This window comes from Monodon monoceros, unplaced genomic scaffold (assembly GCF_005190385.1).
Source record: "Monodon monoceros isolate NGI ecotype Baffin Bay Population unplaced genomic scaffold, NGI_Narwhal_1 Super_Scaffold_4, whole genome shotgun sequence".
NCBI lineage: Eukaryota > Metazoa > Chordata > Mammalia > Artiodactyla > Monodontidae > Monodon > Monodon monoceros.
The window spans coordinates 57,557,933-57,630,021 of NW_021703781.1; the positions used below are offsets into that span (position 1 = coordinate 57,557,933).

The window sequence follows — 72,089 nt, forward strand, 5'->3', positions numbered from 1 at the left end:
GATCTTCCCGGACCAGGGCTCGGACCCATGTCCCCTGCACTGGCAGGCGGATTCTTAACCACTGCGCCACCAGGGAAGCCCCTGATTTTACTTAAACCTCTTGGACTAAGCCTGAGGTGAGGCCACAGTGTTAATAAATTGATATCTGACCACAGAGTCTCAAAGGGAAAATATTTTCAACTCTGATTCAAGTAGTAAATGAGATAAAATTTTGTCATGCATAGGGAAAGAGAATCACAGAGGCTCTAGGCTAGTTCATTTACTGGTTGCCTCAAACCTCAGGGCTGGGGCACCTACTCCCCCTCTTGGATGGTGATGTTGCCAGGGCAGCCCGGCTTGTTGACATGCAGGGTTGCTGTTTGGGGCTGGTTGCTCAAGGTAATCCTCCCAGGAACAGCACCCTGCCGGCGGCTCTGTGACCCAAAAAGGGCTTTAGCAGTGACTAATAAAGCTGTAAAGGATGCACACAGATCCAAGAAAATCCATCCCCTAAAGGAATATGATTTAAACTACTTCTCAGTTGGTGCTTCTTTGTCTTTTTAACCACAAGCATTAAGTTTTTCTGTTTGAAATTCTAGTTCTCCCATGCTGTGTTCTCCAGAGAGGCTGTTTTCTCTGGAAAATCACTGAGACACTGCTGGTGCCTGGAATGGGGGACAGGAGCTATTTGCCTCTGAGAGTGCGTTTCCTGTGTGGGCTTTTCCTTGCATTTCAGGAGATGCGCCCTTTCAGGATTTCTGCTGAATCCAGTGGAGAAGGCCCACAGATCTCCTGAGCCCTCTCTCCCTTCCATTAGTTTGAGGCTGCTGTGGCAATCACCGTGGTGTGTCTTGCAGACCTGGGAGTTACCCTGGCCTTTTCCACACTCCTTCACTCCTAAACCAGTTACCCACCTCAGGTCTGTTTCATTAATGTCTCTGTCATCTGTCTCCCTGCCACCGTCCCAGTTTAGGTCCTCACTACCTTCCCCTGGATCACTGCAGTCACGTCTCTCTGGTCTACCTGCCCCTGAGCCATGCTCCTCTACTCTGCAGCCAAAATATTCTTTCCAAAATGTAAATCTGATGCCAGCCTTCAGCTTAAAATCTTTTAATGCTGCCCTTCTGCCCACCTACACACTGTTTCCAGACTAAATGTTCCCAGTACTGCCAGAATCCTGAGTTGCCAAGAAAAATCCAGGACTTCCCTGGTGGCACAGTGGTTAAGAATCCGCCTGCCAATGCAGGGGACATGGGTTCGATCCTGGTCCAGGAATAATCCACATGCCACGGAGCAACTAAGCCCATGCACCACAACTACTGAGCCTGCACTCTAGAGCCCGTGAGCCGCAACTACTGAGCCCACATGCCACAACTACTGAAGCCCGCGCGCCTAGAGCCCGTGCTCCACAACAAGAGAAGCCACTGCAATGAGAAGCCTGCACACCGCAATGAAGAGTAGCCCCCGCTCGCCGCAACTAGAGAAACCCCACGCGCAGCAACGAAGACCCAACACAGCCAAAAAATAAATAAATAAATAAATAAAAAATTTTAAAAAATGCTCTAAAAAAGAAAATCCAGAGAGCTGGATTTTGATGTGAATTCCCCATCCTTTCTTTGTTTGTTTATTTGTAGAGGTATAGCATTTTACACAATAAAAAAATTACAAAACATTGCAATAAATCTGCTACCCACTCCCTGCTCCCAATTCCCTATCTGAAGAGGCCAACCCTGATACCAGTTTCTTCTATGGTCTTTCAAACTACACTACACACACTACATTTTTTAAAAAAATACAGATGGTAGCTAATTTTTTTATGTTGGTTTAATATTTTTAACCATAATAGTTTTAATATTTTTAAACTCCAAGGGTCAAACAATACCATGTGCGCCCATGGGTTTTAAGTCATGTAGGCATGTGCCTATGATCCACTTGACTGAAAGTTCCCTGGAGACAGGGTTGGAGCTTTGTCTTGGCATCCCCTCTACACCTGGCACAATGCCTTGCGCACAGTTGGCACTCAATAAGTACACTGCCCATCCACTGAAACATTTATCAAGCACCACTATGTGCCTACTGCTGGGCCCATCACAGAATTCCAGGTGAACTGTGATGTGGGCAACCTCTGAGGGAACACGTGGGAACAGCTAGTTAAGTCTAGTTAAGTCCCAGAGCTCAGCTGGCTGTAGGTTCAGAACACGCCCACCTCCCATTTTCCCTGGTTACCTGGGTCCACAAGAAATGGACAGAAAAGGCAGATGACTCCCACTCTCAGGCTCGCCCCAACGGGGTGTGTGCTTGGGCTGAGAGCCCAGCCCCTGACGGAGTGCTAATACCAGCATTCTCAAGGCGGCTGCCATTCTCAGGAGCGGCGTTTGTATTTCTTGCCCTCCACCAGGTCAAGACAAGCTAGGACTGGACAGAAACCACACAGGCTGCTTGCTAACTCTTCCTGAGGTGCTGGGCTGGGCTGGCTGCTGGATGAGTCAGGCCTTTTCAAGCTTCCTCATGTTGGGAGAAGACTCCCTGTTCAGGTGGTTTGGAGCCTTCTCCTAAGTTAGATCCTCTTTGCTCACTTGCCTGTGTGGTCCAGGTCACCTCTGGCTGATCAGCATACATGATGGTTGCAGGACACGGTGATATTTTCAGTCCATGATAAGGTGGACCTCACTGAGGAAGCATAACGAACTCTTATCACATTGCCCTCCCCCATCCTCTGAGGCAGTGATTTCCAATTGTTTCCACAGTGACGCAGGACTGGTGGTTTGCGAGCGTAGTGTGCTCTGTGGGAGGGTCATGAGCAATTTCCCTGGAACCTTACCATGACACTGTACCTTTCTTTACCACTAAGAGACCATTCTGGAATGCAAGTGGGTGGGAATGTGACCTTGTTCAAAAATTCACCTTGACTTGATTCTAACTGTAGTGATATGAATCCTACTCCCAAAACTCAGATGGGTGAGACATCATATTCCTTTTTTTATTTCAAGTTAGCTGGGGCTTGGCGCCTTCATTCTCTGTGCTGGAAAGAAAATAATTTTGGTAGTAGTTGGGTGGGGCAGGCTCTCCCCTTCTCTAGAGATGCGTGAAAAACCAGCACATAAGAGGGTACGTGGTGCCTGGAAAATAGGTGATGTGTCCACTCTTCTGAGACCAAGTCTTCTGCTGATATCCCCAGTGTGTCCCTTTAGAGAACGAGGCTTGCAGAAGCTTCCGTTCCAAGCTTGGGAATCTCGGCTGAAGCTGGGGATCATAGGCCAAAGCTTTAAGTCTGCAAAGAGACACTGCAAAACCTCTCCACAGAAGTCCTGCCAACCTGCCACCTGCTGCAGGCACCATGGGCAGCACATTCTGGTCTGCAATGCCTGGAGCCCACTGATCTCCAATCCCTCCCAGGCTCCAGGCTTCCAGAAAACATAAGTCAGCTTGTCTGCACAAACAACTTCTGGATTTGGCCTCCAAACCAAACCTCCCGGAGGCAAGGCTGGCCTCTTGCTCGGAAGAAGTAAAAGACAGGAAAAACAAATCCCATGCTAACAGCTCAATATATTATTCTGCCACCAAATTTATATTAGAATAGACTAATCATTCACAAATTTCAGTACATGAGAAAACTCAGTACTTATCACAAGTTAACTGTGCCACGTAGCACAGCTTATGTGACACTGCTGTTGCTTTGCTCTAAAGTAGAGCTAAAAACAATGGACGGATGCTCTGTCTTCACCCCTACTTTACTTCCTCCATTCACTGACTTGTCCTCAGAACAAAAATGAAAAAGCTTCTCCCCGAGGATGCAATTTCTAGCCAAGAAGATTACCAAAATGGGTGTTGCCCAATGCCCCAATTAACTGTACCAAACCCCAGTCAATGACGAAAATGCAAGCATTGCCTTATTATGATAATTAGGCTACGCTGATTAAAGTGGAAGCAGCATTAAGACCATTTCTATTATGAAAACTATCTTCTCCACTTAATTAGCACTTTCTTAAAAACATCCTTAGTTTTTCACATTTATCTGACTGGGGACAGAGTCACTGAACCAGAGCTGAATGGCGTCTGGTTTATGAGAGGTCTCAGTTCATAATATGGTGATTGGTTTTCAAAAGATTGCTGCCTTCGTGTATTATATAACATTTGGGCAGGCATGTGTCCAAGCACTTGAAGTAGCAAAGTGGGAACACTGAGGTTTGAGTTCTTCAGGATGTTTATTCCAGCTGTGTATTAGCTAGGACCTCAGTGTCCGGCCTTGGCCTGTTTCTGCAGCTGACACCGCTGCTAGAACATACGACCCGGGCCTCCCTCAGCCTCTGCTGGAAGCAACGGCTAACGTCCAGGGCATAATGCATCCGTCTAAAGGTTGCCTGGAATGAACTGATGCTTGACGCCACTCATACCTAAAGACGTAAAAATGTAAACAAAACCCAGAAATTGTTTTTACCCCTCAGATGCACACTGATGAAGACTGTTGACCTCACAAAGTGTGGGTGAGCTTGTGACTCTGTGACAGCCCTGACAATCAGAATGCCATGGAAGTGACACTGTGCGGCTTCTGGGGCTCTGTTCAAAATGGCCATGCAGCTTCCGTCTGGGGTGTGCTCTTCCTTGGGATGCCCGCCCTGGGAACAGGGCACACTGTGAGGAATCCCAACCTAACCCACATTTCAGTGGTTTGGGGTATATTCAGGGTCGTGCATACATCATCACTGCCTAATTCCAGAAAATTTCTGTCACCCCAAAAAGAAACCCTGTACCACCAACTCTCCTCCTGCCCCTACTAATCTATTTTTTGTCTTCATGGATTTGCCCGTTCTGCACATTTCATATAAATGGAATCACACAACATGTGGCCTCTTGTATCTGACTTCTTTCACTTAGCATACTGTTTTCAAGGTTCATCCATGCTGTAACACGTATCAGTACCTCATTCCTTTTTATGGCTGAATAATGTTCCATTGTATGAATATACCACATCTTTTTATCCATTCATTAGTAGTTGGACATTTGGGTAGTTTCCACTTTTTGGTTATTAGGAATAATACTGCTGTGAACATTTGTGTACAAGCTTTTGTATGGATGTATGTTTTCAAATCTCTTAAATTCAAGTACTTTAAAATCACCTATTAATATTAAATGGTACATAATACATAAAAATTAAATGATACTGAATAATAACAAATGATATATAATTTAAATAATTCTTATTCATTAAAGCAGCTTTCCTCAGAGCAGCAAACCTGTTCCCTTATAGTAATTCAGACATAATATGAAACACTGGGTAGACTGAAAGTCATAAAATGGCACTATTTCAAACCCAGGTTTTTCACTAGTTTACACAAACCTTTCACCACATCAGTCTGAATTAATGAGACACCACTTTACTGTTTCTATCTAAAAAAAAAACTAGGGCTATTATGCAGTCTTCAAAATTCCTCTTTTGACGTTTCAAAGTAAAACCTATCTTTTTTTTTTTTTCTTGCGGTACGCGGGCCTCTCACTGTTGTGGCCTCTCCCGCTGCGGAGCACAGGCTCTGGACGCGCAGGCTCAGCGGCCATGGCTCACGGGCCCAGCCGCTCCGTGGCATATGGGATCTTCCCGGACCGGGGCACAAACCCGTGTTCCCTGCGTCGGCAGGCGGACTCTCAACCACTGCGCCACCAGGGAAGCCCAAACCTATCTTTTTAATTTGACATACAGGGAGAGGCTGGAGTCTCTTCAGGAATTTGGGGTTTGATTTAGAATTCCTGTGAACACGTAAACCCTGGGACTGATCTGTTTGGGTTTACCTAATAAAAGTTCAATAAAAATAGGCTGGGTTTTTTTTTTAAATTCTGGATTAAGTAAAAACTCACTTATGTGGGAGTTTGAGATCACATTTAGAGCCTCAATCAGTAGACTGTTATGCAAACGAAAACTCTGTTGCAAGGTTCTTTGTCCACAGACATGATTTCCCTTCAGGTTGATTTCAGGTTGGTCCTGCTTCTCTCCCCAGTGCCTGCTGCTGTCTTCTCCAGCAAGCCTCACCACGGTCTTCCTGAGTTTGCCTGTGTGCTTCTTGTAAATCTAGTAAGGAAACAATGAGGTGCTTTTCTGGGGGCAGTTGCTCTACAGGCCACTTGTAGAGAAGAGACCAAGCTAATAAAAAAGTGTGGATGTTTTCTCCAGTGGAAAATTACAAGTTTGCTTGGTTTTCATCCTTGGCACCAAGTCTTGGGTTCCTCATCACTGAATAGACTTCTTTCTGCTCGGCTTTCTCCCAGCCAGTGTCCTGGCACACTATCAGAGGGGGAAATAATTAGAAAGAAGTGTCTTATAGGGATGAGAAGCAATGGTAGCTTACCAGATGGGGATAATCATGGATCTTCAAACAAACCCTCGACCAAACAGAACACTATTTGTCTTCTCGCCTACATTAACTATACACAGTGTTCACAGCTCCTGAAACATGTACGCACCGAGAGAGGGGGAGGATGTCTGCTCAGCTTCCCTCCTTTTCAGGCGAACCCCTTGGTTGCTCTTTGGTACATGAGCGGTGACCCAACTGTAGCCCCAGAGAGTTTTCCAAGAGCTTCCCTCAACTTCTCATAGTTCTTCTGTTGCTGTGGAGGAAAGAGTCTCATCGCATTCTTGGTTCACTCATGATTTAGGTTATGTGAGTGGGGGGTGGGAAGGGAGAGATGGCTTTGTTATTTCTATATAATGACACTTGCTAATTGTAAAACTATCAAAGTATAGATATGTAGGTTAAAAAGCATCTGACATCTCACTTTTCAGGGGTAACAAGTGTGTCACTCTGGTGAGCATTTCTGGTAATCTCTGTTTGATGTGCATAATTATTCATAAGAATTTGTCAAATATATTTGTGAACATAGTTCATCCAGAAGCTGACCCTGAGACAAGGATCAGAAAAGAAGCAACTCATTTGCAAGGTGCAGCAAAAGGTAATGGAGAGTGGGAAAGTAAGACAGGAGGGTAAGGTAGCCAATTAAGGGTGATCATCAAGTTAGCTGCTGCTGTGGGTGGATGGAGCTTAATCCCACAGAGAAACTCTGGAAAGTGCTGTAGAACAGGAGCCTCAGAGATATCTCAGTGGAAGGGTGAGGGAGCAGAAGTATTTATACCCCAGGTCCCACTGGCTGAGACTGCCCCTGGTGGGTGTTAATTCTGAGTACTTCCAGCCTGAACAGCCTTCCAAGACATTGGAGAAAGTCCCCCAGGAAAGAGAGGCAGCTATTAGCAGGTGGAGGGCAGCCAGACACACACATAGAAGTGGTATTGCTTGGAAGATGCGCCAGGCACTGTTCTAGGTGCTGGGACACAGTAGGAAACAAAACAGAGAAAAAGTTCTGCCCTCATGGAGCATTTTTTCTATTAGGGAGAATAAATATTGAATAGTAAGCAGGGTAAGTAAGAAACGTACGGAATGTGTTCCACGGTGACAAGGAATGTGGAGAAAAATAAGTACTGTGGAGTTCTGGGGAGGAGGGAGAAGGGGTTGGTTGCAATCAGCAAAAAAGGGATCAGGGCAGGCCTCATTGAGAAGGTGACACTCAAGGAATGACCGAAAGGAGGGGAGGGGGAAGCCTACCACATGGTTATCCAGGTGAAGAACATTCCAGGCAGAGGAAACAGCAAGGCCAAAGGCCCTGAGTCAGGAAGGTCTCTGGTGTGTGTGAGGAACAGCAGGGCCTGAGAAACTGAGCAGAGAAGGGGAAATGGCAGGAGAGGAGGCCCTGCAGAGCAGAACCCTGGTGACACTGTGCTACCTCAGGTGCCGGAAGCAGAAGACAGCAGAGTCTGAGTCAAGCTGTGCTGCTGTGCTGACAGTGAACTGAGGGGGGGCCAGGGGCGCAGGGAGGGCAGCAGGAGGCCCCACAATACCCCAGGTGGCGGCGGCGGAGGAGTGAGATGCTGCTGCCATTGTGCGCAGGTCGGATGTGGGGTGTGAGAGAAAGGAGTCAACGGGTTTGGCCTGAGCAACCTGAAAGATGGAGCTGCCTTTTCCTGAATCAGGGAAAACTTCAGAAGAAGGACATTTGGGGTCAGGAGTGGTAGGGGGCCTGGCTCTGGGCATCTTATGTGTGTGATGTCTGTTGGACACCTAAGTAGGACTGTCAGCAGAAGGCTGAGTGTAGCTCAGAAGTTCGAGGAGGTCCGAACTGGATGTAAACTGGGGAGTTTGTCAGCATACAGATGATCTGAGACTGGCTGAGATCCCCATGGGAGCAAGCTAAACGGAAAAGAGGCCTGGGACCAAACCCTAGGATTGGAGTGGTCAACTGTATGTACGTGTATACACACTACATTTATACAGATGGATATGCAGAAACACGCTCTCTGTTTAGATATATACATACACACACCAGTAGTTTCAGATCAGTGGTATTATATAAACAGATCTCAATTTTCTTCCCACTAAAACTCAATTTTCTTCACACTAAATCTGCTGGGAATCCTGCTCCATGGTGAAAATATCTGTCTGCTCCGTTAAATTAATGGCTGCATAGTATTTCATAGTGTACATTACCATAATTAATTGTCCTCTATAGACAAATATTTTTCCCAATTACAGAATTTTAAATTACACAGCAATGGGCATCATGTGCATTCCTCTCCCATCTATGTGACCATCTCCTTGGGATAAACCCTAGAAGTGGGGCAGCTGTGGGCAAGGATGTGCCCTTTTTATGTTCTGATGCAAGACTCCTTCCCGGCAGCTCCAGTCATCTGAGATGTATTCAATATGGATCAGCTGCCGACCTTACGGAAGAACTACTGGGATGTCATTCCAGGTAAATTCTGTTCTACAGGGACCCTTCTCAACACGGGGCAGCTTTCTGGGTAATCGCTGTTAGGAACCAGGCACAGAGGTTTAGGGCAAGTCAGAAAAGTCCAAGACAGGAAGCAATCTGTCGGTACTAGCTTTTGGTCTGACATATGGAGCTACAGCCAATTTCTAAGTGTAAAGCCACTCCATTTCCACACAGAGCAGCACAACGCGCCAGGCCTGCAGGCTCTCCAGCAGGGCCATTAAAAGCTTATTACATCAAGTGCAAATGCAGCAGCCAAAGGCAGATGTGCCTTTTGTGAAATGACTGTAATTAACGCCATATCTTCCTCCGAACTTTGTTTTCGCTGGCTGGATTTGTCATCGTCCTGTAAGGACAAGCCTATTACATACCTCAGATTTTTTCCCTTTACCTTGTTGTTCCGAGCAAAAGCATGACCCATCACCTGTCTGGGCAAATACTGAGTGTTTGGATGGTGTCAGGACGTCCTGCACGTTCAATGGTAACCTTGAGAATAACATCTACCACTGCCAAGTAATTGGTCAGCAGCCTCTGCCAAGAACTTCAGGGTATTAAGGGATAATGTATTTAGTCACAGTGTCCTCAAGCACAGGGAAATGTACTGAAGCACCTTTGATTCAGAAGGAAAATAAGGAAAACGACAAATACAGAGCCATGCCTTGGATCCTGTTTATTCCCGTCGATGCGTTGGTCTGTAGACAGAATTCAACCCAAGACTCTGGACCCATCACTGGTGTTCGACCCACAGAAATTGTAGGTCAGCGGCACTCATCCAGGGAGAACTAGTCCGCTATACCAGGTTCTTAACCATCAAGATACACCAAGAAAGTACCTGATAGTCTGAAGTTTTAAAAAGTGTCTGAACTCGTGATCTGTATGCTCTTCAGCTCCCGCAGTACAAGCGCCTTTTCCACGGGATGCCCCTTTACCACAACAGAGCTTCCAACCAGTTCAGCTATCAACACTGTTTCTTCCTCTTCTGCTCTGTGAGTGATGCTTGGTCCAGCCAGGAGGCCGATGAGAAGGGTTTTCTTGTATGTCGTGGCTGAGATAAGTCTTTTATCCCAGGATACAGCAGGCAGAAGGCAGCCTCCAGAATTCATACCAAGTTCCATTCTTCAAATTACCATATTTCATAGTTTATTATGAGATAATTGCCACCAGGCCTATAAGCCTCAGCACCATGTTAAAATCAGAGCCCGGGAGTGAACGCCACCTGTGTTCTCTTCCTCCCCCGCTCCACTCGTGCTGCCTGCCGGCCTCTCCTCAGAACGCAGTGTAGTAGTTCTCTGTGGTGCTGACGATGTCACTCTGGTCCTCCAAGAGCTCCAGCACCTGCCGCAGCACAGTTTCACTCAGGACTGGGCTGAGGCTCAGGCGAGCACAGGCCAGGATGTGCAGGAAGTGGCAGCCCTTCTCCACGTCTGCAGGAAAAAGGGAGTTGGCTAAGCTTGGACACATCTGTCAGACCCTCCTCTCTCTCTCCTGTCCTCTCCTCTAAATGGAAGTCCTTCTTCAGAGTTCCTGGATCAGAACCTGCAGCTTAATAAGATCCCCAGATGATTCTTATGCACATTAAAGTAGGAGATGCACTGGCCTAGCTTATCAGTGAGAACGAACCAAAACACCTGTTCTCAGGTCTGTGCCATGGACCACTGCTCGGGGATGCAGGCCTTCAACCTTCCAGGATTCCCAATCAATAATTTTATACCCATAACCCAGTGGGGATTTAGCGCTTGGTAGGCTTTTTTCTCTAATGAAGTTACATGTACGAGCACATGCATTCAGTTCTAACCCCTAGCTTCCCAGGCGGGAGCCCTCTTGTGGCTGACAGCAGAGCCGGCTTGCAGCAGCCTCCATATACCTTCTGTAACTCCTGGACGGTAGGACTGCGGTGGTGACCTTTGGCCTGTTCTCACTCTTCTCTGCCTAGGCTTCCAAAAAGTCTGCCTGTGACGGCTGTATTCTAGGAACCTCTCGCCCTCTACCCAAAACAAATGAGACCATTCGTAGCAGTTCAGCACGAGTGACCGCTTTCCTAGCTGAAATCAATGATTTGGAGTAGTGGTATTCACACTGAAGTTATGACCATTAGAGGATCATGAAATCAATTTAGTGGGTTGTGGTTAGCATTCTTTTCTTACCAAACAGACTAGAGTATGAGATTACAGAATGTATTGCATTTTAGGTACGATAAACATTGAGAAACTTTATATTCAACTATACATGTATATGTATAGTTGAAATAAAATTTATAATAAAATTATATAATTTCCTAGGTGATGATGTAAAATTTATTTGTAACATCGAGTCAAAGTCAAACCTCATTCCTGGAAACAAACCCTCCCCAGTTTCCACCAAAGCCCCATTCACAGGGCCAGGCCTCTCACCGCCATATCCCCAGCATCTGGCCCACTAGTGCTCTGCACAGTCACTGAATGTTGTTTTCAGGTGATAAAATGCTTTAGGCTCCAGGAAAGTCCTCAAAGAGGGGTTGTGGTGATGGGCAAAGCATGCTTGAGATTCTGTGCACCTTTGTGGCTTTGGGCAAGTCACTGCATCTTTAAGCCTCAGTTTTCTGACCCATGGGGAGTGGGGCTGGGGGGCACCTCTGAGGTCCTTCCCAGCTCTAAGGGTCAGGGATGCTCACAGGCAGTGGTCCTGGGCTAACAAAGACCTGCAAATTCGGACCTCTAGTGGCTAGTCAACTCATTGTTCCTCCCGACTGGGTTACTGTTGGGAAACTCGCCACCTCCCCTGGTCTCCACATTTCCAGGCTATTTCTTCAACATTCATTCGATCAAGATTCCCTGAACACCTACTACATGTGCAGCGCTGAGCAAGGAGGAGCAAGTACAGAGTGCAGACAGAGAGCTGACTCTGGAGTCCAAAGGACCCGAATAAAAATGCTGGCTCTATGACTGGGGCAAAGTGGTCCAGGTCTCTCAGTCCGCATCCTCATCTGTTAAATGGGAAGAAAAGCACCCACTTCACTCATGGTTGTGTGGGTGAAAGGAGACCCATGGTGCGGGCTTCTTCCATGGAGAATTACTATGATTCTATCGTCATATCCATAACCTAAGAAGATGCACATAACCTTGTCCCTGCTCTAAAGAAGCTTTGACTCTTCCCGAGAGGAAGGGTTGATGACGGAGGGTGAAGGACTCCAACCAGACTGGGCTTGCACACAGCAGAGAGGAAGCCCTGGGAATCTCAGCACTGCTCGGCTTGTGATCTTAGTTCTTTTAAGACCTGGGTGCTCAGGCTCAGGGCTCAAGGTGACTTACAGGCATATGTGGTCAGCAATGCTGACTGCCCCAAAGGCCTTAAACTAATTCTTCACAAAGGCCATTCTGCCGTCGAGGGTTGCCTGGTAAGGCTGTTCACTAAGTGACCTTCCATTCACGTGGGGAGAAGGATTGGTGTTAGTTCTTTAAATGTTTGGAATTCACCAGTGAAGCCATCAGGTCCGAGGCTTTTCTTTGTTGGGAGATTTTTGATTATTGATTCAATCTCCTTACTATGTATCTATTCAGACTTTCTATTTCTTCAGGATTTAGTCTTGGTAGGTTTTGTGTTTCTAGGAATTTCCATTTCACCTGGTTATCCAATTTGTTGGCATACAATCGTTTACAGTACTTTGTTATAATCCTTTTTATTTCTGTAGAGTCAGTACTAATGTCCTCATTTTCATTTCTGATTTTAGTAACTGGAGTTTTTTCTCTTTTTTCTTAGTCTACCTAGCTAAATGTTTGGCAATTTTAGGGATCTTTTCAAAGAACCAACTTTTGGTTTCATTGATTTTCTCTATTGTTTTTCTATTCTCTATTTCATTTATTTGTGCTCTAATCTTTATTATTTCCTTCCTTCTGCTAGCTTTGAGTTACTTTCTTCTTCTTTTTCTAGTTCCTTAAATTGTAAAGTTATATAAGTGTTCTTAGCTATACAGTTCCCCTCATACAAAGCTCTTCTGTGTCCTAGAAGTTTTGGTACTTTGGGGTTTTGTTTTCATTCATCTCTAAGTATTTTCTAATTTCCCATATGATTTCTTCTTTAGTCTACTGGTGAAGAGTGTGTTGTTTAATTCCCACAAATTTGTTAATTTTTCAGTTTTACTTCTGTTATTGACTTTTAACTTCAGAAGATGCTGGTCGGGGAAGATACTTTGTATGATATCTACCTATTAAAATCTATTGAGACTTAATTAATGGTCTCTCCTGGAAAAGGTCCCACGTACATGTTGTATGCTGTATGTATGCTGTTGTCAGGTAGTCTTTTGTGTGCGTCTGTTAGATCTAGCTGATTTATTGTGTTATTTAAGTCCTCTATTTCCTTACCTTCTGTCTAGTTGTTCTATCCGTTATTGACAGTGGGATACTGAAATCTCCAACTATTATCATAGAACCACTTACTTGTTTCAATTCCGTCAGTTTTTGCTTCATATATTTTGACGGTCTGTCATTAGGTACAAAATGTTTAAAATTACTATGTCTTCTGGCTGTACTGAACCTTTTATTAATATATAATGTCCTTCTTTGTCTCCTGCAACATTTTTTTTTTTATTTAGTTATTTATTTATTGGCTGTGTTGGGTCTTCATTGCTGTGCGCAGGCTTTCTCTAGTTGTGGTGAGCGGGGGCTACTCTTCGTTGGGGTGTGCAAGCTTCTCGCTGTCGTGGCTTCTCTTGTTGCGGAGCATGGGCTCTAGCCGCGTGGGCTTCAGTAGTTGTGGCACGTGGGCTCAGTAGTCGTGGCTTGTGGGCTCTAGCGCGCAGGCTCAGTAGTTGTGGCGCATGGGCTTAGTTGCTCCGCAGCACGTGGGATCTTCCCGGACCAGGGATCGAACCTGTGTCCCCTGTATTGGCAGGCGGATTCTTAACCACTGCGCCACCAAGGAAGCCTTCTTGAAACATTTTTGATTTAAAAGTTTATTTTGTCTGACATTAGTATAACTGCCCCTGTTCTCTTTTGGTTACTATTTGCATGGGATATATTTTTCTGTCCTTTCACTTTCAACCTATCTGTGCTTTTGGATCTAAAGTGAGTTTCTTGTAGTTGGCATATAGTTGGAGTTCTCGGGTTTTTTTTTTCAATCCATTCTGCCAATCTCTGTCTTTTGATTGCAGAGTTCAATCCATTTACATTTAACCTAATTACTGATAAGAGGGACTTACTTCTGTCATTTTGCTATTTGTTTTCTATATGCCTTATAGCTTTTGGTCCCTCAATTCCTGCATTACTGTCTTCTTTTGTGTTTAGTTGATTTTTTAAATAGTGAAATGTTTAAAATTTCCTTTTGTGTATATTCTAGAGCTATTTTCTTTGTGGTTACCACAGGGATTACATTTAGCATCCTAGAGTTATAACACACTAATTTGAATTTATTCTAGTTTAACTTCAATAATATATAAAACCTCTGTTCCTTCTCCTTTGCAGCTCTGTCCCCACCCCTTTCAGTTGTTGATGTCACAAAACCACAACTTTATACACTGTGCCCAAGAACACAGACTAATAATTCTTTTAAGTGTATTAGGCTCCTAAGATTCTTGGTTTACAGGTTATTTTTCTTTTAGCATTTTGAATATATCAGCCTACTGCCTTCCAGCCTCCAAAGTTTCAGATAAGAAATCTGATCATCTTACTGATGTGACAAGTTGTTTTTCTCTTGTAGCTTTCAAGATTCTTTCTTTTGTTTTGACTCTCAAAAGTTTGATTATAATGTGTCTTGGTGTGCTCTCTTTGAGTTCATCTTAATTGGAGTTCACTGAGCTTCTTGGATGTTTATATTCATGTCCTTCATCCTATTAGGGCCGTTTTCAGCCATTATTTCTTCAAATATTCTCTCTGCCCCTTTCTCTCTTCTTCTGGGACTCCCACAATGCATATGTTGGTCCATTTGATGATGTTCCACAGGTTCTTTAGGTTCTGTTCACTTTTCTTCAGATTTTTCCTGCTCAGATTTGCCTTTGAATCACTGGTAAACTTTTCACTTCAGTTACTGTACTTTTCAGAATTTCTTTTTGGTTTCTTTCTAGTTTTTGTGTCTCTGTATTGATATTTTCTATTTTGTTCACCCATCATTTTCTTAAGCATCTTTAAGACAACTGTTTCAGAGTCTTTGGGTAATAAATCTGCCATCAGGTCTTTTTCAGGGACAGTTTCTGTTGTTTATTTTTCCCTTTGAATGGGCCATAGTTTCCTGTCTCTTTGAATGTCTTTCGTTTTTAGTTGAAAACTGGACATTTGAATCTAATAATGTGGTAACTCTGGAGATTAGATTCTTCACCTTCTGTGGTGTTTGTTGCTTTTTGTTATTGTTTTTATTTTTTTGGTTGTTGTAGGCTGTTTCTGTGCCAAGGAGCAGCCTGAGATGGAAACCTAAGGTCTTCTCAGGTCTATTTCTGAGCCTGTGCCTTTCCCTGGGCATGTGTGGTCGCTTTCTAATTTTACCCATATATGCAGGTGTTTTTGAATGTTCTAGTCTTTCTTTTCTGGCTCCAGAAGGGGTAAAAAGGAGAAATGAAGGGGTTTAAAAAAAAGGGTGCCAGTCTTTTAAATCCCCTGGAAGTCACTTCAGCTGTTGGGTGAGCAGCTTAAAACAATGGCCACCTACCTCTCTGCCAGCACCTCTGTGATCAGAAGCAGCAACTGGTGATCAGAGCACAAATCCCTGATACATGGAGGACTGGGTCCTTTTTGCCCCCACTAGCTCGCACAAGCTCTGTACAAACTGCTCCAGAAACACATGCACAGCCCCCTGCCATGTAGCTGGGGATGGGGGATGAGTAGCTGCTACTAAGATCTGAAAATTGACTGAAATTAACCCCAATTCATTGTCCAAACCTTCCTCTGGAAGTTGCTAGCCTTGATAGACTCCAGAGTTCCAAAATAGCTACATCAGACAGATGCAATTGTTGTCTAAGTGGAGGGAAGGATTCTTGGTGTTCTTACTCTGCCATATTCCTAAGAGTTTCACAAAACACCAATTTATTTCATCCTCATAACAACCCATGATGTAGGTACGATTATTATCCCTGCTTTGCGTGTAAAGAAACCGAGGCACAGACTTGCTCAAGGCCACACAGCTACAAAGTGGCAGAGCTGGGATTCAAACCCAAGCAAGGTGGCTCCAGAGCCCAGCTCTTCACAACTATGCCATGCGGGCCATCTTCAGACAAACCCTATATCAGTGCTTTAGGGACCTAAAACTGGCCCATGTTTATAATCCTTTCATTATTGTAGGTTTACCCTCTGCTGAAATATTCATAAGTGACTAAAGGTTTTAAGTTCTCCTACCAATCATACTGCCAAGGAAAACTCAATGTTATGTTTCATACTGAAAGGTTAGAAACAAACTAAAGGTTCTGCAGGAATACTTAAATAAATGGTCGAATATCTATCAATACAGATAGTGGAATACTGTGCAGCCATTAAAAAGACAGGTACTTTTACACATACTGTTGCTGAATGACTGCCATAAGCCAACGTTAGATTTAAAATACAAGGTATAAAGCACTGAGTATTGTATGCTAAGCTTTACTTATGTTTTTTAGAAAGGATAAACTATACAAACATGCTTATAAGTGCATATAACATCTCTAGAAGGATATGCCAGAAACTAGTAACACCCACTGCCTTTGGAAAGGGGAACACAGAGCCTGGGGCTCGGTGTTGGGAGGGAGTCTCACTTTTTCTGTGTGTGTTTTTGTACTTTTTGACTTTTTATCCTGTGCATACATTATTCAGAATAATGTTTTAATGTCATAGGTATTTCTTATGAAAAGGGGTGGCTGCAACAGACTCTGACAGTTCCTACAAGGTATGTGTACTGGTATTCTCAGTTACTCATGCTCCAGAATTTGTCTCCTGGGAGTTTACTAGTTCCAGGGAATTGGCTTATGTTTTTTAAAGGCTCCCATTTACAGACTGAGAGCAAGAGCCTGTCCACCTTGACACACACACTCACCAAAGCAGGAGCTGGCCTGTGGATTAGAAGTGGATATAAAACCTGCCACTTTATAGACCCTCAGGTCACCAAGGCTGTTTGGTTCTCCTAAGAAATGAAGTGTGAATTGCTTTCATTTGCTTCAGCAGGCCCTAGGATCACTTTAATCCACCCTGTTCCTAATACACATCAAAATAAGAGTCTAGCCAGATGGCTTGGGACTACCATGAGTGCAGGAATGTCACCTGGGGACCAGCCTCTCCTCTCATCCCTTCTTGGTTGAAGAATCCCACATTTCACAGCTCTAAAAAGCTCCTTAAATTGTGGATAGGTGGTTTTTTCCCCCAACTAAAGGATATTTATCCTTCTTGTTCTGAATGAAGTGAACAATAGTTAGAAACCTTGCATTCAAATAATAGATTGCTTTCAGTTTATTTTAAGACCTGTTGTCACACCACTCTGGGAGGTGACTTCATGGGTCCTTAAAAGCTGAATAAGGCTGCATACCATAAACACCAGGGCTGGAGATCTGGTCCAGCTCCACCTGCTGACTCAGCCTGGAACAGGTCCAGGCCCCAGGGATATATGGGCTTTAAGGACTGGAGGTGGACCTCCTGGGAGAGAAAGAAAGCAGAATGAGGAGGCCTGTGCTCACTAACAAGCCTTTCCACTTTCCTTCTGGCATCATTTGTTGACATATGCCAACATTTGTTAATAGCACATGTTTGCAAAAGGTAGACTTTGAAAAGTCACCTTTAAGAGCGATCAGTTTACACAGGATTTAAACATAGGACTTATGCTTTCTTCTCTTTCTAACTAGTATGAAAACGGTAATGTCTGTTATCAGACTCTCTACAGTTTGAGTTTCTAACCACTAGGGGCTGATCTAACTCCACTAAAACCAACTATTTTCTCAACCATTTCTTTTGCAAATTATCAGGTTTCAGGATGACTGAATTACACTGTTCACAAACTGTAATGTCTAGAACCATTCCTCCCAACGTTGAAGGGCTTGATGTTAGAAGAGAGGAAAATGTCAGGTTTGGGTTCAGAGACAAGAAGGAAGAGTGGAACAAGAAATAACACAAATTACAGAGGACACGAAACCAGAAGGATGTTAAAAAGTCCTAGCGTAACAGCTGACCTTGCTGTATCAGAATCACTTGAGGAGCTCACCTGTCTAGCCCCCATCCCAGCCCCTAGTGAATCAGAATCCCTAGGGGTGGGACCTGAGTGTTGTATGTTCAAAAGAGCTCCGAGGTTGACTCTTACGTGTGGCCCATGTCAGAACAACTGTGCAAGGCTAACGCTCACTTTAGAAAGGAGGAGTCTGAGGCTCAGAGGGGGCAGGTATCTTGACCAGTCATGCTTCCAAGTTGTTACTGGGAAAGGTCCCAGGTTTCCTGACTCTCCATCTAGTGCTCTCTGGGAGGGAACAGCCCCCTCCAGGGCACCGGGACACATGTACATTACGCCACTTACGATTTGGTTTCTGGCAGTCTTCTTGAATGATCTGGTGGATCTTTCTGTGTAATTCTTTGTCTTCTCTGGTTACCTAAATAGGAAAAACAGTTCGGAAAAAAATGTTAAGTAAAACAGAGGCTGTGTCATCCAGACACCCAAATTAGTCTTTAGGATAGTTTCTAAAGATTTCATAACAATCCTCATCCCTACACCAATAGAGTGTCGCTTTTGATACGTGGCCAGCTGTCAAACCAGTTCTGTCCCTAAGTAGCTCACTGCTCTGAAGTCCACCCACAGGCATATTCCCTCGGGAGGTGGTTTATGGGGGCCATGATAGAAAGAAAAGCTGGAATCCCTTGCTTTCAAGGAGCAACTTTCGTCTTAAATATTCATAACACATTCATAAAATTTCTCTTATTCATTATATTCTTGAGGGAGGCACAAGTGGTCAAACCCGAGGACTCTTTCCTCTTGTGTTTCTTCTTTTCTATCTTGGGTTTCACATTCCTTCACCCAACCATAGGGAAAAAAACAAAAGAAATAAAACTGTAAGGCAAAGCTAGCAAGAGAGTAAATCTAGTTTATGAATGGAAACACTGTTCTCAAAGGCAAACGTAACCAAGGTTCCTTTCTCAGCCAGCTCCAGTAAGAGGGAAGCAGCCATCAAATGGGTTTCACCTTCATGTTCAACAGTAAATCTAAAATCAAAGAGAAAGAAAGGGAAAAAGAGGAAGAAAGGGGAAAAAAGGAAGAAGGAGAAAAAAAAAAGTACGCAAACAAACACATATGTCAGGATGCTCCTTGGACTGACGGACTTGGAATGAGCAGATTTAAGAATGGGGATTCTGATAAGGACCCTTCTCTGGACTTACAGGGTGTTGGGAAGATTAAGTAAGGTAATGTGGGAGAGCTGCTGAAAGCTGGAAAGCACTATACAGAGAAAAGATAACTCTGTCCCTGAGGCAATGCCCTCAGGAAAACAGAAACCTAGGAGCCAGGGTTGAGGTAGAAGGGGGGAGTGAAGTCAGAGAAGGGGGGTGGCTCTGCTGAGGAAAATAGAGCTATTAGAGCTGGATCACCCCATTCCAGCTCAGACTGATTCACAGAAGGAAGTGCCCCAGCCCTGCCACACCTCATCCCTGGACTGCTGCCCATGGTCTGCTGTTCCTCAGGAAGAGCAGCTTCCTACTGACCCAGGAGGCCACGCAGAGCCTCCCGGGGGGGCGATGTGAGGGTGCAGGTGGGGGTGGGAGGGTGTTAGGATGAGTTGCCCAGCATGAGCTTCTCCAACCCCACAAGAAGCAATCAGCTCCCACCAGGCCTGCCCATCCTGGGAGGCGGTGGGGGGGTGGGGGGCTGCCCTCACCCTTATACAGAATGGAATACCCTTTTCAGAAGTTATTTAAATAGTATTTAAAACATATCTTAATTTTTTTAAATGTTCTAAAATGGGGAATCACTAGAGTTAATCAACATCAAGAAAATGTCCTATTAAGGAAAGCTTCCCCTTGGGAATCATGCCTGTAAAGAATGAGGCTTCTGGGATCTCCCAGAGTTCTGATCTGTCTTCAGGAGAATCGCTCACAGCTGAAGCTACATCTATGCTACTAAAGTGGACATCAATATCGATAACATCAGTATCAGCTTGGTTCCTCCCATATTAAAGGTAGGCAGTGAGAGGTGAACTTTTAACTCCAAGTATGAGGTAGGCAAGCACTTGTACCCCTGGTGGGAATGTTAATTGGCACCACTTTTGAAGGAGGCAATCAAAAGCTTAAAGGTACATGCCCTTTACTCCAGCAATTCCTCTTTTAGGAGTCAATCTTACGGAAATACTTACATAAGTCCACAAGAAAACAGACATAGTAACACTATATGTGAGGACAAGAGTTGGAAACAATATAAATGGCCATCAGAGATAAGTGGTTAAACAATTTATGGCAAGTTCCCACAATATGGAAAACCATGCAGATGTCAAAAAGAATGAGACAGATTTATAAGGACTAATATGGAAAGATGACTGTGATGTGCTATTCTGGCATCCCCCAAAGTTGCTGAGCATTATTTAGAGCAGTGGTTCTCAACTGGGTCAGGGGACACTTAGCAATGTCTGGAGACGTTTAGGTTGCCACAATTGGGGGTGCTGCTACCGGCATCTAGTAGGTGAAGGCCAAGGATGTGCCAAACATCCTACAATGCAAAGGACAACACCCCACAACAAAGAATCATCTGGCTCAAACAATGCTGAAGTTGAGAAATCCTGATTTAGAGGAAGATCACATCTTTTTGGTAACAGGAGCCTATATTTACGTGTGTGCCAAAGGCTGTACTGTTAAAAGCGGTATCTTGAGGAAAGATAAGGGCCAACTTTCACTCCTTACTTTATGTACCTCCTAATGACGGATTTTTAAAAAACAGGAAACAAACAATCCTAAGTAATAAATATATTTGCAATTGAAGCTAAGAAAAAAAAATTAAGTTGCAGGTCTCTTACATAGAACAGGTTATCAAAACCACCATCTTTCTGGAAAACAAGTCCTTCTTCCTGCAGCAGCTTTATAGCATTCCTAAATATACTATGAATTGCCTTGGAAGTGGTGTCATTCTTAAAATCCATCTGTAGGAAGAAAAAAAGGAAAAAAAAATAAAGGAAGAAAAGAAATAAGTCCCATCTTACAGCACTTGAGGGCAACTCCCTAGACCAACTGGTTATAAATTCACCCAACAGGCTTTTTAATCTACTGAGTCAAAAAGATTCAGGTATGCACGGGCCTAGCAGGATGGTATTTAAGGAGGATTGGGAAGTTTGCTCTGGCAGAATCACACTCGATAACTGTTCCACACCTTGGTTATGATTTTTTGTTTGTTTAATTCATTTAACTCAATGATACAAAATGGAAACATCAAAATGACAATCTTTGATTTATTTTTTTATACAGAGCCAAAAATTCTATACCTACTGGCTCACTTTTTTCATTAAAATTGTGGCCATATATACAACTTCTTCCTACGGACATCAAAGAATTTTACACACATTGAAATAATAAGTTGGGGATTCCAGCACATAGAGAGTATTAAATAGACTCCTTATTTTAAATGGAGGACAGTGGAGACAGACAGCTGTGCAGAGATCTGTCAAAGGTGAGGGTCCATGGGCTGAAGGTGGACAGGGCCCTAGGGGAAGCGAGAACACCATGAGGAAGGACGCTCTGCTGCTGTCAGTTTGCTCTCCCCTCAATTTCAGTATCCCTTCCCTTCTCTAAGAGTCAAGTTTGCCTAGAGAGGTTACCAGGTCATCCTACTTCTTATTTCAAGGAGGCCAGGTTTTCAGCTATGTCCTACCATGGTTAACTAAGCTGTGTGCTTCTTGAGTTGGGGACTCATCTCGGCCACCTGCTCCCTGACACACAGTGGGCGATGGAGAAAATATGTGTGCAATCAGGGGAAATACCCCATATAGGTAGGCGATATCCTCCTAATTATTCCATTAGGGATTTTCAGTTCATTCCTAAAACAAAGGAAGTGGTAAGTAATAAGTGTCCTTCAAGGTACAGATCCATTTGTAATGTGACAGAAATACATCAAGATACTAGAAAGATCAGAGTGCCAAAGAAACGTGGCAAAGCTTCCAAAAGAGTGTTTGAAGGCACAGTCCTACTCCTCTAATGGAAGGTCCTTATGGAGGCTGTCTGGGGCAGCACTCACAGTTGCTGAAACAGAGAGTGGGCCTGGGATTTGCTAATGACATTCCCACAAAGTGACAGGGAGAGGCCAAATGGCCTCAAGTATTGACAGCTCCATCCTGAAAGAAATCTTCGCTTTCTAGAAGAGGCCTCCCAGACAGGCACTGTTTGAATCTAACAGATCTTGGTGATGTTTCACAAATGTGCTCTCCTGAGCTGAACAGGAGAGACTAACGTTCTTAATTAATAGCCTAGGTTTTTCCTCAACAGAACAGGCCTGGAGAACCTGGCCAGTAGAACAAGAGGGCCTGAGAGTTGACAAGCACTCCAGGTTATGACAGCACCCATTCTCTGAAGGGAGAACAAGTTGAGAAATATTTGATGACTCCCACGGGCAGAAAAGCTATCTGGGTGTGTTTAGAATAAACACCTCTCCCAGCGATCCTCAGTCACATATCTTTTTATTCAGGGGGGCTTGAGGCAAAGCTGTTTTTAATTTCATACGTGAGTGCTCTCACTTAGGAAAAGAACGCTCAACCCAACACAGGCTCCCCTACATGACTTTATAACTACTTCATCTTCATAATTCTCAGGAGATTCGTCTTCTTTGGTCAATTTTATATAAGGATCCTAAGGTCGAGTTTATTATGTCTCTTCCCAATATAGAAATAAATTGGAAACTGACTAGAAATGTTGTTGCACGATTATTCCTGTCATTAAAAATGACTCTTGGTTATCCTCAGACCATACAGAAAGCCCGGTTCCTCCTCCCAGATTTCAGTCAGATCGAGCAGCAGGAAGAGAGGGTGTGAGGCCTGGGAGAGGAAAAGCAGTTTCAGCTGTGAACAAGGAGGACCCAGCAGAAAAGGCTCTCTGTAAATATAAACAATATGTGAAGCTTCCTTTCCAAAAACATTTGCCTCAGCTGAACTCAGGACATAATTCCCTGCTGGTTATAAAGACACAGTCTCAAGGATAAAGCCTCCAATCGTCCCTCTAGCTAGTAGCTTTTCCTGGCCTGAGATGTGTGTCTTTCTTGTCTTTTTCTAAAGAGCAATGACAGACTCATCCCATTCAGGAAACCGAAACTGTTCAGAAACAAAAACAGTGACCAGCTGAACGGGCTGAGCCTTAGCGGGCCTCTCCTTGTAGCAGGTCAGGAACTGGGTGGATCTCTGAAATATATATATAGTCTTCATTCCCAAACAAACTCAACATTTATCGAGTTGTCAAAGAAACAATGGTTTTGCAAGGTTTGTTTATCATGTTTCTGGATTTGCTAAAAAGGGCCACTGTGGAAAAAAAGAAAGGGGGAAAACATTCAAACCCACTCTCCCCAGCCTCTAAGCTAAGACAACATCACAATGATTTTTTTTGTTAAGCTTTCATCTGTATGACTACAGAAAGTGCCAAAGGATCTAAGGTTTCACCATCATTGTAAAGCATCCTGGGTCTCCCAGGCTCTATTAAACAGAATTCAATTTAATGACACTGACCCCCCCAACCAGAGCCATGGGAGGGAATAATTCATAACTGATGGAAAAGTAGTTTCCAAAGACAAAACAGATATACTGCCATATTCATTTCTTTTTAAACATATAGCACTGGGCAGATACAAATTTCTTTTCTAAGCATTCTCAAAAAGATATCACACCAAAAGTCCTCCCTGGAATGTTCTGAATGGAGGGGCCTTTTAGTCCTCAATTCTCCCTACTTAATTATCGCAGAAGAGCTGGCTCACAGGAAGATGTGGTCTTTGCTAAGCTTCAACGTTTCCTTCTAAACATGCCAAGAGAGTGGTCAGAAGTCCTGGGAGGCCAAGTTGGCACTGAGCCTCCTCTAAATGATTAAATGGGAAGAAGGTCACTCCTGCTGTCAGTGGACAGCTGGGGAGCTACAACTGTGCAGAAGCAATGGTGGCACAGAACAAAGCGGCCAGTCCTGACCCTCCCCACCTCGGTGTTCCCTGAAACAATATCCCTCATCTCCATGTATGAAATTGCGGGTCACTGGGCACACAGCCTGGTGACAGGAAGAGATAATCAAGTGCACGAATGAAACTGAGAAGCAGTGGTCATGCTTAGGAGGTTGGGACAGAGACCTGGTATCTGTTCCACCAGAATCACAAAGAATAATTATGTTACCTCACAAGGGTACTCATGGCAGCCCTGGTGGTAATGGCAAAAGACTAGAAAACATCTAAACAGTCCAGGAATGGAGAGACCCCTTAAGGAAATTATGATACACATAATAAAAGATTATTATAGAGTGGCAAATATGTAAGTATGGCTAGTAAAGGACCTATAAGACATGCTGTCCAATGAAAACCTAGGTAGATATAGTGTTTAGTATGATACCATTTGTGTAAAAAAGGGGATACAACTACTTCTAGTTTATATATGCAGATTATCTCCAGAAGGATACTCATGAGATGGTTCTCGTCTCTGTAGAAAGGGGATGAGGAAGGAGGATGGGAAGGAAACTTAAAAACTAGACAGTTTCCTGGACTATTCGAATTTTTATTTTTTTTATCTATTTTTGTTTTCTCGTTTTGTTTTTTGGCTGTGCCGCACAGCTTGCAGGATCTTAGTTGCCCGAAAGCAGTGAAAGCACCGAGTCCTAACCACTGGACCACCAGGGAACTCCCAGACTATTTGAATTTTTAAAAGTTTTCATTCCTTCAATCAACAAATAATTGTGGAGAGCATACTTTATGCCAACCATGTTCTAGGCCCTGTTCTAGAGAGCAAAGAATGAGACAGACAAAGGCTCTGCTCTTAGAGAACTTAAATTCTGGTGGGGTAATAGGCACACAAAACAAATAAATACCAGTGCTATCACGAAATGTGGAAACAGAGTGATAACACAGTGAGGAAGCTGGTGGCTATCAGAGCAGAAGGTCAGGGAGGGCAAGAAGGTGACATTCAAGCAGAGATCATTCCCAGTGGAATAAATGAAATAAATACAAGTCGTGTTACAGCAACAAAAAAACTAAGGAATTGCAATGAAAAGGAAAGCCTAAAACCAAAGTCTCAGATAATTCTTAATTCCAAGCAAATAAGTAAACACCAAACAACTTGAGTTCACCTCTAACACTATGGGTGTTAAAAAATGAGGACAGGGCTTCCCTGGTGGCGCAGTGGTTGAGAGTCTGCCTGCCGATGCAGGGGACACGGGTTCGTGCCCCGGTCCGGGAAGATCCCACATGCTGCGGAGCGGCTGGGTCCGTGAGCCATGGCCGCTGGGCCTGTGCGTCCAGAGCCTGTGCTCCGCAACGGGAGAGGCCACAACAGTGACAGGCCCGCATACCGCAAAAAAAAAAAAAAAAAAAAAAAGAGGACAGCTCTTTCTAGGATGAATAAAAAATTACTTGAGTATTCCCTGCAATTTTTACTTATAAACCAGACTGAATACAACTTGATCTTTATTCAAACTCCTAAGAAACGATAGATCAACCTTATTCTGGAGAAGACAGAACAAATCATTAAAAACCTTGGTTCGAGTTCAAGAATCATCTTGCTGATCAAAAAATAATCTTGGAAGGATAATTTTAGCTCTTCTCATCTATTTCCCCCTCAGTTGGTTCCTGCTGACATTAAATACCCATCTCAGTGAGTACTAAGTGCTATGAACCTTATTTTTTTTTCTACCTGAAGATTAAGCTTTATGAGATTGAGGGGAAAAGGGCATGCATGTGCATTCTCCTTTCAAATTCTCAGTGGTCAGTGACTTTTCCAGAATAGAATCAACATAACCTCTATACTCCAGGTACACCCTGTGAGTCTCAATGCCACAGTCATGTCCACCCACACCCTCCACCTGCAGATGTGGGGCAGGGGCCTCGAATTCTCACATGGTCATGCCGCACTTACTCGCCCGGAGCAGTCGCTGTGAATCACAGGCTGGTTGGCAAGGGACAGCAGGGACTCCACCGTTTCCAACTCCTGCTGGTAAAAGGTTTGCACTCTGTTCTCCACAAGGAATTCTTTGACTTTTTCACTCAGCAGATACGTGAGACTGTCAAGGTCCAGGGTGCCTGGATTGCTGCTGGGAGAAAGTTTTAACAAGCCCTGCAGAAAACTGTTACTTTTGTTCCTTTTGGACGCATGTAAAACTGAAACAGCTAGCAAGTGCAATACTATACTGATGCATGTTTTTGACATAAGGAGCAGTTCACCCAGTGAACACTGTGTGGTTGTTTAAAAGGATGAGGCAGAACTACAGGAACTGATATTCCTGATAGATTTAGAAAAAAGTCAAGCTGCAGAATAGTATGTGAGGGACGGTGCCATTTTTGTAAGGAAGCAAATGACAGCCCACAAAATACGTGGGTGGATATTCATGCTTGTGTATGCAACCGAAGAAAAACGTCTAACAGGATACACACATCAACCTCTGCACAGTGGTAACCTCTGGGAATGGCACTGAGGCGGGAGACAGGAAAATGGAGAACTTTCACGTTTTACTTTATACAGGTCTACAGTTTGGGGTTTTTTTAATGTAATTTTTTGGAATATGTAATCTACAAATATTGAATATGTTTAAAAAATGGAAGGGTACATGGTGAAGAGTCTCCTTTCTATCCTCCTTCCAGTCCTCCTCCCACCACGCCCCCCCCGCCGGCAGCCACTATGATTATTTCTGTCTCCTCTGAGTTATTTGAGGCGTATAGTAACAAATATACATATATTCTTACTCCTCCTGTTTATTTTTCCATCCCTGAAAGAGAATAAAATCATCCCTGGTTGAGAGCGACTGGTATTGTTTCTTTGATCATGATGTGCCTTTTGGTGCAGTTTTCTTCACGTTTCTTGCCTTGGGGTTCACTGAGCTTCTTGGATCTGTGAGTTTACAGTTCTCATCAAACTTGGAAAATTTTCATCCATGATTTCTTCCAATATTTTCTCTCTGCTCCCCACTCCACTCCTTCGGAGACTCCAATTACACATATATCTTCCTTACCAAACCTTAGAGCACCTGCACTATTAACACCTTCACTTTACAGGTGAGGACACTGAGGCATCCAGAGCGGGGACACACTTACCTGGAGCCCCACAGTGAGTGAGTGGACAGTTCAGGATTTGGACCCAGGCCCACCCCAGAATCTGGGATCCCACTGGTTGGCCTCATTGCTGTGGTCACATCCTGGGCAGTCATAGTCCAGAACTTACCTCAGTGCCTCTTCTTTCTCTAGGGCTGGGCTGCGGAAGGGCTGGTCATAAACTTTCCTGTAGATGGTGGGCAGCTCAAGCATCCTTGCGATTTGAATGTTGCACACTGGATCATCCACTTTATCTAACAAGCCACAGGGGAAAGCAGGCCACAGAAATTACACTGAGATTAGTTCTTTCCCATGTCCAGACTGCTGCCAGGACAACAGTAAACGGAGCACTTGGTGGGTCTCCCTCCTCAAGGATGCCCAGGATCACAGTCTAAACGCACTGAATGGTTCCCAGTCATCCTGCGAGAGGGGATGCGATACCCTAAGTGACACAGGCATGGCCAGAGACCAGGGCTAGGGAAAGCGCATGAGTGTATTCACTGATCTGGCACAATGGTGGACAACTGGGCTGTCCTTGAGATTTCCAAGGACAAACCAGCCAGAGCGGTGCAAAGGGCACCACTCAGATGACAGAGAACTGTCACACTTTTGATTAGTTGTTTTCTTTCAAAGTTAATGGACTCAATGGTGTTCAAGAAATTTCCATCATTTCGAAGACTATGAACACTCTTCCCTAAATGGATTCACACTCAGAGACTCTACTATGGTGTCCAAATGTTGAATAAAATTTGTCAGCCATATACAATGAATCACTTGTTTTCTTTCCCAATTTATTTATAGTGACCTCTTCAAAATAAAATTAAGAAATGCTACTTTTCTAAAGAAAGCATGTTGTTCCTTCATTAGAGTTAAATCTTTTTATTTGAACTTTTTAGAAGTTTGACTTTTCGCTGAATGAGTTTACTGGACACACGCACAGAATAACAACCAATTTGGCAGAGATATCTTGTGCTTACAATAAGCAGTGGCGTAAATTTCTCGCTCTCCTCTGTACATGCGGACGTGACCTCTGATCCGGATAATGTCCCCAATTTCTACCTTTGTCCTCTGCGCAATGGTCTCTTGCAGCTTCTTAAGCTGTGAGGTTAAGCTCAGCTCTCTTGCACTTGGAGCAGCTGTAGTTGTTGGGGCCAGAAGGAAGGAGAGAAATGCGTAACAAAATCACTTCACCACATTTGGGAGAGAGTCTGTGGTAAGACCGACAGGAGACATTTATTTGTTCTACTTCTGATTGGTTGCTCTACTGTAGGAAATCTGCATAATCTTTCGAAATCCTCTACTGGATAAAAGGCATAAGGCTTGACAACCCAGTGGGTGAGTTCCATTGTCTTCTTTCCTACCACTGCATCGCCTGTGCAAAGGGCTCTACACCTGCCTGAGCTGAATTCTGTGTGAGTTCAGCCGGGTTTGGTGGCAATAGCTCTAAACAACCCTTTAAAGTGTCCTTGCTGGGAGACAGAGGCCTGGCCTGAGGGGAAAGGTGCCCAAGAGTCCCCATTTGTGGTTGTTTATGGGGAAGGCAAATTGACCAGAGTTTGATTTTCCACCAAGGTGCTCAACACCCTAATCTCTCTCACTTTTCTTTGTTGAGTAACTAGGCTAACCTTCTCTTTCTCTCTCTGTCTGTTCTAAGGACTTTATAACCTATCAGTGCATCTAATCCTCACAACCACTCTTATTATTAGCCCCATTTTTCAGATGAGGAAACTGAGTCACACAGAGGTCAAGCAACTTGCCCACAGTAAAATAACTAGTTAGCAACAAAGCTGGAGTTCAAACCCTGGCGGTCTCTGACTCCAGAGCCTTCCTGCTTATTCTTTATTCTCTGCTGCCTGACCCGTGAGTATAATTACATTTTCCATGGTTATAGCTCATGTGTGTAAACAATTTTGTGTTGTTTTTCTGTCTAGCATCACTTCAAATACACATATGTATCCACAGAATCTATACAACTCAGCATTTTAAATAACAAAATAGCATTCTGCCATGTTCATATGCCACAGTTTGTTCAGCTAATCTCGTTAAATATTTCTTCCTTCTTTCATAATTTTTTATTTTGGTTTTTATCACTACCACTGTATGGGGCTGAGAGGTCAGCTTGGGTAAAGGGAGTCAGACAGACCTGGCTTGAATGTCAGGTCACTTCTTATTAGCTGTGTGACCTTGGGCAGACTGCTTAATCTTGCTGTACCTGTTTCCTCAGTTATGATGTGGATTTAACAGTGCCCTTCACATATGGAGCTGTTGTGTATGATCTTAGTTAACCCTTACATCATGAGCTTAGCGCAATGTCAGATCTATAGGAAACATTCAATAAATGTCAGCTACTTGTGAAAATGAACAATTAAGCCCTCAAGACAAAAATTTTGTTTTCTTTGGGGTCTTTCATTGGGGATTACTGGATAGAAAAGTACAAACAGGTTTAGAGTTCCTTACATATTATCAGAATGTTTGCCAAAAAACCCCCAATCAAACCATTCTCTTTTTATAAGGTGTCACCAGCAATGTGTGTGGGCTTACAGCTCCTATACTGGCTTCAGTCATTTGGATTTTTAACACCTTAAAAAATACATAATGATTCTATAATGTTTTATTTTTGCTTTTAAATTGCCAGAGAGACCATGTGTTTTTATATAAGATGATCTGCTCTCTGCATTTCTTTATGTATAAGCCCTTCATATCTTTTGAACACTTTATGTTCATTTCTGAAAAAAATGCAGGGAAGCTTTATCAGTTATGCTTATTACATCCACTCTCCTTATTCCACTGCTTTCTTTTTTATGTTTATTTGATTTCATTTAATACATAAAAGTTTGAAAAAAATGTTTTAGTTTATCCCTCTTGTCACTGATGATAGCTTTCATTGCTTTAACAGCTTAACATATAAGAGCTTAACATAGATACCCCCATATTTATTGTGATAAATACACAACTCTATCTTCTTTGGGTTATTTTATGTAAGCTGTAAGACAGTGATCACAGTTACCTCTTTTTTAATACTGTTATCTACTTGAACCAACAACATTTGTTAAATGCTTACTTATTTCCTGCTGTTGTATTATTTCTGCTTTGTCATATACTAGGGTTCCTATAATGGAATGAATAATGGTCTATTGATCAAATTTTGTGCTTCTTAATCTAATACAACTTAGATAACCATGGCTCTGTAATGTGCAAAGGCATTATTACTTTTGACACACTGACTATAGTAAGGGAAACAGCAACCTAAGGAGCTCGGAGAACTTTGCATAGACCAGTAACCAAGAGCTTGGAATCTAGACACACTCAGCATTAATGTTACTCAGTTTACTGGGTTTCTTCAGAAAATACCCAAGTATTACTTTTTAAAAGGTTATTCTGTCTGGGTTCCTATCCCTAAGTCCTCTTCCATTTAGGCTGAACTTTAAAAGTATTTATAAATTTCACTGCCATGATTCAGACATTATAGGTGATAATAAATGCTTCATATAGCACTGCTGAAATGATCAGACTGAGGGCTGGTCTGAGAAAAAGAGGCTCAGCTTTCATTTAAAGGGTGAACCAAACTGCCAAAAGAAGGGCTCAAGCTGTGTAATTTAATGAGGAGAATGAGACAGTTGGAGCCTGACAGAATTTCATTTTAAGTAGCCTATTCCATGCTGAAAGATAAATCCTCTTTAAAATTCTAATATTAAGCTCCAAGCTTTAACTTTTCTCATAAGCTAAGTCCAAATGGTACAATCAGTGTGACATTTATAGGAGTTAATGTTATATTTTTATACTGTAACTGACTAGAACATGATTTTGACTCAGACTAAATTTCGTTTAAAAAAATTAGTCTTCAATGGACACTTTCCAGTGGAAAGCTTTAAAACCGAGGGCGATTAAATTAAAAGGAGAGAATGGACTAGTTGGGAACAATTTTAAAATATCACTTCATATATAACATGATGAGAATCACTTTCAGGCTTTCTCCTTGTACCCTTACCCTCACTTTTTATTCCCAAAGCAATTTCTGATTAAGGCTACCAACTGTGACTGTTCATCTATTCATCTACTTACAGATATTTAAAAAATCTCACTTTCAGTATTAATAGACATTTTATCTAAAAAATTACTGAATCATATAATATTTCGGCTGCCATTTATTTTAAAAAAGAGAGTTGATTTTGAAAATTAAAACAATGTCAAAAACAACAGTCGATAAACTACAGCCCATGGACCAAATCTACCCACAATCTGTTTTTGTAAATAAAGTTTTATTAGAACACAACCATGTTTGTTTGTTTATGTACTGTCTATAGTTGCTTTGGTGTTAACAATGGCAGTGTTGAACAGTTGAGTTGCAGACCATATGGCCCACAAACCAGAAGACAATTATTGTCTGGCCCTGTACAGAAAAAGTCCGCTGACCCTTGGTTTAAAACAAGTATGCATATTGAAACTACACCTTCTGATTGAAGATCGTGACAATACCACAACCATAAATCTGCAAATAATTTTAATACCCTGGACATATATGAAAGTTCAAATATCTGATTGTCTTATAGGTTTATTTCTTACCTCTGAGATATCTGCGCAAAAACCTGTTGTCTGCCTTAAGTTTTTTCTAACCTGCAAAGCTTCCTAAGCTAAGTAGTACCACTGATATAGATGTTCCCAAATTAGGAAATAGGAATACCAAAGTTATATGATCGTGATGGCCAAATTCTAAATATAAATACATCAGAAAATTAAGCAAAGGAGCATCTCACTGGTCAGTACAGTCAAAGTAGGAAGTTGAGATTCTGACAGGTAATGTCAAAAAAAAAAAAAAAAGAAGAAACTACTCCAAGTGTTACACATTCTTACCACACGTATAACAAGAGGACATAGATAGTAGATGTTAGATATCAGAGCAGGTAATATTTACTGAATAACCCCAGTGTATATGGCATCATAATGCATATGCTATAAAACAGAGAAAAACAAGGCCCCAGTTTCCATAGCTTCTCTAGAACCAAAAATGATCACCACTATTGCACAATATGTATATTTTTAATATTATGAACTTATGCAACTCAAAAAACTACCTAAGGACTATTAAAAGAGACTCAAGAAATTCCAAATGCTGTTTCAGTTATAGTCAATGAGTTCAATATACTATTTTAAACTTCTTTTTTAGTTTATATTATTTAATGGCTAACTTCAAGGGAATCCTACCTTACCTTCTCATCAGTCTTAGAACTCCTGGCATATTTGTTTGAACAAGCTAGAGATTTCAGAAAATTTAGATCATGGGAGCATAGATGTTAGTGGCAACCACGTCAGGGCAAAAGCTTTCAAAAAAGCTTTGGTCAAGTGATATGCCCAGAGCAAGGGGATTCTCACCTGATCAGCAATTAGGCTAAACTATCTTGACTTGTGGAATAATGGCATGGTAAAAATGAAACACTGAAACTTCTAGTAACTATTCACATTCCTGTAGGCTTAGGAGGAAGTGAGCACCAAAGAAATGAGAGCAAGAAAAGCAACTGGCTCCCCACTAATATCAGTTTGCAGAGCAGCCAAAGTTCTGGGTGTAGTGCTTCAAGTTGATCAATGTAATTCACCAATGAATAAATGTGAAAATTAGTACTCCAGCTACTCTGCTGAGCTACCCTGAGTAAAATCTACTGGTTAGCTGTAAAGGTAAAGAAGGGTGGCAAATAAAATTACCTGATGAGGATCTGGTATTATTCAATTTCTTCCAGCAGATGCAGTTTATAACTCCAGTGCTATCATCCACTGCAAGAGAAGCGTAAAAAAGTGTAGAACAGAGATATGGGCATTACAGGTGAATTAGCACATTGCCATTGCATTCAGCCAAACTGTAAGATGACATTTTCAATAGCCTGCTTGGGCAAATCCCTGAGCCAACTTTTCTTCCACCCTTAGAAATAATCTCTCACCACAATCCAGTGGGAATTGCTTGTCTGCAATGTCAGTGTACTACATGAGCCCAACAGAATGTAGTCAGCATTTCTCTTACCCTATCTCAAGGGTATTAACCTCTCCTAAAAACGGTGTCCTCAGGAAGTTAAGTGCAAAGATCTCAATATCTGTTAACATGTAAAATCAGCCCTGGGCTCCAACCTGCAACCAGAGACCACTGCCTAATCTGTGGTTAGAGGCACTCAGAGCACAGCCATCTGTCACCATGTGCTCTCTCGCTAGCTTGCTGACTTACCAAGACAAAGCATCCCAAGTCTTCTGGCCTAGGCTTCTCTCTGAAAGAGCTTCTACCCTGTCCTTACCACTGCAGGGGATGTAAGGAAAGCTAAGCATATCACAGAAGGGCAAAGTTTTATTTTCATAATAAAAAATAATTATACCTTGGTCACACAAGCAGTATTGGTCTGGCTTATTTTAGCCACAGTGCCAAAAAAAAAAAAAAAGAATTTCCATTGTACTTGGATTTATAACTGCAGAAAAATTTGCAGATGTTTCAAGGATGATAGGATCAAGGATGAAAGGTGTTTCTCTTGGCCTAATTTCTGACAATCTCAGAACAGAGGTTGATCAACATGGGTTCAGTGGGCTTAATGATTTTTAAAAACTCATCAGCTAGACTGTTGTAAAAACACATGTAATAAAGAAGAAACATATGGCAAAATTTCTTTATTGCTTGTTTAAATCTGTGTTTAAAGCAGAAGCTGAGAAGAATACTTCTTATACTAAAATAAATTCTAGATGGATTTTATTTTATTAAATACAATATAGGTAAACTTAAGAAGATGAGAAAAAAATATGGGTGAATACTTTCAATCCTGGGCTTACGTTGGTGGAGGGAGATTTCTTTAAACAGACCTGAAAATCACAACTCATTCTAGAAGTCTGATATATTTGACCAACTAAAAACTAACACTGTATAGCAATTTTCCAAATAATGGAGTTAATATCTTAATATATAAAGAACTCATACAAATTAATAAGGAAAAGACCAAAACTATAAGAGAAAAAGTGGCAAAGAAAAAGAATACGCCATTCATGGAAGGTACAAAAATGACCAGCAGACATATGTCAGTATGCTAAATCACTAGTTACCAGAAAAAAGAAGCAAATTTAAATAACTTCTCAACTACTAGAATGACAAATATTAAAAACACTGATACCCTCATATGCTGTTAGCAGGAGTGCAAATTCATACAAATTTCTAAAGACTAAGTTTGGAAATGTGTATCAAATTTTGAAATGTTTATATCCTTTGACTTAGTATTTACTTCCAGTAATTTATCCTAAAGAGAAAAATGGAACAAATGCACAGATATATATATTTTGTATAAGGCTGTTCGTTATAATATTGTTTATAGTACTGGAAGTTGGAAATAACCTAAATGTTTATAAATATATAAGTGGTTAAATAAATTATAATGGCATGGCATATGAGAATACAAAGTTATAATGAAGATCCATGGTCATTGCTATTAATCTCATTGCAAAACAGAAATTATATATATATAGTCATATATATCATATATAAACTAATTTATGTAAAACATTAAATAGTGTGTTTTGACGGAAATGATCTTAAGACATTAAAATGCTAATAGCAGTTTCTTCTGGAGTATGTAGAAGGAACCCCATATTCAATGTATACATTGACTGTAAGCCTAATTCCAGAAACATTAAAAACAGAAAGAAATAAGGCATATCCATATTTCTTCATATTAGGAACATGTTAGAAAAACTAGGAAGGATGTTCACCTAAACACTGATATTGTTTTTATCTGATTTACAGCATTTCACATGAGCTTTATGTACTTCATTAAAATTTTCTCTAGCTTTAAATTTTATTTTATAGTGAGTATCATTTTAAGAAGCAAAAAAAAAATCAATAAGGACATTTTGAGTTAAAAAATAATGTATGACACTTCTAGGCACACTACTTCTCTGGCCAGTTTAAAATTTTGCCTTATAATTCTAAGTCAAAAAATATTGGCACATGAGTATTTGTTCTAGAAAATGTGAGGTCATTCTGGTCTTGACTGTAGTCTCCCAGGATTCTAGGTCTGAGCTTGAGTTGCTGCCAGGTGCTCTGTGTGCTCAGGGCACTGCCACCAAACTCTCTGACTTCCTGGTTGGTAACCTCTCCCAGCAGACACCGCCCTGGCATCCTGAGGCCTGGCTACTGGAAGGCCCTGGAAGGGGAGTGTTCTTGCCATGCTGGGCAGTGTCCTCCCTAGCTGGGCAGCATGGCCTGGGCTGCCGGCCTTTTGTTTCAGCCATGGGACGAATCAGGGTGAGCAGGAAGCAACCCCAGCATATAGGCCTGCAGTGAGTCAGGAGGAAGAGGACCTGGGACAGCAGGAGTAGCCACCTGGCAGGTGGCCCGAGAGCCAAGCTGGGCCTGAGAACAGCAGGGTATGTGCAGCTCTCTCTTGAACAGGCCTCGCAGGAATTAAAGTCCCAAGTGTTTATACTCTCAATTACTTCAGCCTTCAGACGCTTTTCATTTCCTCACAAACCACAGATGTGCCATGCTCTCACGACATCCAGTCTAAGAGAAATGTTTATTGGGGAAGAGTCAGCCATATTGCCTTCATCTCTTTATGATGGGAAAAGGGGTTAAATGAAACCCCTTTAGGTCAGAGGCATTATATCTGGCCTGGTTCTACAGCCAGGACTGATGTCCTCAAATAGCCTCATTCTGATCTAAAAATCAGAAAATTAAAAACCAGATGCAGCTGATTTTGGGGGGGGTGGGAGGAGGGGCATGGGACAGAGAAAAATCTTTCTTTTTTAAAAAAAACTTTTTAATAGACTTTATTTTTAGAGCAGTTTTAGGTTCACAGCAAAAGTGGGCAGAAGATACCGAGGTTTCCCATTATCCCCTGCCCCCTCACACGTATAGCTTCCGCATTACCAACGTCCCCACCAGAGTGGTACATTGGTTTCAATTGATGAATCTACATTGACACATCATTATCAGTCAAAGTCCATAGTTTACATTAGGGTTCACGCTTGGTGGTGTATATCCTGTGGGTTTGGTCAAACGTATAATGACACACATCCACCATTACAGAATCATACAGAATAGTTTCATTGCCCTAAAATTCCTCTGTGCTCCACCTATTCATCCCTCCCTGCCCCCCAGCCCCTGATTAACACTGATAGAAAAATCTCTTTTTCTTTTAGAATTTGAGTTCTATGGAGACTACACAGCACACTGGAGTCAGTAAAGAGATTGGACCCATCAGTGGAACCTTGAGCAAGTAACTGAGCCTTAGTTTTCTCATCTATAAAATGGAAATAATATCTGTCTTTTCCATTTCAAAAGACTGGGAGGAGAATAACATGAAATTACGCATGCATAAGTGCTCCGTAAACTGACAGATACTATCATTTCATCACTGGTACTTGGAGAGGAAGTACAGATAACGTACTTGCCAGCAGCTGGGTATGCTGTAGGAACTTAGTGAATGTTTGTTGAACTGCCTGGAGAAACAGAGAACCAGTATCTATGGTAAAATAAAGCAGAGAAGAGATCCAGTATGGGGATGCATGACAAGATGATCTATTTCAGAGTTCTAAAAAAATACAAGCTGGGAAAAAGCAGAGGGCATGAGAAATCTCATCTCTCACATGTTATTTTATAAGCACAAGACAATCATCCCCAGGAAAATGAATATATGTTGAAGAAATTGTATCTGTAAATTATCAGTCATGCACAGACTGCCAATGAAATGTTCTTGGTCACCTAGTTCAACTGCCTTCTCTTTTTCCCAAGTAGAAAAAGAATACAAATCCAAGTGAATACAACAAAAAGTGACAATGTCAATTATAGCAAAGGTTGGAATTCAAAGTTAAGCTTCCCACAAAATATCCAGCTTGGCCTCTTAACTACAGAGAATCTTAGGCAATATATTAAAATGATTACATTAAACACAATGCAAAAAAAAAGTCAAGACCCATGACACTAAAATCATATCCTAATAGTTCACTGGTGTCCAAACTACAGAAACCCTTTATTTAGTTTCTATCACCATAAGGGAAGGGAAATTTTCTGATAATGGATATTTACCCCTTTGGGTACCAAAAAGCTTTTTTTTTTTAACTGTTCTGGATATAAATCTTATAAATTATTTTTCATATCTCCCTGTCTTCTTAAAGAGTCTACTTTAATGTTAATCTGGCCTTTTTATTTTAAAGGTATCAATATAAACATATATCACCATCCTTTGCTATTTATAGCTATGCCCTAGGTATCAGGTATCTCTGATCAACCAGTGACCCTAGACTGTAGTTTAATTCTTCTGCCTCCTAGCTCCCCAGCAACTGTCACCTGACAATAGTCATCAGTATCATTCCCACCCATTGCCTCATTTTACACTTAGTCCATGTTGGTGGCTGCAAATGGTTCCCAATAGAGGACAAGTGCATGGGGGTTATGAGAGGCCCCAGCTGCTCTGAAAGGCTGGGGTTGCTTCAAATTCAATGTCCAGCTAAGTGGGGTCCTTCCACATAAACTCAATGTCAGACACAATTGTTCTTACCTCCACAAATGTAGAAAGCATCTCTTTCTCTCACTCCAATTACAGTTCCCAAGATATCTACCTGTTTTATTGGATGCCCACTGTAAAAAAATACACCTGAAATTAAAGGGAAAAAAAAGGCAAAGTCCATATAACGTATGATGACGTTTTCTGCTTCAGTAAATGTTACCTGTGTCAAAAATCAGTGGCATGCTGCTTGCTAAAATTTCAGACTTAAGAATCAGCTCCTGACAAATGCCAAACCCCAAGAAATTCAGATGTCTTTTCCTCAAGGGTTATAAGTAGAAAGTGTGGCTTTAAAGAATCTTGTACTAGCACAGAAAAGAGAAAACCAATATTGTCCAACTAGATGTGGTTAACTTCTTTCCACTTGTGAGAATGAAATGCACCTGCCTGTAGAACTCTCATAAGGGCCTAAAAACAGCCGCAGTATTATGAGACACAACACAGTACTATACTTTGAGGGACTGGAAAAGGAAAGAGAGAGGAAACCACGAGAAAAGGCTTCTCTGGCTTTTCTAGGAAACCAGTCATCATTTCTACGAATTAGCAGCAGCACTTTTTTTTTTTTTTTAAGAAAAAGAGAAGATGATGAGGTTACGAAACACTACCCTCTGGGGCCAGTAGATTACGACTCAAAAACTTCTCTTTTTAAAATTCTATTTTCAAAGCCTAGGCAACAGACGCCAGCAGGCAGGTTCCCGCCAGAGGAGAAGTGTGAGAGGAAGAACCCTACCCACCGACTCCCGGAGGGCTTTCTTGGACTCTGTGACGGAGATGGAACAGAGGGACTCCTGGCAGCAGTGAGCCCTCAATTCCCATCCGAGACTCCAGCGCTGTCCCGGCTCCCGTGGGGCCCCCAACATCCTTACCTGAACTGCCTGTTTGGGCTTAAGCTACTTGCGTTGTGTTCCTGTCACCTGCAGCTAAAGAGTCTGGACTAAAATCCTCTCCAGCCATTTTTTTTCTCCCTACGATGACCGAATTCTTTACTTTCAGAAAGAGGCTATAAACTTGTAAATGGCGACTTCCTTTTCAAATAAATACATGAATTGCAAACAAAGAATCAGTCATGGGCTTCCCTGGTAGCCCAGTGGTTGGGAGTCCGCCTGCCGATGCAGGGGACACGGGTTCGTGCCCTGGTCCGGGAAGATCCCACGTGCCGCGGAGCGGCTGGGCCCGTGAGCCACGGCCGCTGAGCCTGCGCGTCCGGAGCCTGTGCTCCGCAACGGGAGAGGCCACAACAGTGAGAGGCCCGCGTACCGCAAAAAAAAAAAAGAAAAGAATCAGTCATCACTTCAGGTATTTGGCCACCCTCACCCTCTCTGGTTCTCGCCAAGTCTGGTCAGAGTCTGTCTTCTCCACATCCATGGGGAGAGGGGACCCCACAGCCTGAACCCTGAAGCCCTTCAGAACCCCCAGAATGGCCTCCACTGATGGTTCTCTTGTTTCCCATGCGGATAAAGGGGCTGGGGACCAATCGCCCGTGGCCAAGTCCCCAGGGGATGGACAAGGAGCTTCTGAGCCTCAGTTAGCCAGAGATTCCAGGGGAACGAGATGTGGTTTGAAGATGTCAAATTCACCCAGGCCCTCCCCCTAGCAGAGGCATACTTTTAAAGATGACTTAGTGGACTGGAGACCGTGCAGAGGGCAACCTTGGGGGACAAGAGCTGAAATGGCAGAGCCACATGAGGGAAGGAGCCTGGGTCCCTGTGTCAGCCCCGGAGCAGAATCCCTTCCCTCCAGGAACACTTGGACTGAATAGGGTCAAACTGCTTCCACAGAAGATCCGTGAAATCTTAAGAGCAGGACAGTTCTGACTGACTTCTCCTGAGTTCTTACCATTGAAACCCAGTGATGACCTGTGGGGAGGCCCTCAGTCCTCCAGCCCTACCTGCTTGCACTGATCAGACACAAAGGAGAGAGGGCACCTTCAGGGGAGGGTGACCCCCATAGGACCTTTGCTGGCAGACTCGTGCTTACTGCAGCAGAAGGGAAGTTTAAATGGGGAGAATGAGCCTACCCCAGGGTCAGGGGCATGGCATCCTCTGCTGAAGTGTGCCCCACCATCATGCCCTGACACGCTTGTGTGCAGAGACAGGCTATGGTATGGCCCTGCTTTGGTCCAGCTTTGCTGTAGGGCTGGGGCGGGGGGATGAGGGTGGCCTGAGCTCCAGACTGGTCTCTGGCTGCAGTCAGCCCTTTCTGCTTCCCCAAATGCGCTGGACTTTCTATCTGTGCGCTGAGCAGAGCCAAGTTAGAGAGAGCTCTTTCCTAGAACCTGACTGGCCTCTGTCTCCCCCAGCCTAACTGATGGTCTGTCCTGGTTGCCGGGCATTAGAGACAGTGTGCTCCTGGTGCCATCAGAGACCATACACCCCCCAGGGCTCTGCGTGGCTGGTGTGGCTCCCAGGACACCGGCAGTGGGAGGCCCTGTGGACCCATGGAGGGCCTGCTGCCTGCCCCTGAAGAGTCTTTCCAGCTGGTCCAGAAGCCACTGTGGGGTGCTCTACTGGTGATGTTGAAAGCTTGAGACAAGCCCCAGGATTCTTTGGGTCTTCCTGGGACACCCTGGTATGTGCCGCTATGGTGGTTTTTATAATGAAGAGCCGACACACTTTAAGAAGGGGAAAAGAGCCAGCCAAAAGGTGTTCTGCCTGGGCTGAAGTATACAGAAAAGGCAAGTATACAGAGAAGAATGGACTGACGACACAAGCCAACAAAGTCGTCAAGTCACCTGTGGTAGACGCCAGTCCTCCAACATTACCAACTCTGCACTGGGCAACACTTGAAAAAACCTGAACAGGTCTCCACTGGAGGACACAGTAGACTTTCTTGAAAAAAGACAGAAAAGGGAGCCCCCTAAACTTTTTTTTTTTTTAATTAACTTTTAAATTTATTTTTGGCTGCATTGGGTCTTCACTGCTGCGCGCGGGCTTTCTCTAGCTGCGGCAAGCGGGAGCCACTCCTTGTTGTGGTGCGCAGGCTTCTCATTGCGGTGGCTTCCCTTGCTGTGGAGCATGGGCTCTAGGCACACAGGCTTCAGTAGTTGTGGCACGTGGGCTCAGTAGTTGTGGCTCACGGGCTCCAGAGCACAGGCTCAGTAGTTGTGGCGCACGGGCTTAGCTGCTCCGCAGCATGTGGGATCCTCCCAGACCAGGGCTCGAACCTGTGTCCCTTGCATTGGCAGGCAGATTCTTAACCACTGCGCCACCAAGGAAGCCCCTAAACTTTCATCTCATAGACTGACAATGCTCGTCTTCAAGGAGAGAGTCGCTCAAAGATGCAAAAAAACAAGGAAAAACATCATAAAAGCAACACAAAGAGAACAATGGAGGACAAATTAGCAGAAAATAACAGATGGTTTGAATAAAATCACAAAGAGAAAATTGATTGAGGAGGATATAAACTGCTTGGAAACAAAGAAGAAAGTTGGCCCAGTATATAGAAACTTGAACTATACACGTCAGAAGCACAACCTGAACAAGAAGAAGGAGGACCTCCCTGGTGGTCCACTGATTAAGCCTCCGCGCTTCCAATGCAGGGGGTGCAGGTTCGATCCCTGGTCAGGGAACTGAGATCCCACACGCTGCACAGTGTGGCCAAAAAATAAAAAATAAAAAAGGAGGACATGGAAAAAGCAATGGAGAGAACCACTTCCTTCACACTAGAATCTCCTCTATGGGAAAAGAACTTGAGAAAGCTGGATGGCAGCTCTATCGACTGAGAGAAAGCTTGATGAGCTAAGAAAAGAAAATAACAACAGATACTGGCTCATGCTGAGTTTAACTTGCAGCCTTTCCCAAGTGGTCCTTTCACTCCTGCTGCCTTTGTTCTACATGCAGCCCACAGAGCTCCAACCATATCAGGGGATCCATCCCCTGGATCATCAGGTCCCCAGGAAGGAGGAGGGTCACTCTGGAAGGGCTCAGGGACCCAGGGTCACAGGTAGCTTTGATTCAGCTTTCACAGCAGTGACAGCCACACCCACAGCAAGACATCTCCCTTTTTTCTCTTTTTTAAAAGTACTTTTGGGACTTTCCTGGTGGCGAGGTTGTTAAGAATCCGCCTGCCAATGCAGGGGACACGGGGGACACATCCCTAACCAAACCACCACAGTCAAACTTCACGATATTCTATTAGTTTAACTCTAAATTCACAGGTTAATTTCGGGGAGTTGACATTCTACAACCACTTTGCAAGGCAATTCAGACACTAACTAGCCAGAGTAAGGTTGAATTTCACAGGTTAAGGACACTGTCTCCCACAAGAGACTCTCACTTCAAGCATCAGCCCCAAGCTTGAGGGTCCTTGGGCCATGCACACTTCTGAGCAACTGGCTACCAACACCCTCCACGACAACCTCAGGTTTGATACTTTAACAGAATGACACACAGGACTCAGGAAGGTGCTATACTTAAGATTACAGTTTTATAATGAAGGGGACAAACCAGGACTAGCCAAATGAAGAGATGCATAGGACAAGGTCTAGGAGAGTCTAAGCATAAAGCTGCCATGTCCTCAGGACACATCACCCTCACACATCAAGTATGATTACCAAGCAGGAAAGCTCAACGAAGCCTCAATGTCCAGAGTTTTAATTAGGGTTTCATTACATAGGCAAGATTGACTGAATCACTGCCCACCTGACAACTCAATCTCCAGTCCCCCTCCCCTCCTGCGGGGTTGGGTTGATGTCACCTGGCTCAAAGCCAACCCTCTAATCACATGGTTGGTTTTTCAGGCCTGAAAGGCCCCCACCCTGAAACTACCTAGCGGCCCAGCATGAGGCCCCTCATCAGCATAAACTCAGATGTGGTTCAAGGGCTCCACCATGAATAACAAAAACACTCCTATCATTCCAGAAATCCAAAGATCTTCCAGGAACCTCGAACACAGGCCAGCCAAATTCTTCATTACACATTTGTTTCTTTTCGTGTGTGTAAGATATTCTTTGCTGTTTAAACATTTCTAAATTTTATGCAGTCAAAATAAAAGGTTTACTTTTTTTTATGACAACCAAACCAAACACAACAACAAAACAATACAAAAATAAAAACCTAGACTAGTAGCATTTCCCACCCCTCAGAACCCTAGAGTACAGTGTAAAGAAGATCACTCTATGAAATTATGGTTAATGTCTTCTTCAACCATGAGGTTTTGAAACCAAGCAGGGCCCTCCTGGATACAAAAGCATTTCCGTGTCCCTCATTTTTTTTTTTTTTTTTTTTTTTTTTTTTTTGCGGTACGCGGGCCTCTCACTGCTGTGGCCTCTCCCGTTGCGGAGCACAGGCTCCGGACGCACAGGCTCAGCGGCCATGGCTCACGGGCCCAGCGACTCCGCGGCATGTGGGATCTTCCAGGACCGGGGCATGAACCCATGTCCCCTGCATCGGCAGGCGGACTCCCAACCACTGCGCCACCAGGGAAGCCCCCCTCGTTTCTTTTTTGTAGGAAAAAGGTTTCAGGATCCTAGACCTCCCTGAGTTCCAAAGGGCAGGTTCAAGTAGTTACTAATTAGGGGAGTGAGGGAATGCAGAAGCAAAGAAAAAGCAGTCAAGAAACAATAGTGCAGCAATAAAACAGAGTTCTAGTTCCCCCTCAAGGGATATACCTAATAGTCTGATATACATCTTTGAGTTGTTCTGCAGGAACTAAGACCCTCACCCAGGTGGAGTATGGTAACTACAAGCTGACACCCCAGATTGGTCAGAACCAGAAGGTTGATGATTGACATTCCTGGAATACCACCCTGTTACCTCACCACCAACCAATCAGAAGAAAGTCATAAACCCTGTAGCCCTCACCCCAAATGTTGCTTTTAAAAACTCTACCCTGAGAGGGGACTTCCCTGGTGTCGCAGTGGTTAAGAATCCGCCTGCCAATGCAGGGGACGTGGGTTCGAGCCCTGGTCCAGGAAGATCCCACATGCCGCGGAGCAACTAAGCCTGTGTGCCGCAACTACTGAGCCTACGTGCCACAACTACTGAAGCCCGTGTGCCTAGAGCCCATGTTCTGCAACAAGAGAAGCCACCACGAGGAGCCTGTGCAACGCAACGAAGAGTAGCTCCCGCTCACCGCAACTAGAGAAAGCCCACACACAGCAATGAAGACCCAACACAACCATAAATACATACATACATACATACATACATACATAAACTCTTCCCTGAAAACCATGAGGGAGTTTGGGTTTTTTGAGCCTGAGCTGCCTGTTCTCCTTGCTTGGCCCTTGCAATAAACCTCTCTCTGCTCCAAACTCCAACGTTTTGGTTTGTTTGGACTCACTGTGTGTCAGGCACACAAACTGGGGTTTGACAACAGTTTCATTTTAAAACCTACATCTGAAACATTACCACCAGTGACATAACAAAGATCAGTGGGAGAAGTTTTCCTTGGTTTGTTGTTAATACATTATACAGTTCTTCACCCACAGGAAGAGTTAAGCTCCTATAGCATCCCTGACACTTCCTTGAGTACCTACAGAAGATCTTTACGCAAGCCTGGCATTTGGTGTGAATTAATTTCTTCCTGAGGAGATGAGCTATGAAGACTACCAGACTGTTCTGGAAAACAGACAACAGTGGGGGAGGATGGCTGCCTTCCAAGGAAAAAACCAGATCATTTCCAACAATACTTAGAAAATGAAGGTGTGGTGAAAAATCTGTACAAAAGGCTTTAGTATAAGGTCATCCAAATATATCTGTACATAGAATGGGAAACACACAAAATGTGGTCTCATTAAAACTGCATGCTTGAGATTCTGAACTACTTCTGACTCATAGCTTTCTATTCATTCAAAATAGCAAAGAGAATTTAACCAAACTTCTCATATAGCACAGTAAACATGTGAAGATACATCCACAACTATGTAAATTACTTAAATTTACCCTAAACTGTATTTGCTATATTTGGGGGTATGAAGATCCTATTTTTAGTGACCACCACTCTAATTTTAAAAAATGATTTCTTTAACTTTACATTTATAATGCTTTGTTGCTCCAATTACTACTACTTGAGAGTCCACCAGAGGCCAGGCACTGTTTAAGTGCTGGGATTACATAGATGAACAAGGCACATGATGTCCTCCCTCTCAAGGAGTTTATTTTATTTTGATTCTCATCTATTCAAAATAAAACCAAACCCCACAAGAAAATCAGGCATGGTTAATCCTCATTTTACAATGAAGACACCTAAACTTTACAGGTGAGTCACATGCCCAGGCCAGGTAAGTGGTGAAGTTAGGAAAGGGAGCAAGGCCTGAGCTTTCCACCACAAGCAGGCCCAGAGAAAAACTGAGTATTTTTAAATATGAAAGATCTCAAACCCAGGTAAAAAACATTCTTCAGTACAAAGTTACTCCCCCAAGCATCTATTTAAAAAATAAAAATAAAAGAGACTGTTTTTAACTTGCACAGAAATGAACTTGTTGGAGGATCCAGGTTATGTCACTTTCAACGCCTGCAGCTGGAAAGGCTCTGCTAAGCCCCTAAGCCCCAGATTTCTGTAGCTTTGGGAAAGGGTGGGTGGGGTGCAGAGGCAGCACAGAGCAGCACACCAGGCCGACCAACCACATACCTGGCACCTGGTGGGACTCCTTCAAGTCCAGGATATCCCTGATGTAGAGTTTGGCGAAGGCTAGAAACACAGGATCCAAGCCCCACAAGAGGGAAGGAGTTTCCTCTTCACACCGGCTGGATTCAGACTGCATCAGGAGGCTGGGCTGTGGCTTCCAGCCAACCCTGAGAAGCTCTGCATCTAGAGCCGAAGAGCTAGATGGGAGACAAAAATCAGGACGCAAAGCTGTTAAAATGGATGAAATCCGCACGGCCCCTAAGCTGTTCCCAGACGAGCATCCCGAACTCTGGAAGGGGTAAATCCAGGGGTCCGGGGCCTGTCAAACTGCACGCCAGGGGCCTCCTAGAGCCGGTGGCCTCCTAGCGCCAGAAGGGCCAGGCCTGCGCGCTCCGGGGACCTGTAAAGAGGTGCTTCTCGAGTGAGGACCCGTGAGTTCCTTATGGCTCTTCCCCAGGAAACTCCTCTGACCCATGGGAGTGTTTCTCCTTCTCCAAAAGTACCCATTTCTAAACGGTTAAACACCGACTTTTCACTCTGGGGACAGATGGCCATATATGCGTACCCTGAAACCGCTTTAATGGGTGGAGTCCAGAGAGGAATGGGCGTCCTCGTGGCCACACAACAGAGGGGCAGAGTGGCTGGGTCTGTCCGTAGCCCTGCCGCTGCACCTTCCGGTGTTCAGGATGACACTGAGAAAGGGTGTAAGAGGAAACGAAAAACAGATCAGCCGTAGCCCCTCCCGCCGGGCCCGCGCCCGCGCCGTCGGCCCGCAAGTCCCCGGAGCGCGCAGGCCCGGCCCTTCCGGCGCTAGCAGACCACTGGCGCCCACGGCCTGGAAGCGCCGCCGCCGGCCCCGCCCGGAGCAGGAGCGCTAGGCCGAGGTCACCTCTGGTGCTCCCAGCGGGGGGTGGGGGTAGGGCCTGACACCATCCCTCGCGCCAGACCAGCCACTGTGTCCCCGCCCCCGCCTTTCCTTCGCGCCGCCCGCGGCCCCGCCCCATCCCCACGAGGCCACGCCCCACTCCGCCCACGGCCACGCCCCATTTTGCGTCTCGCGGCTGCTTGGCCGGATGCTCTCTTCCAGGTGGTGGCGGGGTTGGCGGGACTACGCAGGGTCCGTTTGACTCTAGCAGCGCTCTCCCTGAGCCTCCGCGGGAGGGCAGAGCCCAAATCACCGAGGCTTGGGAGCTGGCCCTGAAACTCCTGCTGCCCAAACCCCGTCTTCCACGTCCCCCTTTCATCCCGACCCCACTAGTCGTGGGTCCCTGAGCCATGACCTCCGAGAGGTTGGGACTGGTTCAGACAACTCTTTTTTTTTTTTCCGTCCCTGATATTGTAAATGAACACATAAACAAAGCAATACAAAAGCAGGATTACATTGTGGCGTATTTAAAATGTTTATTTACACTTGATAAATGATTTATTAACACACGCAATCTCTGGTACTGTACAGTCTCACTTTAGATAATGTCAGGATCTAAATTTGAGCCCTTGAGGGAATGCGAGGCCTTTGCTCTGCCCAAGACTAGCCTTCTTTGCAGGATCATGACAAAGTTTGTCTCCCTTCCTCTTACAATGTCTATACTACAGAATGTTGTACATTTAAGAATTTTGAAAACTGGCGTTCTGGTAAATGATGGCCACCTTGATGGTGCCTGTCCCCAGTAGTCCTAATTTAAAGTGAGAAGAGATAGCCATGTTGCATTCTGATAAATAAATAAATAAGCCACATCATGACATTACTTGAGATGGCAGGAGTTCTTCCTAATTTACTCCTCTAAAATGTCAGGAGTACAGGTCATGTTGGCAGGCCATTCCCAGGGGAGGTAAGTGGTGGCCAGAGATAATTGCTAAACTATTAAGCAGAGAAGGAACTCCAAGCAGCTGGAACAGAAAATGTATGTCATTAGAACGATGGCATTTAATTTAATTACATCCCTGGCCACTGAAGAAGCTAACGAACAGACTCGTTGGTAAAGCATTGCCCAGACTCTACTGTGATGAACAGTTGGATCTGTCAAGTTTAAGATTTAATTAAGAGAAGACACCTTTCTAATAGGGGGAGGTTCTCTTCAAGGAAGGACACCCAGTATGACACCCAGTAGGACGGGTGCTTCCAGCTGGCTTGTAAGATGGGGAAAGACAGGTTGGGTGACATTTTTTGACTGTACACATCTGCTCTAGGGTGGAACTCAAGAAGAAAATCGCTACTGGGTGTGTGCAGAGCGCGAGAAGTTTTCAGCGATGACTCTTATGACTCTCAAGGGTAGAGTGCTGGAAACAACGGCCCTTGGGGACTCCAAGCTTACTGCTGGCCTTGGGGGGGTCACACCCTGTTGGGGTGACCAGAGCAGACTGCCCCTGAGGTCATCATTTACAGTGAAGGAAGGACTCCTTGGAGTCTAGGGATGCTCCTTTTGATCTGAGCTCAAAATGTGGAGTAGGGTGTGGAATGGAATTTTCTAGACTGCTGAAGCATCTAGAGGAGTTTGGGAGGATCCTCTTCCCTGTCATCTCCATCAGGATAGATTCCAGTTTCCTCAGGCCACTGCCTAGATGTGCAAAGGGACTGGACGGCTTTTCAGCTGGGGATTCCACAGCACTGCAAAGCAGATATTTCAAAACCCAACAGTCAACCCAATGCTAGGAACCTTCCTTATGGCTTCTCAATGTGAAATAACTTGGCTTTGCAAGCATGTCTGACAGACTAGACAATCCTTTCTAGAACGTTAAGACTTTAGGAAATTCTTCTGGAAAATGAGGTGTTGAACTGCATGTCTTCTACCTCAAAACGCAAACTGTCTTGCCTTAACCATTTTCGGCATTTTAGAATGTCTTTCGACAGGTAGAATAGAGTTTGTCCACTTGCAAGCTGAGTTAGATTCGAAGTTTAAATGAGTGGATGAGTAGTTTGAAGTTTATAATAAAGACAACTTATCAACATTCTTATTATGTTAATGTTATAACCCTGGGGGGCCATTTTCAGCCGCTCAGCATACTTTGAGCACTCTCTGTATGCTATGGGGGAGCACTAAGAATTTTTATTTCGCTGGAGCAAAAAGAGGAATATATTAAATAACAAAGCAAGAGGCTAAATTGCATGGCCTGAATAATAACTATGTGGATTACAGGAGGTAAATTGGGAGTGAAGAGAAGGGGGCTCATCAAGTAAGATAATATATGTAACCACTGGAACAAGGTAAGCACTCAATACATATAAGCTATTATCATCATTCACTATGGAGTGGGGATTTAAGCTGGACTTTGAAACTATGGAGGAACTATTCATTCATTCATTCGTTCATTCATGAAACGTATTTGTCAAGCACTTGTCAAGCACTGTACTGGACACTGCGGGGTAAAGAGGAGATAAGATAGATCAAGTACAGCCCTCATGGAGCTTCCATCCTGTTGGGGGACAGAGGAAAGACAGCAGACAAATAAATGAATAAAATAAGTACAGATTGTTCTTAGTGCTTTGAAGGAATTAAAAGTATATTATGATCACTCATAATGGGGTAGGGGATCTACTTTATACAGATCTACTTTGATCGGATGAGATGAGACCCGAAGATGGGAAGGAGCCAGCCACGAAAAGTGCTAAGGAAAGAACATTCCAGGCAGTGGTCAGAGTAAGCGTGAATATCTGGAGGCAAGAAAATACTTCCCTATTGGAGGAACAGAAGAGAGCAAGGCGAGAGTGGTTGCATTAGTAATTGGAGACATAAGCAGAAGGCAGGTCCCAGAGGACCTCGTAGGCCATGACAGGTTGGAATTTTATTCTCAGTCTCCCTATAAGTAAAGAGAGGGATAGTATTGTGATGGGGTGAGAGCAGGGCAAAGGTGCAGGATGAGCAAGGCATGTCTGTGGGCAAAAGCCAACACAGCAGCCTGGCTGGGGAGGGCAGCTGCAGCAGAAGCAGGCTGGAGACCAAGGTTTTAGCTAGATTCTGAATGGCTTGAATTAGTTTTTATTTTTATTCCCTGTAAGCAATACGGTGTTGTTGATTATTGATCAGAGGAATGATTTCATGAATTTAAAAAATTTCAGGGAGGGCTTCCCTGGCGGCGCAGTAGTTGAGAGTCCGCCTGCTGATGCAGGGGACACGGGTTCGTGCCCCGGTCCGGGAAGATCCCACATGCCGCGGAGCGGCTGGGCCCGTGAGCCATGGCCGCTGAGCCTGCGCGTCCGGAGCCTGTGCTCCACAGCAGGAGAGGCCACGACAGTGAGAGGCCCACGTACCGCAAAAAAAAAAAAAAAAAATTTCAGGGATACCTGCCGCATCTAACATACTATGGTAGGGAATCCAAAAATATGTAAGAAGACTTCTCTACCCAATTTACTGAATCTATTCTAAAAATTGCGTCTAGGGATATTCACCAAATGACGGTGAAAAGACTAGTGTAAGAAAATACTGCTGGGTCTATTGCAGGGGCCTCACCTGTACCACTTCTCCTGCCTCCTCAGCGGTGTTGCTCAGTCCCCTGCCATGTCACCTGCTCCCGCTCTCTGGCTTCCCCTGGGCATATCCGCAGGCTTTCCCCTCTTTTTAAATGTCATTCAACTTTAAGAAAACAGCATCTCTGAAAACCCCAGCCCTTGAACTACTGTTCTCTCCCTCCCTTGCTCTCTGTTCAAAGTTAAATTTCTTGGAAGAGTTATATGCATTCCTCATCCACACTTCCTCATCTCTAATTCAATCTATCATCATTTGGCTCACCCTAACTTAACTTTCAACTATCTCTACCCCAGTCCACCACTCCACTGAAACTTCTCTCCTAAAGTTAACAATTACATTCAAATTCTCAAATACAATGGTACTTTCCTTTCCTTATCATGTTTCATCTTTTTTTCTGATTTTCTAGCTTTAGATGTTGATCTGATCATATTCTCTTCCTACCCACCCTGGTTTCCTGTTATCCTTTTGGGTTTCCCTTCTAACTTTCCGTTTCTTCCTTTGAAGTGTCCTCTTCCTCTGTTAATCTCTTACATACTGATGTTCCCCAAAGTTCAATCTCCTGCCCACTTCCTCCTCATCCCATGTGCTGTTACTGAGTAGCCTAATCCAAACCTATGGCTTCAACTGAACCAATATTCCAGGGACTCTCCCCTCTTCACATTCAGCCCAGAACTTTCTCCTGAGCTCCACATCTGAAGTTCCAGCTGGACACTCCTGGGTACTGCAAACTAAACCTCTTCCTCCATAGTTCTGTCCCTCTCTTCCCTATCTCGTGAACATCACCACCACCCGCCAAGTCAGAAAACTGGAATGTTTCACGGATATCTCCCTCTCTCTCACCCTTAGATGCAATTAATCACAAAGATCTGTCAACTCTGCTTCCTAAATATGTTTTCTTAATTTAGTCCCTCCTCTCTGCTCCCATTTGCCATAGTCCAGACTTTCATCATTTATTGCCTGGATCACTGCCATCACCTTCCAACCAGTCCTTCTGCCTCTAGTTGGGCCTCCCTCCAATTTATCATCTATGTTACTGCCAGGATGATCCTTATAAAATGTAATTTAGACAATGTTACTCCCTTGTCTAAAATCTTTCAATGACTATATGTAGCCTGCAAAGTAAAGTTCAAGTTTCCTTGTATTTCATAACAGGTTCCTCATGGCCTGGCCACGACCCAACTCTGTGGGCTCTTCTCCCACCAACCCCTCCTAGCTATCCTACTCTCTAGGTCAGCATCCCCAATGCTGTTCTGAGCTGTACTTCCTCAAGATGTTAATAAAAGTCTGGGCAAATGAGTTTGAGAAAGGATGAAAACACATTTCTACACAGTAATATGCATTGAGAATGTCCAAGAAATGAACAGAGTGGGTCAAGTTTGAGCACCAAACTCTATTAACATCTCAAGGAATTCAATCTGGGAAATGCTACTGAAGGCATCAGAGTTCCTGGAATACGCCATACTTTCTTTCGTTTCTCCCCACTCTGCCTGGGTTGTCATTCACTTATTAATCAATTAATTTTTAAAAACAAACGGTATGTCCTAAAGAGTGCAATATACTGGGAACACAAATGGCAAAAAGGCTCTAAGTAAGCTAAATAAGTAAACCCATGATTACAACATGTCACGATAAATGCTATGTAACTTGGCAGAATAAGGTGAGGGACCTGACAGAGTTGGTGGGATCAGGAGACAGTAACCCTGCCTCCCCTTTTTTCACCTGGGTTATTTCTGAGATAGGTGTCAGTTTTCACTTGGTGTATTTTGAGTCCTAGTTGTTAAGTGCACGTATATTTATAATTGTTAAATTTTCCTGATGTATTGACTCTTATCTTTATGAAATGTCCCTCTTAGTCTCTAGTAATATTTCTTGTCTTAAAGTCTGTTTTGTCTAATATTAATATAACCACTTCAGTTCTCTAATGGTTACTGTTTGAATGGAATATTTTTTCCATCCTTTCACTTTCAATCTACTTACGTCTTTGAATCTAAGCTGTGTCTCTTGTAGACAGCATATAGTTGGATCTTGCCTTTTTATCCAGTCTGACAATCTCTGCATTTTGATTGGGGTGTTTAGACTCTTCACATTTAATGTAATTATTGATATGGTTGGACTTATATTTGCCATTTATCTATTTGTTTTCTATAGCTCAATTCTCTTTTTCATTCTTCTTCTCTGCCTTGACTGTCTTCTTTTGTGTTAAATATTTTCAGTGTAACATTTAAATTATTCTGTTAATTTTAAAAATAATTTAGTTTTTTTTAGGGATTATAATCTAAGGATTACAATATGCAACTTAATTTATCACAATTTACTTCAGATTAATACTAATTTAATTCTAGAAAAATATAGAAACTTTGCTTCAATATATCTCTATTCCCTTCTGCCTTTTTGTGCTATTATTGTCGTATATGTTACATCTATATATGCTATAAAACCAATGATACCATGTTGTAATTATTGCTTTAAATAATTGTATGTATTTAAAGAAGTTAAGACATGAGAAATAGATAACTGCAGTCTTTTATATTAGCCCATATAATTATCATCTCTGGTAATCTTCATTTCTCCCTGTAGGTATGGGCACTCCAAATTGAATGAGCCCCTTCAACTGTGGCAGAGGTATTGTTGGTATTGACAGCCTGCTCTGCCCTGACAGAACATCCACATTGGCCAACCTGGGGTGGAGGCAGGGAGGAGAATGGGAGGGGCCAGAATGCCACAGACTCCCACTGTTCTTACCTGAAGTTCAAGCATGAGCACTTTTCAGATTGTTGTGTCTCTTTGATCTATTCTCAGAAGGCTGAAATGGTTATTTTGGTTTTTTTTTTTTAAGGCCTGCAACATGCGGGATCTTAGTTCCCTGACCAGGGATTGAACCTGTGCCCCCTGCATTGGGAACGCAGAATCTTAACCACTGGACCGCCAGGGAAGTCTCGTTTTGGTCAGTTTTGTGATTGCATTTTGGGGAGATCATTGCTGATCTTCTCAACCAGCTATGGCTGGAAGTCTCTGATGGCAGGGCTTTCAGTTAACAGCAGATCCATTGGGTCAGGCAGGATAAGGTAGCCAAGAAATAAGAAGTAAAGGACTGAATCTTAGAACAAGGTCAGAAATTACCTAGTTGGAGAAAGCAGTTACTCACAGCCCATCCTGCCACATGGAGTTTGAGAAGATTCCTAAGTCAGCAGAAGGCACTGTGTGAACCAGTGCAATCCACTGGAGCACTTTCTGGAATGGGAAGAACTGGAATTGACATTAAGAGATGGCTGAGGGTGAGATACTGTCTAGGTCCTTACATTTAAATGAAGTAACCTCTCCTTCCTGCCTAAGTGGTCTGATTTCACCAAAGGGGATCCAGACATTAGGATGATGACCTCTGTAAAGATGAAGACAGCAGGAGGTAATGAGCTGGGGTTCATCCTGGAGGGCAGAGAACGACTTCCGATAAGGAAAACTTGTGTCCCAGGAGCCTGGCTTAAGTGCATGAGAAAGAATTTTGCATTTTGTATTTTAAAAGTCCGTATCTCAACGAAAGAAGAATGGTGGTTGCCAGGAGCTGGGGTGAGGAGCGAATGGGGAGTTACTAGTCAGCGAGTACAATGTTTCAGTTTTGCAAGATGAAAAGAGTTCTGGGTATAGGTGGTGGTGATGGTTGCACAGCAACATGAATGTACTTAGTACCGCTTAGTACCACTTAGTACCACTTAAAAATGATTAAGATGGTAAATGTTATATGTGTATGTTACCACAATTTTAAAAATTGGGAAAAAAAGCTTGTATCTCAGGGCAATGCTGGGCACGGTTGTGGTTCACAGTGAGTTAACTTATGTGACAGGCACCTGTGCACTACATTAGGCCTGGTCAATTAAGCCACAAATCTACACAATGTCTTGCCAAGGGTGGAGGTTCCTGTGCTTACTGGGTAGTTTATGAGATAGACGGACAATTTTGAATTGGAGTAATGCTTATAATGAGGTGAGTAGACACAATCAAACCTTGATTCTTGACTTTAAGTCCTAGCTGCACACCCACTCTTCTGAGCAAGCCCTAGAGTGTTGCTCTGACGGATGACAGATGTCCTTACAGGGGCAGAGCTGGCAACACAACTACTTCCCTAGTGGCTACCAGCCACCAGTGAGCACACCGGCTGGAAAATAAACTTCTGTATCTTATTCTTACATTCCTCTTCTTATTATAAACATGCTGCAAGGATTGTAAAGCACTAGGAGCTGACCAAGGATTAAGTTTTGGAGAAATGGGATTAATAGTCATAATAATAGGCCAGGATAAAAGGATTAACAAAAAGATCAAAAAGAAATGAGAACTTTTCTGGGGAAGGAAGTGGGAGGGAGGGATAAATTAGGAGTTGGGATTAACAGATACACACTACTATATATAAAATAGATAAACAACAAGGACCTACTGTATAGCACAGGGAATTATTGATATATTCTATATCTTGTAATAATCTATAATGGAAAAGTACCTGAAAAGGAATATATATATATTATATATATAACTGAATTACTTTGCTGTATTCCTGAAACTAACACAACACTGTAAATCAACTATACTTCAATTAAAAAAAAAAGAAATGGATATTTGCTCTATTTAGAATTAAAAATAAAATGAGAACTTTTTATGTAGGACCTTTGTAAAAGCTTATAATCCTGATCAAATAAATTATGTACAGACATTAAACTAATTAAAAATGATGGTGTGTTTTCCAATTTTTTAATGTTGACTAGATATTACTTATTTAATAACAAAAGTCATTTTAAAATTAGCATCTCTTGAATTTCACAAATGTGATGTTGAGTGAAACAAGCCATACACAGAAGAGAGTACGTACTGTATGACTCTGTTTACATAAAATGCAAACCAGGCAAAAGTATTCTATGGTGTTTGAAGTCAGGATACTGGTTACTTTTTTGTTGGGGGTGGTGACTTTCCAGAAGGGAGCATGAAGGGGGCTTCTGAGGATACTGGTCATTTAATGTTTCTTCATCTGTATCTATATTTTATTTCAATAAAGTATTTAAAAGTTTTTCATCCTTAGTATTTGAATTAGTTGCATTTAAAGTTGAGAGGAATTAAAAAGTGAAAACTTATTAAATTATAAGACCCCACATTTTGTGTTATTGTCACTTGCATAGACCATTTTAATGTTAATGTAATTCAAGAGATAAGATACAGCATCATCCTTCATTTTTCTTAATTATCTGACATGTGCCTAAAGGCTCAAGTAGCCATAGCATTTCATAAGCATTAGCATAAAGCTGGCTGATGGAATAGAATTTTATTTCTCTTACCAATTTATAATTCTCCCCAGGGCTACTTTCAATCAAGGAAAGATTGAACTCCCCAATGATGTCAAAGACAGTATATTGCAGAGGTTAACTAACAAGTCACCCGGAGAAGGTGGAACAGCCATTGTGCTGACATGTTCAAGAGCTAATCGGTTCTGATGATGTAATTTGCAGTAGTGCTTGATGTCTATTAGCCTGATGTGAGAGAGCTGCTGTGGGCCCGGAGGATTAAAGTGTGAAGCATGAGGGGTGAGTGCTTTCAAATGGAGAGAGACTTTTATAGAGCCAAGTGAATAAACCTGGTCATGCTGGTTACCCTACCTAGACAGCCTGCTCACTTCTTCCTTATTTATACAGATTTTACCAGGCCTAACACAGTCTCAACTCCAGGCTCACTTTATCCAAGACCACTTCAGTCAACACTGATGCTCCCTTCCATGAACTCCTGTGGAACTTACAGTCAGAATTATATGCTTTAGCACTTACTTCTTGAATGTTTATCATGTACCCTCAACTTGACCAGAAGCTACTAAGGACATAATTTTTTCTGTATCTCTCACTGCATAGAACCTAATGGTAGGCACAAAATTTAAATAAAAAATAATTGGGGCAAAATATTGATAATTGTTCAAGCAGAGGAATGGTTACACATGGGTTTCTGCTACTATCCTTTCTACTTTTGTGTGCTTGGAAATTCCCTTGATAGCAGGGTTGGCAGATTTAGCAAATAATCATGCAGGATGCCCTGTTAAATTTGAATTTCAGATAAACAATGAATAATTTCTTATTATTAATAATTTGTATTATATTTTGATATATCACCCATAATTTTTCATACCATTTAATTTAATCGTATAATTTTTTTTTTTTTTTTTGCGGTACGCGGGCCTCTCACTGTTGTGGCCTCTCCTGTTGCAGAGCACAGGCTGCGGACGCACAGGCTCAGTGGCCATGGCTCACAGGCCCAGCCGCTCTGCGGCATGTGGGATCCTCCCGGACTGGGGCACGAACCCGTGTCCCCTGCATCGGCAGACCGACTCTCAACCACTGCGCCACCAGGGAAGCCCGGGTGACCCGTATTTTATCTAGCAACCTGACTTGCTAGAAACTTAAAAACATAATTGGTGATTGATCCATGGGCTCAGAGAAAGTGGATGGTAGAAATGGTGCCTTTTCTCTTAGAGTGTGATCTGGTGTCACTTACCTGTTATAAAGGCAGCTTCCTATGCTCCCCTACTCCGCCCCAGAGGTGCCAAATCAGTATTTCTGCTGGTGGGACTCTGCACTTGTAACAAGATCCCAGATGATTCTGATGCTGTTGCTAGCTAACCTGATGTCTATGTTTTTAGTTTTTCTGATATGATCTTTTATTTCCTTATAGTGGCCTTATTTAAGCAATTTCTACTCTGTTTTTATGTCAGAAACTTCACTGAAGAGATGTTGATATTCTTGTTCCATGACTCACCCACTAAAGTTTACAAGTCAAATACTGTCACAAATATTCTATTTGCCTTTTGTAGTAAAAGATCCCCCTTGAATATTCATCCAATAGCCCAGCATCTTAACTACTAATTTATATTGTACTAATACTTATTCATTGTTATGAGAAGTAGTAGTTGGCAAATTTGCAGCTCCCTTTAGTATTTTAAGGGCTTGGGACTGTTCCAGTTTCAGCACTGATATTCATATGTCTTGTGCTGTCCCTCAGTCCTGGTTGCCCCGGCCGCCGTACCTGTAGTAAATGTCTCAGTAAACCACCCAGATCCCCACTTCAGGACCAAGGCACTCTTTTCACCAGCTGCTGGTAGTGTCAGCTCACAGTTGAGACCCTACTCAGGCAACTGCCTCACTCCAAATTATGCCCTGCCTCCAGGAGCTGTAAGCCATTGATGTAGCCCCAGTCCTCAATTCAGGATGTCTCTTGATTGGCCGTCCCAGCTCTAGAGCTCCCCGTGGGGACAGCTGAGGCCTCTGTTACAACTGCCTTGCAATTCAACTTCTCCCACTACCCAATCCTGCTTCCCTCGCTCCCTCGCAGAGGCAGCTCCTGAGCGCACTCCCTAATATACCCCTACAGGCAAATCTCAGAGTTCAAGAGTCTGGAGAAATCTGCCCTCCAATAGCTGGCACAGAATTGGGGTGGTCCTAGGGAAGAGATTCTGGAATAAGATTTTGGAGCTGGGTTACCTGCTGACTAGCTGGTAATGAAAACCCCTCACTAGTGGTAGGTGGAGGCCCTGACAAAGTAGCAGTGCAATTGTAAAACTTTCACCAGCAGCAAACTGGGGCGGGATGCCAGCAGAAGGGAATGTACTGGAGGGTGCAGCATTCTGGGCACCCAGAGGTTCAGGGAGAGTAGTAATTTAAGGACAACGGAATGAGTGTTACTGGCCACTATCCATGTATTGGGGAGAGACAAGAAAGGCTGACAGTGATTAATCACCAATTTGAGAGGCTGAGCCTCCTGAGGTTGAGGCCCAGAACTTAAATCATAAGGTAGCAGAGCTCCAGTGAAGACAGAATTCTCAATCCTAACAAGTCGGCTATGTCAAAATCATGGCCTTAACTGAGAAAGAATGAGATCCTGAGATATGGAATGAGGACATGTGGGTCGATGTCCTTGTAAATCTCTCCAGATTTCCTTGGAATCCTTTGGGCTATAGAAGGGACCTACTCTCCAGGTTAAAAGCACTCTTCACTTTTGAAGTTTATACAGAGATTTTTGCCTTCAAAGAAAACACTTCCTATAGATACACACCACTTTATATAAAATAGATAAACAATAAAAATTTACTATATAGCACATGGAACTATATTCAGTATCTTGTAACAACCTATAATGGAAAAGAATCTGAAGCTGCACACCTGAAACTAACACAATATTTGAAATCATCTAAAGTTTAATAAATAAAATTTTAAAAAATACTTCCTTTCCTCAAAGGATCTTCAGGTACTCTGCCACCTCCACTCCCCACCCCCAAAACCAACAACTAGGTTTAAGTCACAACATAAGCGATGGGAAAAAAAAGAGACTGTGTCTCAGAAAAGCTGTATTGGCGGAAGCTGGAAGAGTATATATAGATCTTGGGTATACGTGATCAAGGCAGGGAAGAACATAAAGCTGGGTAAGGAAGAACTCGTTTCTAAGAGATCTTGGGTATACGTGATCAAGGCAGGGAAGAACATAAAGCTGGGTAAGGAAGAACTCGTTTCTAAGAGAGCTCCTATGATATAGGAGCTCATCCTGGCAAGGACCCCAGGAGATGTTGCCATCACACTGCTAGGATGACTGTTGGAAGCTTGGAGAAAACATCATATCACATCGGTCTGCTGTATCAATGATATCATATTCATCACATTAGGTGAGCGGGAAGTGCCAGTAAGTTGAAGGCTTTGGTGAGATACTTGTGCATCAGAGGGTGGGAGTTAAACCGTACAAAAATCCAGGGCTGTTGTACATCAGTGAAGTTTTTAGGGGTGCAGAGGCTGGGCTATACTGGGACATCCCCTCCAAAGTAAAGGACAAATTTGCATTTCATGCCTTCCACTACTAAGAAGGGAGCACAATACGTGGTAGGCCCTTAGGGTTCTGCAGTCAGCATTTTCCACACTCGTGAATACAGCTTTGGTCCTTTTGCTGGTAACTAAGAAGGCTTCTAGCTTTGAATGGGGTTTTGAAGTAAGTCCAGGATGTGGTGACAGCAGCCCTGCCAGTTGGGCCTTTCTAGCCAGCAGACCAGTGCATTTGAAGTTGTTTGCATTGCCTTGTAAACTCCCTCTCCATCACCCCCTAAAGTCTTCAGTGAAGTGGTGCCTCCTACCGTGGGTGTAAGAGGCAGCAGAGTTTCACGTTCAGATTCTTTTGCTACAAAACAGAGACTCTAATATGGAAGTTAAAACCCCAGGCAACAGAGAACCTAAGTACCCTGGAAAATTTCAGAAAACCAGGGAAATTGAGCCAAAAATGGATTGGCAGAGAGACCCCAGCTGACAACTGCGCTGCATATCTAATTCATCATTATACAAATTAGGAAGGTGGGGAGGAACTGTTAAAAAGGAGCCAAATGAGTTATAAAAGGCAGCAAAATATTAATGCTTTCCTCAATTTTTCTCCAGCAATTTGCATAGAAAATATAAAGGTGCTGCTGAAGCTTTAACCCATGTTTCCTGACTAGGGGATAAAATTGGGATCCTGATATAAAATCATGTTTCTCTGGCTCTTCCCCCAGATGCCAGGTGGCATCACCATTTCCCTCCTCTGACTCTGTTCCAGCTCCCTGGGATTCTGTCTGTGGCCAAGGCAGCCAATGCCTGGGGCAAAAGTGCCCGATTTCTCCTACAGATGCCCTTGCTGTCCCCTGCCAAGGCTGCCAGTCCCCACACGGCCACTGCAGGTGCTGCCCTTTGGGCTCTCAGTGCCCCACAGACAGCCCAGCCAAATTGCCTTCATGGCCTTGACCTCCCTCCATCACTGCCTTTCCCCAAAACCAGAGCTGGGCCGGGGGATACCGTGGGTAGCCCACTCTCATTTGTACTCAGCAGTGCCATATTTAGTGATTTGATACCCAGGAGTGATAATTTTTAAACTCCCTTCCATCTGATAAATTATTTTCAGTAATAATCATGAAAGAAGTGAATAGTGATAATGGCCAGAAGAGAAATGCAGCAGTGAAAATTTTCTTTTTTTGAATTTTGTATGGATAATCAGGCCTGTAAATAAATAAGAAAGAAAAGCAGAAGGAAAGCTTGTAGTACAAAAAGGAAGAAGTTAATAAGATTGCTTTTAATTCCATGAATGTATTTTTGCCATTTTATTATGAATTTTTCCAGCATACAGCAAAGTTGAAGAAGTTTTAATGATAACATACGCCCAGCACGTAGATTTTACCAGTAATATTTTACTATAGTTGCCTTATCAGATAGTTACCCCACCTATCCATTCCTCTATCTACCTATCAATCTTATCTTTCATATTTAAACTATTTTAAAATGGTGTTAGATTTATAGAAAAGTTGCAAAGATAAGTACAGAGCTTTCCCACATAGCCTGCACCTAGTTTTCCCTATTATTAACAGCTTACATTAGTGTAGTACATTTGTTACAACTAATGAAACAATATTGATACATCTTTTTAAACTAAACTCATACTTTATTCAGATTTCTGTAGTTTTTTCATAATATCCTTTCTCTGTTCCAGGATCTTCTCCAGGATATCACATTACATTTAGTTGCCATGTCTCCCTAGGCTCCTCTGGGATATATCAGTTTCTCAGACTTCCCTTGTTTTTGATGACCTTGACAGTTTTGAGGAGTACTGGTCAGGAATTTTGTAGAATGTCCCTTAATTTGATGTTTTTCTCACGGTTATCCCGGTGTTACAGGTTCTGGGGAAGAAGACCACAGAAATTAAGCCATTTTCAGCACATAATTATCCAAGGTCCATGCTATCCACATGATTTATTACTGAGGATGTTAACCTTCGTCACCTGGCCAAGGTAGTGTTTGCCAGGCTTCTTCATTGTAAAGCTACCTTTCCCTCTCCTTTTCATACTGTGCTCTTTGGCAGCAAATCACTAAGTGTAACCCACCCTTAGGTAGTGGAGGGGGGATTATTTGGGGTTCTTTTATATGGGGAGATTTGTCTCTTCTCATCCATTTATTTATCTACTTAATCATTTATTTATATTAAAATAGATTCTTGGGTATTTATTTTATACTTTGGACTAAAATCCAGTCTTTTTTTTGCCCAATTTTTCCTGCTTTGGCGTTTGGGAGGTCTTCCAATTAGCTCTGGTATCCCTTTGATATACCCTCATAGTTTTATTTTTTGAGCACTTCCTTACTTTCTGGCACTACAAAGTGCTCCAGGCTCATCTTGTATATTCCCAGACCCAGTCCTAGAATCAGTCATTTCTCCAAGGAGCCCTGGTTCCTTTTATTGGAGAATGGTGTCAGAAACCAAGATCTGGGCACAAGGGGTGCTTGTTGCTACTAGAGTATTGTTCTTTCCAAGCCCTCTCAGCAGAGAGAGCTAAGAAATATATGCATGTATACTAACCTGTGTATAAGAACATATATAGATATTTAGATATAGATTATTACAGGTTATGTAATCTATGTCTATATAAGGATGCAGATTATGTCTATATCTATCCATCGATATCTGCATTAAGATTAACATGAGTGCATACTAATTCTTCCATTCTCATCCAGAACCACAAAGCTCATTCTAGCCTCCTCCTTTTGCTGATCTGTAACCTCTCTCACTGATAGTGGGAAACCTGGCTCTCCACCAGCCATTTACTTATTTGCTCACTCCTGGCATACATATATAGCAGTTTCAGAATTGTTAACTTGTCCCCCTGGAGAAACACCTTTACCAACCAGAGTATAGTCTGATGTACTCTTTCTTTTGTCTTTAGTCTTACAGTTTCCGGTCATTTCCAAAGTTAGGTAGGTCAGCATCTCTTTTCCCTATTTCCCTTAGTGAGGTCATGTTGCACTTTAGTAATATAGCTAGATTCTTTTGTCACAGGCTGTATTCCATCCCAGGATTCCCCCACCCTCCTAGTTGATTTTTTTTAAATTTTGCATTATTAAGGTTCACACATGTTCTGTAAAGTTCTATGGGTTTCTACAAATGGAGAGTGTTGTGTAGCTACTGCTACAGTAATATGCAGAATAGTTTCATGGCCCTATAAGTCCCCCTGTGCTTAACCTAGTCAGTCCTTCTCTCTCCCCAAATCCTTAGCAATGACTGGCTGATCAGTTTTCCAACTCTAATGAGTTTTGCCTTTCCCAGAATGTAGACTATCTTTCTGCCTTCTTTCACTTTGCAATATGCATTTAAGATTCACCCATGTTGTTACATGGATGAATGCTTGTTCCTTTTGAAAAAATGGAGAGAACATATGCCAACTTTAGTTCAATCTCAATAATGAGTAATAACATTTCACAACTTAATGCCTGCAAATTAATGACTTCATCAAAATTGATCTGTGCATCTTCATATTTAAAGGACAGTACAACCAGATTTGACAATCTATCTACTCATAGTTGATCAAAGAACGTTTTTTATTCATTTTAACTTTGAAAATTTCTTTCACATAAAGTAACAGATGTGCAAATTTCACAGTTAAACCTTACCACTGTTAGAGCTGTAGGAAAATACATTCAATTTCACTCTAAGAAAAATGCAAGTTAGAATTATGCAGTAATATTTACACTTCTCATTTTGTCAAAGATCAAAGAGTTTGATGACATAATATGTGAGTGAGAATGTGAGATAGGAGGAACTCCAATATATTGCAGATAGAAGTGTAAATTGGAGTATCCTTTAAAATTATGGCAATAGATATAAAAATTACAAATGCACATACCTTTTGGTTCTGCATTCTACTTACAGGATTTTTTTTCTGTAGAGGAACTTACATGTGTGAAATGAGGTATGTAAAGATTATTTACTGCAGCATTGTTTATAATGGCCTGTAATTAGAAACAACATAAATGTCCATCAATAAAGGACAGATTAATCAAATTAAATCAAATCAAGTCAATTTAAATTGTACACTGTCATTAAATAGCCTGTATGAAAAGATATGATAAGTGAAGAATGCAAGGTGCAGAGCTGCGAGTATAGTATCTGTATTAGGGCTTTTTAGAGAAACAGAACAAATAGGATTAATGGATGGACGGATAGATAGATAGATAGATAGATAGATAGGAGAAGATTGTAGGAATTGACTCATGGGCTTATGGAGGGCATGAAGTCCCACAATCTGCCATCTGTAAGCTGGAGAACCAGGAAAGCCAGTGGTGTGATTCAGTCTGAGAAGAGAGGCCTGAGAACCATGGGAGCTGATGATGTAAGTCCAAGTCCAAAGGCCCTAGAATCTGGGGCTGACGATGTAAGTCCCAGTCGGAGTCTGAAAGCCTGAGAACCAAGAGCACCAAAGTCTGAGGGCAGGAGAAGATGAATGTCTCTCCCAGCTTTACCTTTTTTTTGAAGATTTACCCTTTTCCAGCCTTTCTGTTCTATTCAGGCCCTCAGAGGACTGGATGATGCCCACCTGCATTGGTGAGGGTGGATCTTCTTTACTCAGTCTACTGATTCAAATGCTAACCTCCTCCACAAACACCCTCACAGACACATCCAGAAATAATGTTTATTATCTATTTGGGGCATCCTTAGCCCTGTCAAGTTGACACATAAAATTAACCATCATAGTATCCTTCCATTTATTTACAAAACATTTGCTTGCATATGCAAAGCTTATCTCTTGAAGGACACTCAAGGAATTTATAATGGTGGCTGATTTGAGGGAGAGAAGGTAGACAACTGGGCTGCAGGGTGGAAGGAGACCTACTTTTCCTTGTGTACCCTTTGTCCTTGTAATACTTGTACCATGTTAATATACATGTAAATGTGATACAATAAATTCAATGTGAATTAAAAATCCTTGAAGAGTAAAAAATAACTGCAGAGAGCAGTAGGGGAGTGAGAGCCTTTAGCTCTGGGTTTAGCATCATCTTGGCGACAGAAAAAAGAAAGAAGATGAATGGCACTGAGTGCAGCAGACTTAAATGTGGCCAGTGGCGCAGTGATCCCCCTGCCAGATAAGAAAACATCTGTATCTAAGGATAAAGTGCTTATGCAAGGAATGCAACAGTACATAGATGAATATGAGTGTTTTTGTAAAACTCGATGAGAAAAAGCATTCTGAGAATATGAGGGGAATTTTTATATTGAGGATTGGTCCTGAGAGTCATCCTGGACCTTCCCTCTCCCTCCATCTACATATCCTAGAATCATCAAATCTTAGCAATTTAACCACTAAAAGATATCACAAATGTTTCAACGTTCCTCTACCACTTCCCTAGTCTAATCTATCACTAGTCACTACCCCAGACTGGCAGTCCTGAATCCCTTCATTCTAAATAAGAATCCTTAGTAGTCTCTATTCTCTTTCACAGAACCCTTTATTTGTCTTCATAAGTCTTGTCCATATATGAGAATACTTATTGGTGTACTTGTTTGATTAATGTCTCTTTCCCCAACTGGACTATAAGCTCCAAGAAGTCAGAGACCATGTCTGTTTTGCTAATCACTATATCCCCAACTCCAAACTTTGTGTTGAATAAATGAATGAACTAGATTATGGAATTCATTTGATAAACATAGCTGTATACACAAGGGGAATATTTTAAAACTGCATTGATGAGAATATAAGGAGGTAAATTATCAGAAGCAGCTATGTACTTGGTCATGGAGGATGGTCTAGAAAATACACTAGGTTTTTTCAGTCTCTGACCTCCACAAATGTGCCGTGCTTTGAGAGCTGTCTTCCTAGAGGTTTCAGCAAGGCATAAGATTTCAATACTAGTAAACGGAACAATTCTCCTTTTTCACTATCTCACTCTACTTTTGTGTAGAGCAAAGAGCTTCTTATTTGAAGACGTGAGGTCAAAGAAGACTGTATATATTGTTTTAGCATCACCTCCCTAGCAAGTCTGTACAGGTTGAGTATGAACTGGATGGAGTTCATGGCGAAGTTTTGCTTCAGGAATTTCCTGAAATAACTCTCCACAAAAGTTCGGCTCTCATAATTGAAGATTACATTGACCTCATGCACTGTTAGTGCACATTCAAAAGTTTTCTGGGAATCAAGACCACCATGAAGAAGTTTCCAGTGATTATGTTACCAGGTTTTAATGAACAAAAATACTCTGTACATACTTTTTTTCATGTTCCATTGTGATAATTGTAATGTATTGCAATAATTTATGTGTCTGTTTCTTCTACCTTTGTAATGCGCCCTTTTCAAGGACAGGAGTATAATAGGAACTCAATATATATGTCTTAAATGAATAATCTGAATTCAGTACCTGGATTTGCCTCTTGGAGGAAAATTTTATTAGAGAGAGAACAGTTCTAGTGTAATTCACCACTTATTAGCACCGTAGCTCTGGACAGATCATTTAATCTTTCTTCATTTTCCTCTCTTTTAAATAATTATGAAAAATGTAAACATAAAGAATAATAAAATTAACATCTACCTACCACCCAGTTTTATAAAATTTTAATATTTTGTCAATTATGACAGAGAGAATGCCATGTGTTCATCAAATCCTATTTCATTTTCCTCTTCCCTGGGCACACAAAAAGATTGCATCCCCCAGCCTCCTTTGCAGGCAGGTTGGTACCATGAGACTAGTTGTGTCAATGGGCTGTAAGCAGATGTGGTGTGTGTGTGTGTAAGTTCCAAAGTAAGCATAGAAGAATGAATTCTCTGGGCTCTCTTCCCTGCTGCAGAGACCATGGAAGCATGTTTTAAAATGGCAGTATTGGAAGATCTGGAACCTCCATCAGCCTGAACGACTGATGTATCCCTGAATGACTATATGGATCAGTGTTTGAGAATATCCCTTGCTCTACATCTTCATCAACACTGAATTTTGTTAGCTTTTAAAACTTTTCTGCCAGTTTGAAGGTGTGAAATCATTGTTTTAATTTGTGTGTGTGTGTCTTTAGGATATTTTTCTATTTCTTTCCTTATTTTATTTGTTTATTTTTTGGCTGTGTTGGGTCTTCGTTGCTGCACGCGGGCTTTCTCTAGTTGCGGCGAGTGCGGGATACTCTTCCCTGACGTGCGCGGGCTCCTCATTGCGTGGCTTCTTTTGTTGTGGAGCACCGGCTCTAGGAACGTGGGCTTCAGTAGTTGCAGCACGCAGGCTCAGTTGTTGTGACTCACGGGCTTAGTTACTCCGTGGTATGTGGGATCTTCCCGGACCAGGGCACAAACCCTTGTCCCCTGCATTGGCAGGCGGATTCTTAACCGCTGCGCCACCAGGGAAGTCCTTAATTTGTGTTTTGCTGATTATGAGTGATCCTGAGCATCTTTTCAAATGTTTGTTTGTCACTGAGTTCTGTGAGTGCCTGTCCCTTCACCCATGATGGTAGTGGGTTTCCTTACCCTAGTGTTTTGTAGGAATACTTTTTTATTTTGGAAATTAATCTTTTGTCAGTTACGTTCACTGTAAATACTTTCTCCAAATCTGTAGCTTATCTTTTTTACTTTGTTTAAAGTATCTTTGTTAGACAGAAGTTTAATTTACTATAAAATAAAAATTTAAAAAGAAAGAAGTTTAATTTATTATTCTCCTTCTTCTGCTGCTTTGTGTAAGAATTCTTTCCTGTCTCATGGTCGTAAAGATATTTTTCTGTATTTCTTTTTGAAAGTTTTAAAAACTTCTCATTTTAAGTCTTTAATCTATCTGTAAAAGTTTCTGAGCCTGTATGCATGTGTGTATGCATGTGTGTATACATGTGTGTATGCATGTGTGTATGCATGCGCACGCGCGCGCGCGCGTGTGTGTGTGTAGTATAGTATGAATGTTATTTTTTTCCATAAAAATAGCCAATGTCCCAAGACCATTTATTATTTATTTATTTTTTGGCCAAGACACACGATTTGTGGGAACTAGTTCCCGGACCAGGGATTGAACCCGGGCCACGGCACTGAAAGCCTGGAATCCTAACCACTAGGCAAACAGGGAACTCCCCTCAAGACCATTTACTGACTAGTCTATCTTTTCAATTGATGGTAATACAACTTTGCCATATATCAAATTTCCATTTGTGCTGGGTTCTGTTTATAGGTCCTTTAATCTGCTTCATTGGTTATTTTTCTGTCCCTGGGTCAAAGCTATGCTGTCTTAATTGCTACAATTTTATAGGTCTTGATATCTGGTAGTATGAATATTCCTCTATCTTGATTTTCATTATTGTCTTGTGTACTGCTGACCCTTTGTATTTCAATGAAAACTTTGGGTTGAGCTTGTCAAACTCTACAAATAGCTAAAGCTGAGAGTTTTACTATTGCATTTTCTGGTTAGTACTAATGATGCATAGAAATTCTATTGATTTTCATAGTTTGATTTTGTACCCAGAATCTTGTGCCCTAATATTAATTGTATGTAGACTTTTTGGAATTTATAGATAACCTATAGACTGTAAATAAGAACAGCTTTTGTTCTTCCTTTCCAAATCTTATATTGCTCCTGTACAGTATTAAAAGGAAATGGTTACTCTTACTCTTTATTTTGATAAAAATGCCTTTAAAGATTCACCATTAAGTATTTGTTTGCTCTTGTTTTTTCTCTCTATGCTTTTCTGGTGAATATACTTAAGCTAAAGAAGTATATTCAACCTTTTTATGCTTCATTCTCCTCGTTTGTAATATGTAGATATCACCACCTGTTTTACTTATTTTGCTAGGCTATAGTGAGGATTAAATGAGATATCTTCTAGAAAAACCTCTGAAAATAGCAAAGTACTATATTCAAATGTCAGTGTGTGTGTGTGTATTTTTTTGTTCACTGCTGTATCCTCAGTACCTAGAACATTTTCTAGGACAAAGTTGGTGCTCAATAAATATGTGTCAAATGACTGTGAAGAAAGAGTACTAATAATAAACAATTGTTTCATGTAAAGTAATATTTCCCTACATCTTAGCAGAGATGGCAACAAGGGCATGCATGCTGCCATTCCCTTTATCACCTACCAGTGGCAGAAGCCACTAAATTATCTCAGAACCCCTTCTGAACTTGAACGCTCATACTCAGAACCCTTTTCAACTCAGTGTGCCAGTCAGCCATTTGCAACTTATTGTAGTTGGCATATGAAAAAGAACTTGTTTACCAATGTGCCTTAAAATTTAACCAAACCAATAGCATTTAATCTCTACTTGATTGGGCATATGGTACTGTTTGAAATTGAGGGTTTAGTATTTACAAAGGTAAATATCCACGGGAGGGTTACATAACAACCGGAACATAGAAATTCCATTCTGTTTAGTTGGTTTATTTTTCTCATATAGTTCTTCAAAAGTTGAAAAAAAAAGATATCTGTTAAGTTAAAAGCAACATTAGGCCTACGCAAAATTATCCTTTTTATTAGTAAAATGCTCCGTTCATAAATTTATCTTTATTATTATGTTGCTAGCTGGAAATGAATTGTGAGCATGATTTTAATAATTGGTTAAAGGGCTTAATTTAAAAAAAATTTTTTTCCAGCAAAGCTTACTGAATCTTCTATTTCTGATAGGTAGAAATTGAGGTGAACCATAAGTCATCCTCTCATATACAAGAACAAATAAGCATTAAATTTCCAAAGTAATCGTTAAGAACATAATTTTATTTTGTATGTTTATATTGCTTCTCATGTTACATTTGCCATTTTCACTTCTTCTCATGTTATTAATCTGTAGTTTCATGTAAAAAGTGACTTTGTATGTTTCTCTTCCCAAACATTTCCACCTGTCACTTCCCTCCCACTTATCACAAACCCCTGTCAATTTTTGCCCTAGAATATACAAAATTTAGTGATTAAAAATAGAGATGTAAGATGTGTGCACTGGAAGGACACGTTCATTTACTGAGAGGTAGGTGATCAATGAATCAATATTATCTTGTCTCAAACCACAAACACCTTACACCTGGAAAGATCTGTGATTTCCCTGTGGTCCGTGATGCCTGTCATTTCTCACTTCTTGGCTTCCTGGGGAAATGAACGTGTTCCAACTTTGCACTCCTGCTGCTGGGCTTTTAAGAAATGTGTCATAACATTCAAAAAAATTCAGATGCTATTTTCTCCACTAACCAACCTTGCCAAGATCAAGCCTTGAGGCTCTTATGAAAGATTAAAATTTCAAAGCTAGTACTTTGTAGAGAAGGGCATACATCATTATTTTGCTCTAATCTGCAACCACCTGACAGGCTCAAGAAGCAATCATGGCCAGGAACCAGATTTCAGATATTGTAAAGTCATTGTTGCTTTTCAATTTTGATTTAGCCCATACAAAAGCTAACAAGTAAGGAAATTTTCATGATAAAATATTATAGGAAAAAAGAGAGTTCACAGTAGTATGGTTGATACAGATACATAAATATGTGTATGTATATGACATTAGGCAAGTTAGCTAAGGCCTCAAATTTCCTCTTCTGAAAAATGGAGATAAGAGTATCTATCTCATAGGATTATGGTGAGTGTTAAATAAGATAATCTATGCAAAGTACATAGCACAGCACCTGGTAAGAATGTGTACAATAATATATAGTTTATGTAGACTATGTATTATTATCCATATTTTAGAACAAAGGTTGGATGGATATAAACCTAAATCTTAACGATGGTTATTTTGGGGTGGTGGTATTATAGGCGATTGCTTTTTTCTTTCCTTTGCTTTGACAGTATTTCTAAATTTTCTCCCATGAGTCTATATTACTTTTTTTAAAAAATAAATTTGTTTTATTTTATTTATTTTTCTTTTCGGCTGCTTTGGATCTTTGTTGCTGTGCATGAGCTTTCTCTAGTTGCAGTGAGTGGGGGCTACTCTTCATTGCAGTGTGTGGTCTTTTCATTGTCTTGGTTTCTCTTGTCGCGGAGCACAGGCTCTAGGTGCACGAGCTTCAGTAGTTGTGGCGTGCAGGCTCAGTAGTTGTGGCGCCCAGGCTCAGTAGTTGTGGCACACAGGCTTAGTTGCTCCGGGGCATGTGGGATCTTCCTGGACCAGGGATCGAACATGTGTCCGCTTCATTGGCAGGTGGATTCTTAACCACTGCGCGACTTTTTTCTTCAGTAAGAAGTCAGTGTCCCTTGACCAAAAGTAGTCAGGTGGTTCTCACTCAGCAGAATCATGGGGCATATAAATGAATGTCTGGAGCCGCCTGTGTTAGGTCATGATAATGGTCCCCAATGAATCCCAGCTCCCAGTGTCCACGCCCCTTTGAAATGTGACTTTGCCACTCCTCCCATCAACAAACAGAGTCTAATTTTCCACCAATTGAAACTGGGCTGGCTTTGTGACTTGCTTTGACTAATAGAATGTGACAGAAGTGATGCGATGTGAATTTCAGGACCTAGACCTTAAGAGACCTTGCAGCTTCTGGACTTCCCTGTTAGCACGGTGGTTAAGAATCCGCCTGCCAATGCAGGAGACATGGGTTCGAGCCCTGGTTCAGGAAGATCCCACATGCCATGGAGCAACTAAGCCCGTGTGCCACAACTACTGAGCCTGCGCTCTAGAGACCATGAGCCACAATTACTGAGCCTGTGTGCCACAACTACTGAAGCCTATGCATCTAGAGCCCATGCTCCGCAACAAGAGAAGCCACTACAATGAGAAGCCCGTGCACCGCAATGAAGAGTAGCCCCTGCTTGTCGCAACTAGAGAAAGCCCGTGTGCAGCAACAAAGGTTCAATACAGCCAAAAATAAATAAATAAATAAAGAGACCTTGCAGCTTCTTCTTTCGCCATCTTGCAATCCTGAGATGCTTCATGCTGTGTGGAAGCCCAGTTTAGCATACCTGAAGGATAGCTTTTGGGTCCCGAAAGACAGCCAGCACCAGCTGCCAGACATGTAAGTGAGAGCATCTTGGACCCTCCAGCTCCAGGCAAGTGGTCAGATGACTACAGCCACATAAGTGACCCCAGCTGAGCCTGAAAAGTAGATGCCTAGAGATTCAATACACAAGATTGTGAGACATAATATAACATTGATATTTTAAATTACCATGTGTTGGGTTGGTTTGTTACACAGCCATGGATATCTGAAACACTGCACTTCATAAATGCCTAGGCTGCCCAAACAGCTTCAACTTCACAGGGGATGCTGCAGAAAGAAGGGATTGCTTTCCAAACATATTAATTTATTGTACAGTTGTAGAGAGTTAAAAAAAGTCTTCTTTTTATCTTTGCTTTGTTATCTGAACTTAACCTTACACTGTTGTAAATCTATACAGCTGTCCCTTGGTGGATACGGAATTGAGGATTTCCTCGATCACCTACCCCAGGGGCAAGAGTGCTCATTTTCGGGAGTTCCTGTTTGAAACTTTTGAGAAACATTGTCTCACTCTTATTTACCTATTGTGTGTCCCCCATTTTCTGGGGCTACCCTGGCTGGGATATCAAGGGACAAAACATTCATTCCTTTGTTAATCTGCTTCTTAAATGTTTATTGAGCACATTGAGACTGGGCTAAGCAATAAAAGAAAGCAGATGACTTTAAGACATGGTCACTGCTCTCCAGGACAGGAAGATAAGACATGCAGAAAACGTCAATAGAAAATAATCGGTGCTAAATCACTGAGTGAATTACGGACAACTCATAAACCATATGAGTTTAGGGGAAGAAGGCCTTCCAACTAGAAGGGTCAAGATTGAGTTTATAGGAAACACGCAATTTGATTTTAGCCTTAAAGATTGAATTAAGCATTTGGTGGAGGTGAGATGGTGAAGGGCCATCCGGACAAGGGAATATTCATGAACAAAGGGCAGGAAGGAGATACAAGACACATTTGAGAGGTGTCCAGGAGACAAATTTAACTGAAGTGGAGGGTTCATTTACTGAAATAAATGAAACAAATATTTTCTGAATGCCTGCTGGTGTCAGACACTCTGCTAGTCTCCGAAAATATTGAGATAAATGACAGTGGACCCATTTCTAAGGAATGAGTAATCTAGTGTGCCGGTAGCAAATACACCATTGTAGTGGATACGATGATAAGTGTGTGGCTAAGTATCAAGGAAGATAAGTCTGGAAAAGTAGGTTGAGGCCAAACTGTTGCAAGACCTTGAAAGCCAAGATTTCCCCTGTATGGTTCAGAGAAATTTCCACTTTAAAAAAAAAAAAAAAAGAAACTTTTTTTTCATATTAAGCTTTCTTTGGAACAGTATAATAGACAGATAAGAATGGAACTATTCTCTCTCAGTCCTTTTCCCTATAACAGCCCCAGTGTTCCTCTACAGTCCCAGAGAACACAGTTTCAAAAACAATATTATTGTGCTGGCAATAGGGGCTTACTGAAGTTTTTTGGTTAAAATCAGGAGAGTCACATAATGTATGTAAGACGTCCAGTCAAAATAGATCACAATTTTTGAGCAATTACTAGGTATCATATTAAGTGTTTTCGAACATCAGGATGGTACTATTATTACTATTATTATCCCCGTTTTAGAGGGGAGGGGTGTTTTCAGAGAGATTAGGTAAATTATCTAAGGTGTACAGTGGCCAGAGTAGAGTCAATGAGATCTTAGAGTCTGTGTCATAGGTTAGGCACAGCTGGGAGCGTGTGAAGCCTCTAAGCTATACTGCCTTCTAATCTGCTCAGCTCATACCAGACACTTGATTAATGGTATCTATTAGTATTATCATTTTTTCTAGTGCTCTTAAAAGAGGACAAGGGTCTAGGAATTGTTTCATACATTTGGATATACAATTTTAGTTGAGGCAGATGAGCTAATGGC

The 72,089-nt window shown here is 42.4% G+C and overlaps 1 protein-coding gene across 9 annotated transcripts; it reads right to left on the minus strand.

Moving 5' to 3' along the window:
• Positions 1 to 5,411: 5,411 nt before the first annotated feature.
• Positions 5,412 to 45,917, minus strand: STN1 (STN1 subunit of CST complex). 9 transcript variants are annotated; one of them, XR_003797057.1, is made up of 12 exons: positions 45,574 to 45,887; positions 45,012 to 45,205; positions 37,434 to 37,529; positions 36,324 to 36,398; positions 32,617 to 32,685; positions 27,897 to 28,055; positions 27,050 to 27,173; positions 25,751 to 25,925; positions 20,690 to 20,812; positions 18,214 to 18,286; positions 6,433 to 6,576; positions 5,412 to 6,253 (listed from the first exon to the last, which is right to left on the minus strand). XR_003797057.1 is itself a non-coding variant. In XM_029245586.1 (12 exons), exons 3-12 carry the CDS (start codon positions 45,142 to 45,144, stop codon positions 10,054 to 10,056), a joined length of 1,185 nt encoding a protein of 394 aa, XP_029101419.1. In that variant the 5' UTR covers positions 45,145 to 45,205; positions 45,574 to 45,700; positions 45,898 to 45,917; the 3' UTR covers positions 9,443 to 10,053. The 9 variants fall into 9 exon arrangements, 8 of the variants coding, with proteins under 8 accessions (XP_029101419.1, XP_029101418.1, XP_029101420.1 ...); XM_029245586.1 differs by lacking the exons at positions 5,412 to 6,253; positions 6,433 to 6,576 and adding exons at positions 9,443 to 10,211; positions 45,898 to 45,917 and having other exon boundaries at positions 45,574 to 45,700; XM_029245585.1 differs by lacking the exons at positions 5,412 to 6,253; positions 6,433 to 6,576 and adding an exon at positions 9,443 to 10,211 and having other exon boundaries at positions 45,574 to 45,877.
• Between the last annotated feature and the right edge of the window lie 26,172 nt (positions 45,918 to 72,089).

Excerpts from the sequence above, each read along its gene's own strand:
- STN1 (XM_029245586.1), bottom strand. The coding sequence starts at position 45,144 with ATGCAGTCTGAATCCAGCCGGTGTGAAGAGGAAACTCCTTCCCTCTTG. Across the intron at positions 28,056-32,616 it reads TAATACCAGATCCTCATCAG|CTGCTCCAAGTGCAAGAGAG; the intron begins GTAATTTTATTT and ends CAACAACTACAG. Across the intron at positions 20,813-25,750 it reads ACAGCGACTGCTCCGGGCGA|ATGGATTTTAAGAATGACAC; the intron begins GTAAGTGCGGCA and ends TTCTTCCTACAG.